General features: G+C 38.3%; 1 protein-coding gene across 5 annotated transcripts; it reads left to right on the top strand.

Annotated features, from left to right (window-relative positions):
- Positions 1-2,934: 2,934 nt before the first annotated feature.
- On the top strand, positions 2,935-53,563 carry ERCC6L2 (ERCC excision repair 6 like 2). Of its 5 annotated transcripts, XM_039381683.1 has the most exons (19): positions 2,938-3,160; positions 5,634-6,058; positions 9,904-10,023; positions 11,441-11,634; positions 13,554-13,715; positions 15,478-15,685; positions 17,082-17,222; positions 18,738-18,851; positions 20,329-20,448; positions 26,180-26,251; positions 27,407-27,552; positions 31,773-31,868; positions 33,049-33,148; positions 34,984-35,136; positions 35,995-36,075; positions 37,502-38,666; positions 39,392-39,546; positions 50,056-50,243; positions 52,328-53,563. In XM_039381683.1, exons 1-19 carry the CDS (start codon positions 3,139-3,141, stop codon positions 53,289-53,291), a joined length of 4,626 nt encoding a protein of 1,541 aa, XP_039237617.1. In that variant the 5' UTR covers positions 2,938-3,138; the 3' UTR covers positions 53,292-53,563. The 5 variants fall into 5 exon arrangements, with proteins under 5 accessions (XP_027579097.1, XP_039237617.1, XP_039237618.1 ...); XM_039381684.1 differs by lacking the exons at positions 2,938-3,160; positions 5,634-6,058 and adding an exon at positions 9,309-9,431; XM_027723296.2 differs by lacking the exons at positions 35,995-36,075; positions 37,502-38,666; positions 39,392-39,546; positions 50,056-50,243; positions 52,328-53,563 and having other exon boundaries at positions 2,935-3,160; positions 34,984-35,142.
- Positions 53,564-60,948: the final 7,385 nt, after the last annotated feature.

The following is a 60,948-nucleotide window of genomic DNA, read 5'->3' as shown; positions in this document are numbered from 1 at the left end:
CTGACGTGTAAATGTAACCAAGCTGCTCTTTTTAGATGCACATCAGTTAATTTATCTCCTCTCTCTGTCAAAGAAGAGTGAACAGGAAGGCCACACTGTTACATGTGAAATGCTTTCAGGGATATAGCACATATTTAAAAAGTGCTTAGCCCCATTATGGTATTCATTTTGGTTGTTATCTGAGCCTAACACTTCTCTTAGGAAACCTAAACTAAGTCACATATGAGCATAGTTCAAATTTTAATATGGAGTTTGGATACATTCAACTTTTCAGTAATGGTAACAGCTTTTCAAAATGAAATCCTTTTACAAATCTTTCCCTGAAGAAACATGGTGTGAGGCACTTTTGATATCCCTGAAAATAACTTGTGTTAGAAAGATTCATGAAAGGACTTTCATATACTTATTCGTATTTTAAAAATACATGACAGAGCTAAAGAATTCTCTGGTCTTGGGAAACATTTTCATTATGAGCCCAGTCTTACAAGGGTATTACATGAAAGATGTCCTAATCTCAGAGGGACAGGTTGTTTTCTAGCTTTTTTTTTTTTTCCCAAGTGGAGTAAAAATACAGAAACTGCTTGTAATTTGCAAGAGAAATTTTAATGGTAAAAGAAAACCATCTGCTGACATGCAGTCAACCAATTGTTCCTGTTAAGGGTGCTTTCTTCCCTTTGTTCTCCCTCCTGAAGGGAAGAGCTTCAAGAGTGTACCTAACTGTAATGGAAACTCATCCTGGCATTTTCAGGTGCAATTCTGTTTCCAGCTACGCTAGTGAGATTTTATCACTGACATAAAAGCACAATTGGATCCTTGGAGGGTAGGCAGAATTTTACTGCCTGTTTACTAGAGAAACTGAAGTGTTTGAGTTTAATCTGCTTCTTATTTTCTTCTATTGTGAACTCATAATACTGAATTTGTGACTGTAAAATAGCAACTTTACTCTGCATCAGAGTCCTTAAGCACAACTGATAAGAAATAAATGCAGCACAGTACTGATTAAATAAACACCCTGTAGTATAAACACACACATCTTCAAACATGATCCACTTTAAAAGCATCCTTAGAATCAGAACCTATATCCTTGCTCCTCTTCCTAAGATGCTCTGAGGGTGTATTAGGTACCTGAGGCCGTGGGACCGTTCTTGCCATGTTTCTTTGGAATGAATGCATGACTACATGTATATTTTAAAATAATACAATTTATTAGTACTATATTATGTTTTATTGTTGAACAGCCTCCTCAAACATATGTGGTGCTAGATATTCATGTAAGTTTATTGTTACAGCAACTGGTAGTTTCATGCTTGCTACTTTTTTGGTACTGCTGCTTTCATGTTTGGTATTTTCCCATCAGTCTAACATAATTGGCTGAGCAAACACCACCCACCTTTCATTGACTTCTTTTAGAACAAAATTCTAATTGCAGACAACTTAAGGAAGCAACTTAATGCTGCTCCAGGCCACACAAGTCTTCATTACTCTCAGGGCAGACAGGTCACTGTCTGCATGTTGGCTGCATGCACAAAAGGCACAGAGATCCACATACTGGAAAATTTATTGCCTTGCTTCTGAAAATACTGCAGGATGTACAATTTTAATTAACCAGTCTGACTATCCATCTTCATTGTACACACATTCAAGGTATATGACAAAAGAATCCTGCTTTTTTTTACTGCCAGTGATTACTCCCTCCTTAAAATTCACCAAAAAATGATTGAAGTTAAAAAGATAATTAAGAACAATGGGAAAATAATCCCAAATCTGTTGTCTTCTGCATTAAAAACCAAAGCCACTTTAAAAATAGGTCTTGCATGCTACTTACATATATGCACTCACCTTTCAAAAGTGAAACTACTTAGTATGGCTCTATTAAAGTGTTTTTTCAAAGCAATAGCAGGGATCTGGGAAGCCAAACTCTTCATGTAACATTCTATGGCATTGCTACTGAAGTATGAGTCCATCTGGATTGATTTTTTAATGGGGCTTAATTTTTTTCGGCAAGAACCACGTGGTTTCTACTGACCGTGTTTGTAATCTGTGAAATGTTACTGCGTCCAGCTAAGCTCTCCTGAGAATGGAGAGGTTTTCAGGGGTGGAGGAGGAACAGCTGTAGGCGAGCAGGCCTCTCTTGATTTTTTACTTTTCCCAAATGTTGGACCTTCGGCCCTCAGCAGCTCCCAGCTCCGCGCAGCTGGCTGCTCTCTGCCAGGCCAGCTGCGCCTTCCACTGCACCACATCTTCTCCCCACTTCCTTACCCACCCAGTTTTTTCACAGAGAATAAGTCTAGCTCTCTTTCCCCCCTCCCGTGCAGAATCACGGAACGGGGCAGGCTGGAAGGGGCCACAGCAGGTCACCTGGTCCAATCTCCCTGCTCCAGCAGGGCCATCCCACAGCACATGGCACAGGATTGTGTCCAGAGGGTTCTGGAATATCCTCAGTGAGAGAGACCCCACCCCTCTCTGGGCAACCTGTTCGGTGTGTGGTCACCCACACGGTAAGGAAGTTCTTCCCCATGGTCAGGTGGAACTTCCTGGGCATCACTTTCTGCCCGTTCCTCTGGTGCTGCTATTGGGCTCCACGGGCAGAGCCTGGCTCCGTCCTCCCTCCCTTCAGATGCTCACAAACATGGACGAGGTCCCCTCTCAGTCGTCCCTTCTCAATGCCCTGATCGCCCTGTGCCGGACTCGCTACAGGAGCTCCCTGTCTCTCTGGTCCTGAGGAGCTCAGCACTGGGCGCAGCCCGGCCGTGCCCGGCCCGCTCCCCACGCCCGCCCCGCCGAGCCGGGCCCACCCCTGGCGGCCGCTCTGTGCCGCCCCCGCCGCCCAAGCCTCGCGATACCTCCCGCGCTCCGCCGGCTCTTTTAAGTTCTCGCGATAGCTGCGCGCCCCCTCTCCCCGCCCGGCAGGCCGGGCCGGGCTGGGCCGGGGCCGTCCCGTGGCCGGAGCGGGGCCGCAGCAGGGCCGGGAGCGGCGGGGCACTACCCCGGGGCAGTACCCCGAGGCGCCCCCCGGGCTCCCTCAGAGCCCCCTCCTAGCGGAGGGGCGGCGCTGGGTCCCCAGAGCTGCTGTGCCCGCCCGCCCCCGGTGCCTCCGCCCACAAGGCTGCGTTGGGTTTTGCACGGCCCAAAGTTAAAATGTGTGATGACGGTGCCCCAGGTAAGCGTCTTCCGTGTGTCTTACTTTACAGTATCCTTGAATTTTGCTTTTACTGTCGTTTATTGAAGTGTAAAAAAACCCCAGAAACCCTGACGCTCTACATTAAGTGGTCAGCTTTCAATAGTTAGAAGCATTCATGATAATTTCGCCTTTTTTTTTTTTTTTTTGGAGGAGTAGTGGTTGAAAGGAGCTAGTGTGTGACAGGAGGCCATTATCACAATGATTTAGCTTAAAATAGACAATGGCACATTTTTTCGAACTGTAGTGTAGGCAAGCATCTGAAATACCAGCTTTCTTCATGGTGGCAGGTGTACTGTACCCATGCCAGGAGGCCATGCCAGGTAATTTTCTTTGCTTTTAAAGACAGTACTCCACATAAATTATGGTTCTAGTTCAAACCCCACGAACTTAGTGAGTCAGGCTAGTTAAAGTAGCAGTTCTTGCTTTGACCTGGTAGGCTTTTGTAGCCAGGGTGTTCTTAATACCACTTTTTGTGTGTGTGCGTTTTTCTCATTTTGTTCTTTGTTTCTCACTAGATTTGGAGCTTGGTAACACTAGTACTATTGCCCAGTGTGTTTTATTCCACTTTACACCTGGAATTCCAGTTGTGATGAGTCCTATGCAACTCCTTAACCTCACGTAAATGCTTAGTTAAAAACAATGATGCTGTTGTCTTAAATCGTGGATTTAACTTGAAAGTCTCTAAACTAATGTTGCGTGTCACTGCAGATATTACTGTAAAAGAAAGTAATTACAGAAATACTCTCCTGTTTTAGACTTTGGTTTGCATATTTATCAGTGTACTGTACAGAGCTTGTCTCAGGTTTTCATTTTTAGTTCCTGTTTTTATGAAATTGTTGGAAGACTTAGATGCTACTGGGAGAAGTTAATGTACACACCTTTTTGCGTCGATTTGACTATGTGTGAGACACTGGTACAGATACTGAGAGCTTTAGGGACTAGTTGTTTGTGATTTGTTGAACCTGTACTTCACCCTTTGCCTCAAGAAGATACATTTGAGCTTCAAGTCTTGGAGAAGATCCGAGGGAATGGCCGAAGGTAGGGAACAGCTTATGTGCAGGTCCCAAGGTGCAGGGCTGAACTCCTCAAGTAAGGATGATGGGGGGCATTATTAAAGAGGTCTGCAAAGTGGTGAGTCTTGTGGAGAGGTCATGGTTTATGTCCTTGTTAGTGTAAGATCTAGTGGGCCATCAGTTTGGGTCTTGGGACCGAAGTTCATATCGAGTATCGAGCAAAAGCGTGACAGGTGTGAAGAGCAGACCTGCAATATCTGTGGTCAGAAGGCACTGAATGCAAGAAATCCGCATATGTTGAAAGGGAAATGGAGCTACTGAGAAGAGAGCAGTCAGCTGGGGTTTGCTAAACAGACAAATCACACATGGCCTGTGGAATCTCTGTAGCTAAAAGACTACTTTAAGGCCCAAGAGTTTTAGAAGAGGAGTACTCTGTATGTCTGTACTGTTTTTATTGTTACCTCATGTCAGGTTATGGCCAGTGCTGGTTGCAGAATAGTGGGCTACATGGATGTTTTTGTTTTAGGGTATATTATTCAATCCATTTTAAAAAATGGGTTGTAGTTATCACCAATTTAACTGATACATTGTGGAGAATAGTCCTGTGAGCATACACTTCCAGGACCTGCTCAGGAGAATCTCCATGGGGTTTTCACACAGAAACATAAAAATGGGTGAAGTTTCTTGCCTTCAGGACTCCCTCTTTTCCTTACCTCTGAAAAGTGTCTGTGTTGATGTGCCCAGAAGCGTGTACTACCGCTGGTCATAAGCATGAAGTGTGAATACTTGCTCTTGGACAAGAGTCTCTCTGGCTTGCTCTTTCCTGGAAAAACCTTAGGGGCCTCTCATTGTCATTGATAATGACTTTCTTAGCAAATAAGCAAATAGATAAGAAGCAATAAAAGTCCTGAAATTAATCATGTATCCCTTTGTTTTGTGGTGGCCGAGCAGGGGAAAGTTGGAAATTTTTTCTACAAACTCAGAAGGACACCCCTTTCTCAGTTCAGATTTGGAAAACTCCATGCCTCCATTATTTACGAGGTCTTTTTACTGTGAAGAGTGAAGGCCTTGTGTTTTCTGATAGTTTTTTTTCTTCTAGTTTTTGTTGTCAGTATGATGTAGGTTCTTTTGATGCTGATATGCACTGCTGTGTTTGCCTGTGTGAAGCCACTGTGTAACAACTTAATGCATCACAATCTGACTTTTACTTTTTTTTTCCATATACACCTTCTGGTATTTATAAAATAGCAGTGTTGGAGCAAACTATAATTTTATGTTTAGTTGTAAACAGTAATTGGTTTCTTTATTTTAGTGCTTCCTTCAGTAAAGTGTTTTATCTTAAGATGTATGCATTTTGTCAAATAAATTTACATCCAATGTTTTAATAGTGTGAAGAAATTAAACACTTTGTTTGTCACTGTGTGTTTGTTTTTTTATAGATTGTTGGCGTATTGGGGAGAAATGCCTTGCCCCTTGTCTTGAAGATGGAAAACTTCAGGAAGGAGTAATAACCTCACTTGAAAAGGACAAGAATGGAAAATCATTTGCTGTTGTATTATTCTTGGAGTCTGAAGAAAGGAAAATATTAGTAACTAAACTTTGCAGAGTCAAAGACAGTAGAGGACCCTGGAAAAGCTTAATATTTGATGATGTTGATCTGGAAAAGCCATATTTTCCTGACCAAAATCTTCCATCTCCTGCAGTTGCTTTTAAATTATCGGACAGTGGCGATTTTATCCCATATACAATTAACAGATACCTGCGTGATTATCAAAGGGAAGGAGCCCAGTTTCTGTACAGACACTATGCTAATAAAAGGGGGTGTATTCTTGGAGATGATATGGGCCTCGGAAAAACAATACAGGTATTCTTTTTGATTGTTACAGTGGGAGAACAGCATGTTTTGTGTGAACTGTAAGTCTGTATTTATGAAGCTTAACCTCTCCTTGTTATTGTGGAGTCAGATGAGCCAGGACATGACCATCCAGGACAGCACTAAGAGCCAGGAGCCATTGCTGATATAAGATTCACTCCTGACAGCCATAAAACTGGGATGTGGCCCCTTTGGTTTACTGTGTTGATTTTACTTTGAGGATTGCTACCTGTCCATCCTGAAAGGAATTTGCACTGCAGTGCACTAAACCAACTTGGGGCCCTTACCTGACTGTAGCTTTTAAAATGTCTCTTTTCTTTTTTTCCTGAAAATAAATAGTTTCCCTGTTCTGAGAATGGGAAGGAGCAGACACATTTATTCCCATCTCTGGACCATCCTGCTTCTGTCACTCTTTTGGAAGTGCAGCTGGGTTGATGAGAGGACAAAGTATAGCTGGATTTTTTTGTTATGCTTGGATTCTGTGTGGCCCAAATTGTTTATTTATTTTGCTATAATTAGGGTGTTTCTATGTGTGGAAGTTCAATGTAATCTGTCTAGTTTAAAGTTAGCAGCTTGAGTCTGGTGGTATCTAGTCTTTGTCCCCCTCTCCTTTTTCTCTGTCCATGTGTCAAATGCAAGCTCATTCCTTCAGTGACAAGTATTGGCTGTGGTATCTGTTGCCCTTCCATTTAGGATAATGTCGACAGAAGCCTTTCAGGGCAAAAGTATTGTTCTGTAGCAAACTTGACAAGAGGAGTGGGTAAGCTGAACTGACAAAACTCGCTGATGATGGTCTGTTAACAGATGCTTGTTAAAAATAAACTGCATCCGTTTGAAGCATGGCCATAGCAATTTAAGAACTCAGTAGTTAGGGAAGGCTGTTTCTACTCAGAACTGCGAATAATCTGATTTCATGTGGTAAGAAGTATATATAGAAGATAATAGTAAACTGAGAGGGAGGGGGGGCGGGAATTGTGTGGTTTTGCTTGCATCGCTTTCATTTTTTGGATCTCAGAGCTGATAGTGTGTTCCTACGTGGAATTCACATATGATGGTTATTTCTTTTAATCTGTGTCAAATTTGCAGAAGAAAGGTAGAGGTTTCAAAAAACATCTTTTGTGAGGAATAACAAGGAGGGATTCTGTAAGTACACAGGTCAGAAAAGAAAGGCCAAGGAGAGCAATCTGAGGCAGGCAGCATGGCTTTAGTAGGGGCAGATTGTGCCTGACCAGTCTGGTGGCCTTCTGTGGTGGAGTGATGGCAATGGTCGATCTGGGGAGACCAACAGATGCCATCTACCTAGACTTCTGTAAGGCCTGTGATATGACATCCTTATCTCCAAACTGGAGAGACATGGATTTGATGGATGGGCAGTTTGACAGGTGCAGAGAGTTGTGGTCAATGGCTCTATGTTGAGGCGGAGGCTGGGGATAAGTGAAGTCCCTCAGGACTGTTCTACAATGTCTTCATCAGTGACATAGACAGTGAGAGTAGTGAAGCCTCAGAAAGTCTGGAGATGACAAAAAGCTGAGCAGTGCAGTTGACACAACCGAAGGATGGGATGCCATCCAAAGGGACCTGGATAGACTTGAGAAGTGGGCCCATGAGAACCTTGTGAGGTTCAACAAGTCCAAGTGTAAGGTGCTGCACCTTGGTCAGGGCAATCCCAGACATGAGCACAGGCTGGGAGAAGAGGTTATTGAGGGCAGTGCTGTGGAGAAGGACTTGGGGCTTCTTGTGGGCTGGGCATGAGCCAACAGTGTGTCCTTTTAGCCCTGGACTGCAGGTCAAGGGAGGTGACTGTCCCTCTGCCCTTTGAGACCCCACCTGGAGTGTCCAGCTCAGCACCAGAAAGATGGAGGGCCACAAAGGTGATCCCAGGGATGTCCTACAAAGACAGGCTGAGAGAGTTGGGGCAGTTCAGCCTGGAGAAGAGAAGGCTCTGGGGAGACCTTCCAGTACCCTTTATGTTAAAGGGCAGGTTGGATGAAGTCCTGATCTAATGAATGGCACCCTTGCCAGTTGCAGGGATTGGAACTAGATGATCTTTTAAGGTCACTTCCAACCCTAACCATTTTATGATTCTGGGATCTTGTGATTTTTTATAAAACACAGTGTTTATGTTCCAGTTCAGTATGAAAAAGGCAGTTCAGTGGATTTGAAGTAAAGGGAAGAATTCACTTGTTTAGAAAAAGTTAATACATATTAAAAAATAAATACTATTAAACTTCATTGAGTAACTGATTGAGTCTTATAGAAAACTTATGCTTGTCAGTTGCCTGAACCTTATTGTTTCTCAATTATGATTTATGAGACAAAGACTTTTCTGGAAACCTTTATGTTCTTTGTACTTCTGAACTGATTTTTGCTTAAATTGGCTTGGCTGTAGGGCTCTTTCAATTCAAGCTGAGGTTGAGATGGAGGCGAGTAGGATAATGTTGTTTCTTAATGTGAATACAGTAAGTTGTTTTCCTGTTTAGGCCTCTAGGTTGCTTCTTGCTTTGTCTGGAAGAGCTGAAGATTTCTCAGAGTGAGTTGCCATGTTATGGTGTTTGCTATTGTTAGAAATTTGTGATACAAATGCTTCCAAAAATGAAGGATCTGGAAGAGACATGGAGTTTTATTGTTCAGTTGAATTTAATTCTTATTCTCAAAAGGAGTTAAAAAATAATTAAAAGTCATTAATTAAACAACATATGCAAACTTGCAGTTCCTCTTAACCTCAGCTTATGTGAAATACTATGTATAAAAATGTTTGGGTTACTTTTATTCAACGTACCTCTCTCCCACCCTGCGGCCACATTAATGATGGGTTTCCTCTCTCTTCTGTCCATCTGACTTTTCTCAGGCAGGTATTTTTTCTGCACTTTTGACCTCCTGACTGGCTCTTTCTCCCTGTCATTAGAGGGAAACAGCTCTTTTTTTGGAAATCAACAGTTGATAGCTTTACCTCTGCCCTGCTATGAGCAGCTGTGCAGCAGCTGCAGAAGGAAGTGTCTGGAGCTGACTGCTCTGAGGAGAAGGGGCCTGTTGAGTTTTCAAAAGAAGGGCACCTCTCTGATGATGCATCTGGTCCTTGCTGCTGCTTAGTCCCACACATACCATTTATCCCAAGTGGATTTTACGGATTTGCATGTTCTGGCCAGATCTCTTTCTGCTTTATTCCTGTTTTGGTTTGCCATGGGAGCAGTTTGGAATAGCCTGTGCTGTTTGTCCTTGCAGTGGTGTATTATAAGAAACGTCTTCTCACAATCACCTTGACTGGTCTGAGGCAGGTGGGAGAATATGGCACAGCAGAAAGAAATGGTTTTGATGTTAACAACAGCAATTTGAAGGAATGGAACATACAGAAGAAGACATACTAGTAAGAAACAAACCTCTAGGTTAAGCATCCTCTTCCTATTGCAAAAATAGTGTTGAGAGTATAGTTGGCAAGTGTATGTTCCTTCTGAATTCTCATCTGAGATTCAAGTGCCCTCAAAAGGAGTAGAGTTGCAGGGCATGCTTCATCTCTTATTTTTTTCCTGGCTTATTTGTACTCTGTCGGGGCTTTTTCACTTAGAGGATGAAAGAGTGAGATAGAGCAATTAATTGCTGTTATCGTAAATTCAGGGAATTCATGGGAATCCAAGGGAAGGGGGTCCCATTTTAAAAAGTGAGACTTTTTTTTTTTTTTTTTTTAGGGTTTTTGTTTGTTGGTTTTAAATCAATCTCCCCCCTCCGTGAAACCATCTTACTAAGTCACATCCAGGATTTTGTCCTAAATGTTTATTTTCAGTGGAACTCATTCAATTTCTTGTTGTACATAATCACTGAGAATTGTTTTCTTTCTCAAGGTCATCTCATTTTTGGCTGCAGTGTTGCACAAAAAGGGAACACGTGAGGATATTGAAAATAATATGCCAGAATTTTTACTGAGGACAATGAAAAAGGGCTCAAATTGTAACCCGAAGAAGGTACAACTTTTAGTGATATAATCTTACGGATTTTGGTAAAATGCAATACTTGGATTTTTTTGTTTGTTTGTTTGCTGTAGGAGTTTATGTACATTAATTTTTAAAATTCAGGTACTGAAGTAGATTAGTGGTTCATGCCTTTCCTACTAGGGTTAGGGAAGCCTTCAGTTTTCCAGACTATCTAGCTGTTATTGTCTAATATGTTACTACTGTTGATCTGCACTAAAACAAAACATTTTGAAATATCTGGGTTATTGTGGCTAGAGTACTTTGAAAAAGCCTGTGTTAGTGAGTAGAAAATCAGTGTCGTGTGATTGTATTTTTAAAGTAAAAAAAAGCATGTATAGCCATAATAACAGGATATTTATTTAAGACAAGTGCATATAGTTGGAAAATCTATTGCTAATAGACTTCTGACCTCCCATATTTTCTTGATTGGCTGTCATAATGTCAGAAGTAAGTTTTACTGATAATCTGAGTAATCCAATACAGCAACAGCAAATAAAAGAAACTTCTAAAAGTTCTGTGTGAATAAAATAATCTGAAGATCATTTTAATTTTACCCATCATGGAAACCATGTGATTTCTTTTTTATGTTTTTATTTTATTGGAATAATTAGAGAACTTGACTGGCATAATGAGTCATATGACTGAGCTCTGAATAATGGATACATGTTCCTCAGGAAATACAGGCAAAGAGGAAGAGGTGAAGGGATAGCACTTCATGTGCAGAGAAACAGGAATGCTGCTGTCTGGGAGTAAGAGAAGAACGTCATTTTGAGAACATGTAATGTTGAAACAGGTCATAGGATGGACCCCACACTTCCTTGTGGGGTTTTGAAGACCTGAGTTGGGAAAGCCCTGGTTTGAATTCAGTGTTGCCCCTGCTTTGACTGTAAAGGTGGACTAAAACCTTTACTTCCCACCTCATTGATTTTATTATTCTATGATATGAAGTGAATTGTATGAACTGTCTTAAGTTTTTAAACCCTTTTCAGGTCTTTTTGTTTTGAAGTCATATAATGGTTAGACTTGCGGATGGCTAGACTTCATCTTTTTGTTTTCTCATCTGTAAAACAGTTTATGGTATACAGATGGTATAACAAAACAAAGTGATAGTGTTTCACATCTTATTGCAGTTGTTAAAGTATAATTTGAGTAAGTAGTGCTGTTTGGTATTTAATTTTAGTATTACGGTATTTTCTTCTGTACTGTTTATGTACTCAGAATAAACTGATTACTTTTAAATTTGTATTAACTGTTCAAATATTTTCCATGCTATGTTTTGAAGTGACAGAATTAAACAGTTGAAACTGTTCAAAGCAGTAAAATAAATCTTGAGATTTTGACTTTCCTTGTTGAGAAAGTGCTATGTTGTGGTTTTTCAAGTAATACTGTAAAACATATTTGTTTTCAGACTTTCCTCATAGTGGCCCCTCTTTCAGTGCTGTACAACTGGAAGGATGAGTTAGACACATGGGGATACTTTAAGGTCTCTGTCTTACATGGCAGTAAAAAAGATGATGACATGAGTCGCATCAAGCAAGGGAAGTATGAAGTTGCTCTTACAACATACGAGATACTTCGCCTGTATTTGGATGAATTTAACAGGTAATAGTTTTAATGTGTTTTTCTATACATAGAATTTTAACTAATCGTGCCTTGTTCTTTGCAAGTACTTTTTCTGTGTAATGTATTTACATTACACTGTTAAATCCAGTAACTCACTGTGCTGAAGAGAAGAATCCCATTTAACTCTGTTTGGTGACTGTAGCCTGTAATATCTTTGTAGTGGGATACTTGGTGGCAGTAAGCATTTAAATAGTTTCCAGGAAGCAAGTCTTTGCTTTTAGCACACTTATGACATGTTCTCTAAAAGATGCAGGAATTGCCTGCCTGAAAACTGGTGACAACTAAAAGACACATAGAAAATATTTCTACCTTTCAATACAGTGTAAGGAGACCAAAAACCTGGAATTTTTAGCAAATGTTCAAAAAGGTATTTTCCTTGTTATTTGCACTTTTCACCAGCTTGATGAAATTCTTGAGTCCTAAAAACTTTGAGATTTAAACCCACACATTTCTTATCTGATCCTAGAAGTCCTTTTCCCTTATTTTGTCTTGGAAGTAGAGTACAATTTATAGTAGCAGCTGAAGTTGTCAGTGGATCTGGCAATCTTGTTTCGGGCGTTGGGAAAGGTTCAGGTCCCAGAGAGTGCCCCAGTTGTCTGGACAACCATCACCAAAACAATCAGATCTTCATCTCTGTGCTCAGCTCTGAGAAGTGCAGATAGAGGAGCAAATTAGTTTTGTCAGTAGTACCCTGAATCTTTGTGTTGTCTTCGAGAGACTCTTCAGGCTTGGTCAGGAAATAGGTGCACGTGCAGAGCAGACCTGATGTGTGACTGCCTGCAAATCCTTTGCTTCAGCTTGCTGGTTTACCAAACTGTTTCTGGTCTGTGAAGCCATGTCTTGCTTAGCTACAGTGATGGATTGGCCTCAAAAACTGCTCTTAAAAAATTAGCTATCACTAGTAAGAATACATATGCTCAGTTATGCCTGTAAATCAGCATAATGAGAGATTAGGTGGAAGGAGGTAGCCTATGGATTTCTGTTAGGCTCCTTTCAGAAACTCCAATTTTTAGCATATTTTAGGAACTCTGATATGAATGAATGTATTTAGTGGGTATCAAAAATTTCACAAGAGCCTTGAGATTAGCTAAATGCAGCCTGCTCAGGATAGAGGCTTTCTACTAAACATGTCTGTTTCAGTTTTTTATAACCTTGAAGGATCATCAAACTGAATATTGTGTTCTGAAATATTCACTCATATATGTAAAGTGAACTCATAATAAATTCCCTCATAGGGACTTGATGGCTTTAATTAGTATAATTCTGTACAGGTCATTCTACCCTTAAGTTTTGTGCTTGAACTGGCTGCAAAATATCTGTTGGTGACTGCCTCTAGATATGTTCCTTCTAGTCACAGTCACAAAATATTGAAATTCCTCTGCCATATTGGTAGCATGTAGATATTCTTGACTGGGTTGCTTTCTTGTAGAAAACCACAGATAGAAATGTTTTCAGCCAACTGCTAGTTATGCTGGATAGTTTTTGTTGGGAAGATGAAGCATGTTTCAGTAGTTCATGTTCAGGGACTTATTTATTTTTTGTAAATCATAATTATGAGCAGAGCTAATATTGGGGAGATGTGCTGCCTTCATTGCTCCAGAGACTGAAATCTGCTTTCTTCACAGAAAGCGTTCGATACAGTTAACACTGCTTCATTTATTTGGCTGTGTAGTTCAGCTGTTATGTTCTGCCATATTCAACTGTGGCAATCAATTTTACTAAACAAACAGAATATAAAGAAACTGAGTAATATAGTACAATGTGAAACAGGGAAATAAAAAAGTAATAGTGTGTTATAATGATCGCAGCCTCTTGTGCGTCTGCCTTCACTTTTGTTATGTATGTGGGATGACAGGATAAGAAATGTCAGTTAACAAAATGGTTTTTTTGATGTGCAGTGTAGAATGGTCTGCTGTGATAGTGGATGAAGCACACAGAATCAAGAATCCAAAGGCTCAAATAACTCAAACCATGAAGTCATTAAAATGCAGTGTTCGTATAGGTCTTACTGGAACCATTCTTCAGAACAATATGAAAGAACTTTGGTGTGTCATGGACTGGTAAGTAATTTATTTTTTTTTATGGTTAAACACCTCTATATGCTAACTGTGCAGTGGGAATGGGGTAGAACTGGATGCTATGGTCCCATCTGTGTCATAAAACCAACAAAACCAAACCACAACATCTGCCTCAAACCCCCGGATGTTTTGTGATAATGTAACTGTGTTTTTTTTAATGCAGCTGTGAAGGTGAGCCCTCAGTATGAATTTTCCAGTTATTTAATACATTTGGAGCTCCTCACAACTGGCTTCTTTGGGAAATGTGGGAAGCAGTTAAAAAGATTCTTCCCCCACCCACCATATTTACCTTTTTTTTTCTTATGGATGCTTTTTATGTCTTATGTCCTTTGCCCAGTAGAGAGGAAATCATTACCGAACCTTAACCAACATTGTGCCTTTGCTCTGTCCAAAATGTGCAGGTCATTCTGACCTGCTTGGAGGATGAATACAAAACTGTTTTGATGTTTTTTCAAAGTGCACAGATGCACTTATTTGCAAAGCAATGGTCTTATCCAGGAAAACTTTTAATAGAGAAGGAGAAGTGCAACTAACTGTAAATAAAAACCTAAACAGAGAAGACTTACTGGCAGTGCTTTATAGAGGAGGAACAAAGCAGACATACTTTAAATATAAGGATATACAGAGCAGAAATAGCAGGAAAAATACTTTAAACTTAAGTATTGCATCTGGTCCACTGAAGCTATGCTTGTGTTGTTAATAGATTGTTCCAATATGTAGTGCTGCCAAGGATTACGAAATTCTTTTTACTGTTGGGTTTCTCAGGATTTTATTTAGTAGATTGTAATATCTGCATAATCTGATTTAATAAAAATGGTAAAATTTGAAAACATCACTGTTTAGCTTCCAGTTTAGGCTCTGGATGGTAGCAGCCTTGTAGTTTAGACGTTCTATATATTTGTGACTTCTGTTGGTCTGCTAAGCTTTTGCTTTTCTGGAAATTGCAAACCTTTTTCTAAGGAGTATTCTCAGCATGTGAGAGTCACAGAAAGCAAATGAGAAGTGGCATGTCTGAAAGTAGTATATGTTTCTATTTGCACATACAATTTTTAGTATTTTCTCTAGTGATTGTTAATTTAAGATCTCTTGCTGTTAGCCAGAAAAAAAATTATGATATGCTTTCAATCAGTAAATCAACCCCATGAATCTGAAAAATTGGTCCAAGAAACTGCTCAGAGACATTTTTTTATCTTTAAGCAGCAAGGTATTTGTTTATTCAACATTGGGAGCAAACCAGCTCGTGCTGGACAAACTTGCTCTACTTGCAAGTGCAAAACTAAGCCATTTTATACACTTTAGATCCATGGTTACATCATTTATTATACATATTAATAAGCAGGCTGGTCTCTGGGCAGAGTCTTTCCAGACATGCCCAGTCTTCTACTGTGGGGTCTTCTCCTCAAGCCTTCATCCCTCTGGTGGTCACCATGGACGTCTTCCTCAATTTGACCTCTTCAATGAGGTGACCTGAATTCTTCAAGCTTGCAAAATCCTGGCTCTGGGCCTTCTAGATCTTATTCAAAGGTCTAGTTTATCTAATTTATTACTGTGTGTGTACTACTCCTATTCTTTCTATAATAAGGCCTCTGGTCCAGTGATCAGAACAGAACATGATATGAACCAGTGCTCCTAAAATGTTCTTCCAGCAACACAGGTATTGGGGTTTGTTAGCAGGCCCAAATTTCTCAGTTAACTCTTTTGGGCCTGGCATCCTATTTCAGTCCCCCCTTTTGTTTTTTAATAGGGCTGTACCAGGACTTCTAGGTAGCAGAGCAGATTTCAAGAAGATGTTTTCTGACCCAGTGGAGCATGGCCAGAGGCACACTGCAACTAAAAGAGAACTGGCAACAGGCCGGAAAGCCATGGTGAAACTGGCAAGAAAAATGTCTGGCTGGTTCCTGAGACGCACCAAAGCACTCATCAGTGACCAGCTGCCAAAAAAGGAAGACAGAGTAAGAGTGCCTTCACACTTCAAATGCAGTGCTAATGAATGTATCTCTTCTTTTTTGTTTTCCTGTTGTATTTTCTCTCTTTAATCGTGTCTGTAGTAGTTTATGGTTTCCTTTCGTCTTATGAACTTCAGAAGAATCCATAGCCTTGGAAGAGATGCACTTGCCATAGTGTGCTTTGTTCATGGAATTATATGATTGCATGTTGAAAAGGAGTTAGTTAAGCTGAAAATGCTCAGCTAGTCTTCTGACTAGTGATTTATACATTTGTTCTAAGTGTTTTTGTACTTATCTGTGCAAACCCAAAGCAATGTATGTAAATCTCTGAAATTCTATGTTGAACTTCGGAATTTGCAGCCTGACACTTTGTGTGTGGAATAGTGAGCTTTTAGCTCCCTCATTTTCAATCCCTAAATAAGAGAAAAACCTCAGACATAAAGCTGATTCTATGATAAATATGTAATCCTGTTCATCTAGTGCAATTGTAAATATTATATGAAGTGATAATACTTTATTAATATAACTAAGAGTTCTGATAAATCTTTCCTTCTAAGGAGACAAATATATAAATTTGCAGGTGGTTTTGTTTTCAAAATTTGGTATTTAGTCTTCATCCATAGTTTATAATAATGTCATCTAAGCTATCTTCTGAAGGAAAGATTAACACAAACATCAGTCAGTTGCTTTTCTGAATCTAGCAGGTTTTATTCTTTTCATTATCTTGTTAATGTGAGTATATGTTCAAGTTACTGCTGTATTATTACAGCTCAGCATGGTGCTGCTGCTGTGTGGGTAGCACAGGTTAAGGAATGATCTTGGGATTTCTGTCTCCTGCTGCTTAAGACTAAAGACGTCATGGAGATGCCACCCATGGTCTCTAAGAAGAGGGATCAGAGTTTTGACCACAGCACTGTGTAGATCCTTCCCTTGTCAGTGCTTATTCCATTTGTCCTGCTTGTGGTAGTGCCCCACAATAGCTAGTGCCTAAAAAAGGGAAAGAAAGGGCAAATTATGTACCTTGCAAAGCAGAGAGGAATCTGTAATTAAAATTATGCATGTATTTCACTTTTCCTTCCTCTTCCTTTTCCTTCACAAAAGCCATACTGAAAGGTTTTGAGAAACTTAACAGCAGGTTCTTGTAGCTTGACATTGATACTCTTTGTAGAATTTTGGGAGGGAATAAGATAAGCATACATACACTTTGGCTACAATTCCATGCTCTTTTGGTGTCAAGATCCACGTATTTTTCTTTTGGTGGTATGATAATTTCCTGTAACTATTTGAGCAACTGTAGTATTTATTTCTATTTTCAGAGATCTGTGATTTCTGTTCTTTGATGCAATGCTTTTTTTGTTTTTCATTGCACATAATAGTGTTTCTTGGGTTTTCTCTTTGGCAGATGGTGTATTGTTCCCTGACTGAATTCCAGAAAGCTGTCTACCAGGCTGTGCTGGAGACAGATGATGTAACCTTGGTGTTACGAGCAGGAGAGCCCTGTAGCTGCAACAGTGGCCGGAAAAGGAAGAACTGTTGTTACAAAGTAAGAATTTGCACTGTTTGGATTTTAGAGCAGAGTCTTCTGTAATTCTTGAGGGACTCTGCTGATGAAGAGCTGATTGAAATGTCTGCCTGGTTGTAGGCCATCTGTTTGGGAAATCCCAACTGGGAAACATGGGTGGCATCACAAACGTGGTGGAGTTAGGCACTTTGGGATACTGCAAATCTTCTTGGTGTGCCTTGAGCAGGTGGCTGTTATTTATACAGTACATTCTGGATCTGTTGGATTAATAAGCGCCCCTGTGATACAGTTGGTATTGGCAAGGGTACTTCCTTAGGATGTTCAATATGTGTCAGACATGCTGCTCCCCTGTGCCTCAGGTGGTCTATGCAGAACTGAAAATGGGAGACATCCTGAACACAACAGGTTGTCTGGGCTTTGCTTGTTTTCTAAATTCAGCTGGATTGTGTCTTTCTGTGCCATTAAACATGCACTTGGTTTTGCTTCATTGAAGGGAGAACTGTAACAGCAACCAGAGAGCACAATCTCAACTTTGTCCACTAGTAACAGCTTTGAAGATTTCTTCAATCTTCTCTGGACTTCTTCAATACTCCATTAGTCTGGCTGTGTATCTGCTTTGCCCACATCACTCAGAAGGCTCAGATAAAGCACCTCTTTTAAACATTTAGAAACACATGTCTCATACTTGCTTCTCCCTGTTTTCTTTCTGACGTGTTCTGATTCTTGGTCAGTGTTTTGGGGTTTTTTCCAAAGGATGTAGCTTGTTCAGTCTTCCAAATCTTTCTTTATGCACAATCCCCCTATCAGTCTGTTTAATATTCTGTGGATACCAGCCTTCTTTTGCAGGCTTCTGTTTCTTGTATGTTTTGTAGAAAAATCAAAATGCTGTTGAACTTGATTCACAAAGGGCAATAGGCAGGCCTGCAGATAGTTAAGTGATGTTATGGACTGTCTTCTTCCAAAGTTAACCATGAAATTTAGTAACTTGAGAAGGGAAAGGAGAACAAATATTGATCAAAATCAGCCAGTCATAGCCAGAAAAATAGCTGATGCAGTAGCTGCTGCTGTGTTGTAAATGAATGTTTGAAGCTTGAATTATGTTCAAAAACTTATATTTTTGCTGTAGAGAAAAGTGAAGTTAGGAGTTGTAGGGTAAGAAGTCATTGAAACAGCTCTGGTTTGATTTACATTTAAGTCAGGTGTAAAGTTACCATCTTTTTGTCTACTGAGCGGTTCTTGGCTATCTTAGTGTGATATTGACAGAAATTACTATCTGAAATGTTTAGCAAACTATGAACGTAGCTGTAGGGTTTTTTCTGTTTGAGAAGGTGTTTCTATTAGTAGGATCACAAAGCTGATGGGAAGAACACCCCAAACTTACTTCTTTTTTATTAAAAATATAGTACACAGCTCTTTGGGGTCAATTATAGTTCTACTTAGAACTGTTAATGCATTAAACCTGGTATGAATAGCATTTATTTTAGATCATTACTTATTTTCAGGAGTATTTGTTCATGTAAACTTTTTTATTTGTAGGTAAATGCACATGGTGAAACAATTAAGTCTCTGCGCTTCAGTTACCTGACGATCCTGCAGAAGGTTGCCAATCATGCTGCACTGCTGCAGACAGACAACACAAGCAAGCAACAGGTTAGTCTCAGAAGTATCTTGTGGAAAATGGAATGAAAACTCTCAAATGAAAATTTTTTCTGACCTTCTGAAGTCTTAACTAACTGCAGTTAAGATATTTTGCAAAATTCCTTTTCCATTCAGCAGTTCAGAATGCAAACCTTTTAAAGGCATCATACAAAACTGTGTTCATTTAGTTGATGCATATCTGAAGATAAGGGTTATAGAAACATGGGAGAGATTAGGAGGGAGAGTAATTTTTAGTGATTTCTAATAGTGCCATTTCTGTTACATTTATGATGAGTGCTGATAAGAGAAATGACTTTGTGCAAATAAATAAATAATAGGCAATTAGGGTGCACTTTTTTTCTCTAGTACTTTATATTAAGAGCTGATTTTGTTTAAATAATGAGAAACATGCTTTAGAAGAAAATGCTCAATGAGGCATCACTATCAGTTTATCTTGTTACTGTGGCAAGTCACCTACAAGACCCACAAACCAGTAGAGTTTTTAGAAATGCTTGGATGTGATCCCTAAGATCCAGGAATGAACACTGGGATTTAGGAATGTTACCACTTTCTCTCAGAAGCCACTGAGGAAGAGAAATCAAGTATCCCAACTGATTTTGCAAATTTGTTCCATTGAAGCAGTTTTGCTTTCTAGGAAATGTTACTCTGACTGTCCAGGGCTTTATATACAGTATGTACCCAAGTGTTTTCAGTGGGCTTCTTTTCTGTATTCCATATGTAGTTTTTTATTGTAATAACATTTGGGGTTTAAATAACCTCTGAAATAACACAATATAAGTATTTTTTATTTAATCTATCACACCATTCATAATTATTAACTGCCAAAATCCATTGAAGAAACTGATACTTTGTAGTATTTCTTACTTTTAGTATTAAAGTCCATTTCATGTTTTAGGTGAGATATGTGATCTTTTCTTTCTCTCTGGAAAAGTGGACATAAATACGTGTGAGGTTATGTTCAAGTTCAGACCTAAATTCTAGCAGTGGAGCTTTATGTGGCTCTTGAACAGTTTAAATGCACTTCCCATGCAGTTTTTTGTTGTATCAGTGGAACAATATGTAATTCCCGTGTTGGCTTATTGTGCCAGTGGGTCAAGAGAAATGCTGGTACAAAACTGTTGGGTAATGCAAAACTGAAGGCAACAGAATTTTTTGAGACTGACAGTTCTGGCCAGTCCTATTGCAGTTTTTGGCCAGGAGAAGAAACTTTTAGCATCTTTTACTCTAGTAGCTACAATCCATGGTTTCAGATTAGCAATCTCTTTTGTTTTTAAATGAAGTAAAGCAAAGCACACAGGGGGTGTTTTATGCAGTAGTTTTGTAGTGAACTGAATAAAAGCACACATAACTCTTCTTGAGATAGTTTGGAGATCACATTTCAACCTGTTTAACTCCTTGTATAGCTTACTGGTATCCTAATATAGCTCTAATTTTTAAGATCTATTCAATCTTTCTGCTTTTCTTCCAGGAAGCACATATCAAACGAGTTTGCAGCCAGGTATTTTCAAGTTTTCCAGATTTTGTGCAGTTAAGCAAAGATGCAGCCTTTGAAACCATTTCGGATCCAAAATACAGTGGAAAAATGAAGGTAAACCCATTCCTTAGAAGAAAAATAAGTATTATTAATAGTAATACGTCTGTGCTATAGTGTATGGATGTAAGAAAATGTACACCTAATAGTTGTGGGGGTTTTAATCATTCTATTTGTGGTTGGTCATACCACAGCAGGTATCTGCTGTCATGGATCAGGATACATCTGGGCAAAGGCTGGATAAGATATTTGGAGATGTTAGCTTCATGTTTAATGGTGGGCATGGAAACTACCCTTGCAGTCAACAGAATTGTTGGTTCATGAAACCATGGGTTCCAGTGGCAGTTGGGGATACTTGGGAAAGAAAAGAGAGCAAAACAAAATCATTATGGACTTAATGATTGGTGCATACCTTCAGTATTGTGTGTACTTCCAGTCCCTCCTCTAAAAAAGCATGTGTTAGACCTTGAAAAGGTTCAGAAGAAGGTTCAGAGAAGGGCCACAAAGGTGATTAGTAACTGTGGGTCAGAAGCAGCCAAGTAGGCTGAGACTCTCCAGCCTGAAAATAATGTCTTAAGGATGAATGTGAGCGAGACTCTGGTGGTTTGAGACCCCCAAAAATCCAATTTCCAAGTCCAAGCCCCCCTCCCACAACTGACCCCAGTGTGAGAGGGGTTTTCCAGACACAAGACTCAATATAGGGTGAAGGGAATTGTATTACAATTATTACACAAATAAATATTATAATACATTATATACATAATCCTAACTATCTCTCCTATGGTAAAGCAATATTTACATTGGATTAAATCTCTTTTCCCTCCAAGAAAAGTCCAGAAGGGAAGAAGGAAAGATCCTTTCCGTGTTCAGGGCAGCAGTGTCTCTCCTCTTCAATGCAGCAGTCATAGCTGGAGTTGTTGTAGCTGGATCTCTCTCTCTATTACAGGGACCTACACAATCATAAGTAGTATGAATCTGGTAAAGGTGTACTGAATGCTTACTGACTTTTTGAACCCTTGGACATTATGGACATTAAATGAAAATAATAGAAGTCTCTGGATCCCTTTCCCCACCCATGACGTGGGGGAGCCCAGCTCTAGTTCCTTCTCCATCTGAAGAACCATTCCGACGTCTTGGTGGACGGGAAAGGGGACTCCAGCGACAGGGTTTTTCAGGCCCCGAGCCTGGAGGGGAGAGGTGCCCTCCCCTCCCACCACGCACGTGGCTCCATGGCAGGCACAGAGACAGCACACCGGCGTGGAGAGGAGGCAAGAGGGAGTTTATTGTTGGGAAGGGGTTTATAAAGCTTTTAGGAGGGTCAAAGGGGAACCAATCACAAGTTCAGGGTCACACAGAAAAACCCATCAGGTAAAGGGTCAACAGCCAATAGGAAGGGGTTAACCAAGGACCAATGAAAAACACCTCAGGACACCTTCCCAGGACGCTTTGTATGAGAGACAATAGTCCTTCACAGGGGGGGTCGGGAAGAGGGAGCAATGACACTGCAGAAAATACAAAAAGCCATTTTGAAACATGTTTAAACCAGTTTCTCATCAGATTCACTGCTACAGAAGTCCTGCTAAAGTTGACTAAAATAAATGTGTCGAGTATGAATCTGTAAAACACCTTACCTCAGAAACTGTCTTGCTCTGGTTTCAGAGAGGAACAAAAGATGTTTAATGATGTCTAATGCAAGTTAAAAAGAAGTCTGAGGTACCCTACTAAAAAGAAAACTATACTAGTTTTAGGAGTGTTCCTGGGCTGAGAGTAACTGAGAAATTAGAAGCTGTGCAGGATTTTTGCTCTCTATAAGCCTGGTTATTCACAGTTTTTGTTTGGGACTGGTGGCAGTGGGAAGACCACATTGTTGTAACAGTAATGGCTATTACCACTTCATTGATTTGTTATTATGCAAGCAACACCTTTCTTTACTATTATTACATATGTGTGAGATACCTGCACGCTAACTTTGTTGTATACACTTAATTATCTCATGAAAATGAACATAGTTGTTAAATTTTTAACAATGCAAATATTTAATACATAGGTCTAAAAACAAAGTCCATGATCTTCAGTAGTGCTTATGAAGCAATTCTATTACTGGTTATTCTCCCATGATATTGCTCATGTTATTATTTTTTATATATATATATTTTTTTTAATCTTGCATGGCTTTCTCCTGGAAAAGCTGACAGCCTGTGGCTTGGAGAGGCACATTCTTTGCTGGGTTAAAGACTGGCTGGCTGGCTGGCCCAGATACTGGTGGTGAATGGAGTTACATCCAGTTGGTATCTGGTCACTGGTAGTCCCCCAGGAATCAGTGTTCAGCCCAGTCCTGGGCTGATGGTCTCCATGAGGGGATTGAGTGCACCCTCAGCAGGTTTGTGGCGCCTGGGTCAGAGCAGCCCTGCCGAACAGGACCTGGGGGTGCTGGGGGGTGAGAGCCTGGATGTGAGCTGGCATGGAAAGCTGAACATGTCCTGGGCTGCAGCAAAAGAGATGTGTCCAGCAGGTCAGGGGAGGTGATTCTCCCCCTTTGCTCCATTCTTGTGTCCAGCTTCACAGCACAAAAAATACATGGACCTGTTGGAGCGAATCCAGAGGAGGGCCATGAAGGTAATTAGGGGGATGAAGCAGCACTCCTACAAGGAAAGGCTGAGAGAATTGAGGGTGCTCAGCCTGGAGAAGAGAAGGCTGTTAGGGTGACCTTACTGCCACCTTTGAGTACTTGAAGGGAGCCTAAAGAAAGCTGGAGGCAGATCTTCTGCAGTAATAGGGAAGGGGGTAATGGCTTTAAACTGGAAGAGAGAGTAGGTTTATGTTAGATAATAGAAGGAAATTCTTTATTCTCAGAGTAGTGCGGCGCTGGAACAGGTTTCCCAGAGAAGTTGTGGATGCCCCATCCCTGGAAGTGTGCAAGGCCAGGCTGGATGGGACCCTGAGTCTAATAGGTGGCATCCCTGCCCATCCATGGTGGTGTGGTTTGAAACTAGATGATCTTTAAGGTCCTTTCCAACCCACACCATTCTATGACTCTGTGATCTCTGTACCTGGAAGGAGGACTTTTATGTAGTGGGCTCTGTAGCCATATTGAAAAATCAGCTGGGTTTTAGTCCATTAATTTTGACTTCAGAATAATGATGATGCCAAAAACTAGATCATAAATGTCTGACTTGCTGTTTTGTTTACTATTCTAAATTTTAAAAAGGAAGCTGTTGGTGATGATTTCGGGTTTTATGCTGTGGAAGCAAAGTTGTTCAGGAAGTATTTAATTTAGAAAGTCCTCTTACCATGAGAAGGTAATCACAGGAGAGTCAATAGACACTAGAGCTTGAAAACTACTTTGTCAATTTGTAACATGTTTGTTTGGAAATAACTGAGACAAATGATAGTAAAATGTTTTTAATAACCTTGTCTCACTGTAGTACTTTATATTTTCTGTTTCATAAATAAATTCTAGAAACTACTTGAAATTCTTTTGTAACTTTCATCTAGTAGTGTAGACTGAATAGATATTACTTAGTCTTTTAAATTAAAATTTAGTACAAACTACACAGAAATTTTGGTACAGGTGGTTATTCTTTTGTAAATGAGCATAGTTGCAAGGTTTTTGACATTTTTTTAAAATTTATTCAGGGAAATGTTTGGATTTTTAATGAAGTTTATTAGCTAAGCTGCTGCAACTGTTTTGAAGAGTTGAACAGGTTAATCTATCTGCTTAAAGTATCTATTATTCTCGAAGCAAGCAGAGATAGAACACATAGGAAACATAGCTTTTTCTTTGCAGGTTGTTCACACAGAAGTATTGGGGACTGCTTGGAAAAGAAGATGAGTGAGCATAGCTTTACAAGCCTGCAGTATTTCTCATTGCTACCTGGTCTGATTATTTCTATGGTTTTGTTAAAATTCTGGCTCAGAGAGACTCTACTAGCATTTTAAGTGTAAAGGGCTATTAAATGTCTGGGCACTTAAAATAACTTTTTTTTTCTTTAAACTGCACGTATAATGTTTCCACACACATCATTTTTGGGGTTATGGACTACTGTTCTTAATTAATACAAATCTCTCAGAAATAACTGCTGGGTTGATTTAATAATTTTTGCTTGGCATATTATCATTATTTCAGTAGGAAAATAAAAGTCTATTGGAGCACTTTGCAAATAACGATAACTTCCTTCATTAAACATAATTCCCACCCAGGCAGGCATGGCTTTGAAGTCTTTAAAATACTGTAGGCTAACTTGAACAACTGTATACAAAAAAGATATTCTTAAAAGCCAGAGGTAACATTTCATCACACACAGACAACTCACAATGTGTAGCAATGGGGAGACATGTTTAAATCCATGTGAACTCTTATAAAGAATTCTTCCTTTTGCTTGAGTATGACCAAATATTTCTGGTTTAGACTAACACCATACAGGATAATACTCTGGTGCACAAGTGTAGAATTTATTTCTCTTTGGTGCAAAAACATTCATTACTTTTACCTGTTAAGAGTTGTTCTTGACTCCAGGATACCTAAATTCCCAATGGGGATGAAATGGATCCACTTTATTTAAGCAAACTGTGTGGATTTGTTTTTGTCTTCTTGTATAGGAAAGTCAAGATTTGACCTGTACTTTTATAATAACAAAAACACAGTAGCCAGTGCCTTCTCCTTTAAAAGAATGTCACTGTTTTTGTTCTGTTTTCTTTTCTTAATGTGGCTAAATAAAATGCAAATTTAAGTAGCATAGCTCTTGTTAAGCTGCCCTTTGTGGATTTTTTTTTTCTCAAGTAAAAGAAGTCCTAGTTTATATGTTCATGTACAATGAAACCAGACCAAAAAAAAATCTCTCATTTTTACCTTGTTTTCACTTCTAACAGCTGGATAACATATACTAAGTGACGAATAATTTCTGGGTTTTGTTCTAGATATTATCCAGAATTGCAAAGTTAATATAAACATTCATTGCTATTTGGTTGTCAAAAGATTTGTTAGGGTTTTAGTGAAATCAGTGTTGATTAAAAGTTTATGTATTTATCTGTAAATAAATATAATTTTTTAAACATTTATTGCCTAGTGGGAGAAAACTACAGTCATGGTAGAGAAAATTCCTCTTTTCCCTATTGTGTATGACTTCTGCACAGTGCTCTGGAGCTGCCATTGCCAGATGTGGACATGCTTCTTTTGAAAATAACAGTATCACTATTATACACAAGGCTCTGGATTTTTTGCTTTCCCCCCCAGCAGAACGTCGTGTGTGGGCGGATTATTGGTGTGTCAAGGGCTGTGCAGAGTCTGGGAAGCTGGATCCTACTGTAAACAGAGCAACAGATGAGAGTGGGAGTGGGGAGGGGCACACAGCTCACTGATTATTTTAAGAAGACAAGTTGTAAGAAGTTCTAAACTCAGATGTAGGACAGAAAATTTAAACAGACCTTCGACTTTTCAGGGTAAATGTGTGCATTTTTTAAATACAAGAACTCACAGTCTGATCCAGCGTGTGACATAAGGAACTTTTTGTTGCAATCCGTGCGCTGACATGAATAGGCTCTGAATTTACCTCTTAGTGGTCTGATGACCTTTTCATGGCAAGAAAGATCACTGAAAAATGAAAAGGTCCAGCATCTCCATTACCTTTGGCACATTTAATTATGTTGGTAATTATTTTTGTTATGCCTCTGTTTGGCTTTGCAAATAATTACAGTGTACCCTGTTTAGAGGTTGAAACCATCAGTAAGTGTTCATGAGATGACTTGTGGATAAAAATCTCTTCATTTGTGTGCTCTGGGTCATTTACAGGTCCTGCAGCAGCTTTTAAATCACTTCCGAAAAAATAAGGATAAAGTTCTTCTTTTCTCCTTTTCCACAAAGGTGAGTTCCATGTGATTTACATCAATTAACTGCAGCAGTGAGTTCTGAAGTGTGAAGCACTGAAGTGACGCCTGTCAACCATATTTGGTTGGGAAGGAGTTCTGAGGACAGTGTGCTGTACTCCAGAAGTGTATTGAAACCTTATGTTATCTCTTGATAAAAATGGTGATGGCAAAGCAAATGTAACACCCTTCTGTCTTCCTTAGAGCTTTTAAAAATTGTTGTGTTCCTTTGGCTGTAGAAAGCTGAGTTTTGTTTGTGTGTCTTGAGTTAGAGTGGTGTCACAGCACAGTATGACTGCAATATCATAAAATGTTTGTACTAGCATTGAAAGTTGGTAAATTTCCCCCATTCTGCTGACTTTTGACCATCAGCAGCAATGAAACTTCAATCCTGAAACCTGCAGCACCAGTTGATTTGAATTTAAAACAGTGTTTAATTGGAGCAAGAGAAATATGTACATTTCTCTTTTAAGGGACTTGCTCCTTGATTTTCTTGTTAGGGAGTAATATGTTTTCTGAAACCCTGCACTCTGTTGTATCATTTCCTTTATTTAAATATCTGTAATGATAGCACTAAAAAGTATTTTTTAAGAAATAGCAGTTTGAATGATAGTTCAAAGTCTTAAATATTTAATTTTTTTTGGCTTTAAGACGGAAAGCAAGTTTAATGTTTAGATGCAGCAGTAAAGAACTCGTATGTCTCAGGCTGTGCTTTATCACGTTCGCTACCAGACTGGCTCCTGGTTACTGCAGTCTCTTTCTCTCCATGCCCCTGGACCCTGACTCTGTACTCTGTGCTGGCTCCAGTGCTCCTTTGCTGTATTTCAAGTAATTCCAACTTGCTGAGATGGGAGGAAGCTGTTCCCTGCCTGCTTCTTGGGTTGAACTAATTGAGTGACAGAGGTGAAACAGGCAGCCAGGGCTGGAGGGTGGAGTGAGGCTGCAGCAGACCAGTATTAATCACCTTGAGTGCTGTAGAATTATGACTAAAGAGAGTCATGAATGTTGTTACCAAAATGGTGAAGATTTAGTCTCATTTGCAGTGCTTGGTCCATTGAAAATATATTTGATAATCATGGCCTCTGTGATCATGTTTAATTAAAAAGGTAGTATTAAGTAAATAATTTTTTTTCCCCTTCATTTTTCTACTCAGTTGCTGGATGTGCTGGAACAGTACTGCATGGCATCTGGGCTGGATTATCGAAGACTTGATGGAAATACAAAATCAGAAGATAGGATGAGAATTGTAAGAGAGTTCAACAACATTCAAGAAATTAACATCTGTCTTGTATCTACAATGTAAGAAAATTTAAGTTGTGGGTTGTTTTGATCTGTCTTTCTGGTGTTTAACAAATGGGTTACTCTGCATTTTTCTTGATGGCCTTGTGAGGGATTACTTTTTTGAGCAAGTGAGTTGTTCTCTTGTCTGTTAGTTGAGTACAGACTTACTGCTGTGGTGTGAAGCTTCTTAAAATATATACAGACTTCCTCCCTCTCCTCTGCTTTATGAGGATTTCTAAGATCTGAAGGATCTGAATCCTAGTTTTAAATTTCCAGTTCTTATAGGATGGAAGAAACCGTTTTAAACACTATTACTACAACATTATTATTATTATGTCATTATCCACAAGACTTCTCATTTTATTGTAGGCAGACTCAATTTCTTGTATACTGGTAGAACTAGCAAGTGAATAGGAAATGCTATATTGAACTGAAAAATTATCTCTCCCTGTAATTTATTAACCATACTAATTAGCACGTCTATTTAAAATACTTCAGCAAATCCTTGACTGTCTTCTCAAAATGTATCTACCTGTCAAAGTTTGCTTGTCAATTTATGGTGGATAGTGAATTCTTTTGAAATAGATTAACAAACAATGACTCTTTTTTGTTTTATTCTGGTTACTTCCATGCTTCATCTTGGGTTAAGTTTTTTACTGGACAAGGACAGAAAGAGAACAAATAGAAGCTTTTGTTGTCCTGCTCAGAAGTGAAAACTTAGTGAAACTTGAATCATTCTTGACTCTACAGTCAAGTCAGTTCTTCTTTACTGAAAGCTTTCCCTGCCTGCTGACGGTGCTGGAGACAAGAATCTTGATTCTGTTGGTTTTGGTGTTACTCATCTTACAAAGCAAATGAAAGGAACAAGCCTGTGATGAAATTGCAGTCAATATGACCAGTGTGTACTAAGCAAAACAGGAGGTGCAATTCCTTGTCTAGTTTATCACAGATAACAGGAAGTGATCTTTTTTCATGTTTGTTACAGAGGAATGGAAGCAGCTTTACATTTGTAATCCTTTGGAAATTAGAAAGTGATTTATCGTAGTTCTACTCTGCAAGAGATTACTTTTTACACTTACTCAGATTTCGAGTATATATACAATGTTAATACAATATATATACAATGTTAATATACTTTACAGTATGTTCTGTGTTTTTCAATACATAGTATGTTGACAGAACTAAGTCATACTCCTCTGTCTGTACTCTCTTGCAAAGTTTTTGGCTCATTGTTCTGGGTAGTCAGCTTGTGTGTTTTCTGTAAGTCCCATTCCTCAGAAAGCCAAATGCTGATTTTCACTGACAATACTTTCACAGTCTTACATGTAGAAGGGCATTCTGCAAAGGATGAATTCCCTGAGTAGTAATTTTGAGTCTCCCATTATATTCACTAGCGCAATTAACATGCAACCTTTAAAACAGAAAGCACCAATCTTTTAAATCAGCTTAACCTCAAATCTTGCAGTTAGTATTGGTACCAAGCAATCATATGGCTATCCCTAATGCTTTTATTGGTAGCTATGGCTAAGGTAGCTTTATGGATAAATATATTTTATAGGTGTTCAGAGAAAATATAATTGATTTCTTTGGAACTTGTAAATTCTATTGAATTAGATCAAACCATTAGATACAGATCATGGATTTCAGACTTGAGCACCAGGGAAAAATAAGTATGCATCTGTTGGAACTTCTAAGTCTCATGAAGTAATATCTGTTTGTGAATACTTCAATCCTGTGCTAGTGTTGCTAAAAAAATGTGTGATTATTTCGAAGAAGAGAAGGGGATTTTTGGGCATGCTTGGAAACATTAAAATAGTTGCTGGAGTTGCTGTAACTTGATAGGAGAATGTCAGAGCTTGCAACTCCAATGGTGCTGCTTAGCCTGGAGAAAGGAAGCTGTGTACAGTACCAAAGTTAATACATCTCTGTTCCGTTGGAGTGTTGTGAAGAAATGAGAGCAGCAAATGTTCCTGTTTTTAAATCACTATTTCTGGAGTTTCTATGCCAGTATTTCTCTAGATTAATTCCTTCAGAATAATTGTTAATGAAAATCCATTTCTGCATCTTGGTTATCTTTGTTATGTAAAGAGAAGTGCTTAGAGAAATTTGTAGGTAGTTTTTTTTCATGAAAGGTTACATATGCAATTCCCTTCTACCTGCAGCATTCTCAAAGACTGTCCATTGCTGGACTCCTGATCATTACTTTTTACTTTTACAGGGCTTCATTTAACTCTTCTCACCTCTGTTGCAAATAACTTTTAATGCATATGTGATAACGTTCAAAGAACTTTAAACCGCAAGATCTCACTGAAAGAGAGAATGTAGGAGCTATGAAAAACTTATCTTGGTAAACAGAATTACATTGTCAAAGCTTTCATAGAAACTTTCCTAATGCAGTATTGTTCTGTAACTTCTGAATGTTGAGGTAAAAAGTTGTGCAGTTTTAAATAAGATGATCTTTTGACAACTGTTCATTGTAACAAAACTCTTTATTTGAGCCATATTATAGTGGTTTGCATGGATTAAAATTGCAGTAATGACTAACAGCTAATTAAAATGATAGTTAAAATGGAAGATATGCTTTACAGTGCACAAATGACTGCATTTGTTCTGTCCATGAAGGACATAGGAGCCATTCTTTTTCTGCTTTAGAGCACCTGAGTTTTTATGTCATACTTAGAAATACTGGAAGGTGAAATTATTATAAAGCTAAGTATCCTGTTTAGTTTTTTTAGGTAGTCTGTTTTACACATTGACTTATGTTTCAGTCCAACTGCAGGGTTAGTTTGGGAAGACAAGAGGCTGAATTCTGTTTTCACTGCAAAGAAGTACACTAAATTTCCAAAATTCCGCAGTGTATCCTGAAAAAAATGCAAATATTTTTATTCTGCATTTCAAACTTTGAGAATGTGCATCCGCCGGAAACATCTGTTAGTGTTGGCAGGTTCCCATATCCTCTTACTTCCCAGATTTAACTGACCCAACACCACATCACACCTGGAAGGACAAGGCCAGAACTGCGTTTACATTGAGATGGATTCCTTGAAAACCAAAACATGGTGGGGCTCCCTAAGTTTTTGGTTCAGTCTTTTACCGGAAACTTTACCTTTCCTGTCTGCTTTAAACAAACAGAATCTAAAGGAATCTGTTAAACTTGGTAAATTAAATGCGATTGACTTTTTCAGTTTTGCTGTAGCTCTTTCAGGAAAATAACACACTTGAACTTAGCCATGCCTATGTCAATGTGAACATTTGTTTTAATAGTTTAGCTAATAATAGTGTTTAACACGTGCTTGTATAGGAACTTGTCCCTTTTGTGCGATGGTTGGTTGAGCCAGTTGAAAAGAATATTCAGTATTTGCTTGTTTTGCACCTGGATGAGAAGTGGTGTTTTCCTCACTTTTGTTCCTGTCAAATCATTCAGCTGTGCACATGCCAGACTCCAAGGAACTGAGCAGTTTATTGGATTCTGCAGTTAGCTGCCTCAGGTTAGGCATGTGCTCAAATTCTTTCCTGGCTTGCAGGCTTTACCTGAAAGAACAGTCCAGCTGTTAAGTGTTTTAAGATGATGTAACTGTGACTCCCAACCCCCAGAGCAGACAGTTTTCTGACAGGGACTTTTTTCCTTGTAATGACTGGTATGAATATTGCTCATATGCAGCTGTGTGGGCAACTGTGTTTTTAACAGCTGAGTGACATACTGTACAAATACACTTGTGAGAGCTGTTAATTCTTACAGGTGTGACTTACCCTAGAGTGTGACCATTTCAGTGGAAGCTGCATAGCATTATTGTTGAAACTCTGTGCTGGGATTAGAGGAAGTAAAATTTCACCCTAAATTTTCCTGCTTCCATGAAGTTAACTGGCATAAAAGTGGTTATGAATTTCAGTATAATCACTGGAGGAGCTGACCTGGACAGGACTTAGGGGGAATGAAGTAGCAACCAGGACTTTTACTAAGAAAGCTGATAGTAGTTGGTTATGACTCAGCTATTCAGTTTGTAACAAGCATGATACTGAGGTGAGAAGACTGCATTTTATAGCAATGGTTATTTGAGTACTTGGTGGTTATTAATACAACAGTAACACAAAGTTGTACTGCACTGTTTTCAGTATCTTTATTGTGTTCTTTTTTATGTTGGGAAGGGTATGCCAATATGGATCTAATTCAGAAAATTTTTTTTCAGGGTTGTTTTTATTGTCATATAATTCTATTTTTCTCATTTTTATTCTTTTAGGGCTGGTGGACTGGGTCTTAATTTTGTGGGTGCCAATGTTGTTATACTGTTTGATCCTACGTGGAATCCAGCAAATGATCTTCAAGCAATTGACAGGTACACTCTCAAAATACAGAACTTATCCATGTCGTACTCTTCTTTCGCTTTCATTCCATAATCTGATTCTCCAACTAAAACTTTCCTTGAGGAAGAAATTTTTTACTATAACTTTTTGTGATCTCTATAGAATGGGTGTGTGGGTAGCTATCATTTTTCTTGTGTTTTTCATGACAGAATACATTGTAGTTGACCCCAGTTAAAGTGATGTTTTGAATTCCAGAACCCCTAAAGACAACCTTTCTGCTTCACCCTTGTGGAGATTAGAGTATTTTCAGCATTCAGTTCTAGCTCTTATATTATGCTGTTGGAGTATTTCTAGTAATACAGATACTTCTTTCAAGGCTTTTTGGCTGTGGGATGTTTCCCTAGGAATTCAAGACAGACTTCTGGCTGGCTGAAGTAAAGAACATTGAAAGCTTTCAAAATTCAGTAGCTCTATATATTTTTATGAGCAGAAATAAATTGTTTCTGTTATCTCCTGCAATTATATAATTCCATTTTAAGGGTCTTTCTCGCTTCTAATACATATTTATGTTCACCTGTTCGAGAGAAATATGTGTGTCAGAAACATGTATTGGGTACTGTCTTTAAAGAATCTTTGCAAGATCACATTTCTATGAATTAGTTCAGCCTCTTGTGAATTTTGTGGAATGTAGTTTATTAGATATCTCAGAATTTACCATTTGGATAGAACACTGCCAGTTCATTAGCTGTTTTTATGATATTGTAACTTGCAAAGTGCTTTAGAAAGTTAAGAAAGAACAGAGTGTTCCATGTAATCCGTGAACTAATTCCTCTATATAATACAAATAGGAGAATACCTTGAGCAAGAGCAGGTGTAGACAGAGAGGAGAAAAGAAAAATGAAACAAACCTGAGATGAACAGAGTGGAAGACGTGTTTTCAGAAGAGATGGGATGCAGTTCTTGTGATACAAATTGAGGAGAAAGCTTTTTAACTTCATAGGCCTCTGGAGAAACATGGAATACTAAGGGTAAAGGAAAAGGAAATCAATTACTGAGGAAAATGTGGAAAAGAAAAACAACCCAACCAACGCAAGCATGATTTAGAATAGTCCTATTTTATTAGAATGCTTTTACTTATTTTTGTGTTTATTTACTACCGCAAGAGCTCTCTTATCTCTTAAAATGTTTTTTGATGTGCCACTGTCCTTGCAGAGCTTACAGAATTGGCCAGTACAGACCTGTTAAAGTGTTTAGATTGATCTCCTTGGGAACTGTGGAAGAGATGATGTATTTGCGACAAGTTTATAAACAGGTAAAGTTCACAAGCTGTTTAAATTTGGAGCTCTTTTTAGTAGTCTTGGTGACTGAAAGCTAATCTAGCCTATAGCAAAATTGTAATTTACTTTGGGTTGATGATATATGCTATTAACTTACAAAGCAAAGATACATCATTTAGCAATTGTCAAAAGTCGCAAATTAAGAAATAAGATGATTGAATTTAAGGTTCTGACATTATAGGCATGTAAACTGGGACAAAGATAGAAAACCAGTGGGGTACAGTTGTCCTGAAGAATACACTGCATAGAAAAGATAAAATTAGGTCACCTCAGTGGGAGAGTGATACAACATATTGAAGAAAACCTTACTAGATTTGAGGAATTAACCTGGTAACTTGAATTTTTGGCCATAAATAATAAAAAGTTGGTAATGAGTCCTCAGTGACAAGCAGTTGTACTTAGGTTATTTACAAGGAGGAAGTTGGAGGCTGAATGAGTGGGAAATGCAGTTGTAAACAGATTGTCATTATTCTCCTTGGATTTAAGTGACAAGTAAGAATAAAGTTCTAAGATCCTCTGATTTCGCAGAGCAGATAGTCAAAAACCTGACAGATCCAATCTTGAACTGCTCCCAGTAATGTGTATGGTTTGCTTTAAAATCCTACTTTCAAAGTGTAATGGTGACTTTCATCTCACTCAAATTCAGTGTTTTGTAGAAGCCAAGCAGCCATTAGAGTTCTGTTTAATTTTGACAGAATTATGTAAATAAAAAAGACAAAACTTGTTAAGAAGAAGTCAAAAGAAGTAGGTGATGGGCTGAGGTGGTAACAGGTAATTGGCCAATTTGCAGAGATTCTGTATCAGAAGCTCAGAATTAAGAAGATGCATTAGTAGTTGAAATCATATACTAACAAGGCAAGTTAAATATAATGCATGGTAAGTCCAAAATCTGTTTTTGAGGGACAGTGGTCCAAAAATATAAAAGCTAATAATTTACATTTTTAACATATCAGGAGTATGAATTGTACTGCTCTATGACTGTTACTTTAGCAAGGTTTGAAAGAGCGTTCCTTGCAAAAAAAAACCACCTTACTTATGTATTCTTCACATCCACGTTCATGGGAAAACGTAGAGAGGATCCTCTTTCAAAATTCTGATGTGCAAAGTACTTTTGAGGAGTCGTTTCAACAGCAGGAATCAGTAGGAGAAGTCTCAGAAAGGCTGACAAAATGAGCAGTAGCAGATTACAGCCAGCTCCATTCACTAAAATCCTGAAGGATGGAAGCCTGCTTCACAGAGGCCTTGGGAGTTGGTGAACTTGTAGGAAAAGAAGACCTGGATATTGTCTGTTTGGATTTCCAAAAACCATGCATAAAAATTCTTGAAAGGCTCCTGTGCCTTTTTTTTTTTTTCCTTTCAAATTGACTTGTGTTTCTCAAGTTTAATAAGAAGCAATAAAGGGAGGAATAGTAAATCTGAGATTCTTTTTTTTTGTCTACCCTTGGATTGCATTCCCTTACTAAGTAAACATACAAGACAGTAAAAGAATAGTTACAGTTTAGTACTGAGGAAAGCTGAGCAGTCAAGATATAGAGGAGTGCCTCTAGTGTGTATAGTTGGTGTCTGATATTAGCCAACGATACAGTAAAAGGCTTCAAATATTTAAATTTTTGAAAATTCAGTAAAACCAAACAGGTGCATATTGTACCACAGTTTATTATACCAGCATCTGCCAGGGAAATTAAAACATCCTCTCTTAGGAATTTCTCCCTGCTCCAGCTAAAGCTGTGTATATAATGTGGGAGCCAGGAAATTCTGACGTGTTGTTGCAGCAAACTCTTCTCAAATCTCTCGTGTTATTCTGTTTTAGCAACTTCACTGTGCGGTCGTTGGAAGTGAAAATGCCAAGAGATATTTCGAGGCAGTGCAAGGATCAAAGGAACACCAGGGAGAGCTTTTTGGGATCCATAACCTTTTCAAACTTAGGATTCATGGGTCCTGTCTTACCAAAGACATCCTGGAGGTGTGAAGTGCTATCCTTTTACTTTTGGATATTAGTTTTACATTTTTTCTTTCCTCAGGAGATTCTTTTGTTGTCGTTTTGAATGGAAAAACTATAAAACAGAATGATGAAACTGGAACAGTGCTTGTCTATGCAGTGACTTAAATGAAATAGGCATGCTAATTTCTTACTCTGATATAGAGCAGCTAAATTGTTTTAAATCAAAGAATGGAAAAAGCTTGCATTATAATTCCTACAAATTTGCTAATATATTTCTTAATAAAAATTATTTAACTTATATTTTGATACTTTCACATGTCGTCAGCTTTGTGCGCAGATATCTTTTATTCATCAATAGCTCAGGCTGACCTTTTAAGCCGGAATTCTGGTCATAAAAATATTTTTTGTGATCATAGTAACCTTTTCATAGTACATTTTGAGGTGTCAAAAACTGTTTAATAAAATGTATTTTATAATGCCATATTTTGGAATGTTATAGGGTGGAAGTAAGTAAATAACTTACGAGGCTTCATATTTTAAAATTAATTTCTTAGTTACTCTGAAAAGCCTGTTGGCCCAATTCCATAGTTTAAACTGATTTCAAGTATATTCAGTATTATACCTTTTTGTGTAAAGCATGTTTGCTGCAGCTAGCTTGCATCTTGAAATTTATTGTAGCTTTATTCCAGGTTTCTTTCCATCCTTCCCATTATTTTGTTATTTTGCATGTGCTAGGATTTAGTCTGGACTTTGCTAATTGTGCTTCTACACCTCTGTAGAAGGAAAGAAAAAGCCTTTGGGTATTTTTTCCTGGGCTTGCCTTTTATATGTAGCAAAACCAGTATCTGTTGATGTTAATTAAATATTTGATTGTTTTAGAGGGAAGGGCAGGTGGAAGCAGGAGTCATGACAGCAACTACCTGGCTGAAGGAAGAGAGTGCTCCGTGCAGCTCAGAGAAGGTGAGATGTCCTTGTGGGCTGTGGGCCAGAGCATGACAGTCCCTCTAGTTTCTGGTACTGCAGTTGTTAGGCTGATAATACTTTTACCCTGTTGTTTAGAAGATTTTGTTTAGGGAATTGTGGAAAGGAGAGCAATTGGTTTAGACTGTTGAAAGCTTCAGGCTGTTTAGTTGTAGTCAGACAATGAGACAGTGATTCCCATCAAGTCAGTGGTCTGGTCAATACTATCTTTTTTTTAATGTATGTAATTACATAATGGTCTTCTTCTGGAATGCGGGTTTGTTTTTTTTTTCCTGAAAAGGTTGGTTTTAATAGGAGTATTGTATTTATAGGAATGTTTTTGGCTGAACACTGTGTTCAGGTACTCACGGAAGCAAGCAGTTAGCTCTGTAATATGGCCTGCAAGAGTAAAGATAGTATTAGATTAGGTCACACTGAATGGTGTTAAAAATTAGCTGCCATCTCTTATGCCTGTTGGAGATTTCTATGAGTAAATATCAGTATTAATTATTAATTTAATATGTGCCCTCACATTGATCATAACTTATTGATCATAGCTCATTGATAATACATCACTATATGGTTGTGATCTCGCATTGGACTTGGTGATAAACAGGAGCTTTCTAAGCTTATGTTGAATACTTTTTGATGAGCAGGATGATACCAGGATTTATATATTAATTTTAAAACATCTCTTCATGTACCAAATTTTAGTGTTTACCCTTCTGACTTTCCATTTACAGGTTGTCATAATTCTTGTCTCAGTAGTACAGAGTTTTGTAGCTGTATTCTGGACTTTGGTATCTTCAAAATGTTTAAAAGTTCCTGGGTGTAATTTTGTTTGATTACAGTAGGCCTCAACTAATTTTAGAGTGGACTGTTGTATGCTCATGACTATTTTAATGTTGGCCCCCATATACAAGGTGGTTAATCTCACTGCAGTGAGATTTTTTTTTTTAAATGACTGTTATTACACAGTCATTTGTGTAATAACACAAGGTTTGAATCATGAAGTCACCTTTCAAACTACCTTTGAAAGATGAAAAGTAGCAATGAGATTAGTATAAACTTGAAAAATATGGATGTAGATTGTGAAGATATAGCTTGTTTTAGCAGGGTGCAGCATATATTGTCTCTAATATGTAATATTAAGTATTTATCTAATATTTGATTTTTAACCAAAATTATTGGTTATTTTCATTATTTTTCTGCTAAAAATTTTCAGCTGCCAGAGACTTTAATAATTTCTCATTATGATTTATTTTGTATTTGCTTTCTATTTGCATTTTGTAATACCACTTTGTGTATTTTTTGCTTGAGTAACATAGTGAAAATCCACTTTTTTTTACACTACTTTGAAATTAGGTGTGTTCCATATATTATTAATGTTAAATAACTCTGATGTAATTTTTTTTTTTTTTTTTAGTATGAACAAGCAGACTGTAAAGAAGATGGAGATCCCCAAAGCGCTCAGGCACAATTAAACAGAGAAGAAACAGATTTTTGGGATGACTTCAGTGATGATGATGTTCTGGAAACTTCTGTGAAAAAATGTGACAGAAGGAAGCCTTGCAATGCAAATAATTTAATGGTAGCAAAGGGTCAGCTTTCTTTAATGCAGTGTGGATTCTCTAAGTTGTTGCAGAGAGAAATTGAAGCTACCTCAGAAGGGGATGATAATTATAATTCTCATAAGTGGCCTTCTGATGATCAGGCTGTAAGAAAAAACATAAATAGCAAGCACAGTGATTTTCAGAAATGCCAAAGCAGTGTGCCTGTTTTGGAGCATGGGAAAGCTGTTCTGGCAGCAGATGGAACTGATAAAAAAGATATGCATGGTACAGACTGGCTTGATTTCTCAGGCTCTGAGGAGGAAGGGGACAGAGAAAATGAGGATCAAGGCCTTTCCAAGCAACCTGATACAGTCTTGGAGACTGGAAGTAGTTCTGAAGAGGGTGATGATGTCATCTTTCCTACTCAAGTTCAAGCAGCGCCTACTAAAAAAGTTGAAATACACAGGACAACATCTGGAAATTGCAAAGAGTTAGCAAAAGAAAAAGCTGGGTTTGTGTTTAAGGGAGCCAGTAGGCAGTTTGGGTTCCACAGTGTTGAGTTGTCTTTTGAAGACATCAAGGATGACCCAGGTTTGAAAGGAGCAAGTGACATAAGTGATGAATCTGATGATATTGAACTTTCCCAGGATTCTAAATCAAGAGAGCTAGAATCTTTCAGCTTTCCAAAACACAAGGAAAGATGTGCCCTTAAACATGAACTAGGTAATGTCTCCGAATCTCTGCTGCAAGCAAAGAAGCCCAGTAGAAAAGAAAAAGAAAGTGATTCACAGAATATAGATGAATTTTCATCCTCTGAAGATGATTTTCCAGCTGAGAAAACTGAGGCCAGAAAGCAAAGCCGTAAGTGTAAAAGACAGAGAGGCAGAGTTCAGTTTGGGTCTAAAACACTGCATCCTATTCAAGATACCTCTGTTGCACAAATGGAGTCTGGCAGTTATGCTGTGCATAGAACTTCTGCAAGAAAAACTGAATTTGAGCATCAAGAGCAAAAAATGGAATCAATGGACAGATATTTAGGTAACTAGTAATTTAATTTCTTTGGTTTTATTTCAAAGTAAGTAATAATGTAGGTTTAATTTACCATTGTCTGCAGGCTCTAAGTTCTTCTTGCTATACATGCTGTTTGTTACAGGATGCTGGTAAATGCTCTGCTGAATTAGTTAGTAATATCCTTTTGTATCTTTCTTTTTACCTATTAGTCTTACTTTCCTGTCCTCTGGGGTGACAGACTGCTTTGTAATACTATGTTAAAGACTGACTGTCTCTTGAACAGTGCTAAGATCAAAGATGTATTAAGAATTCACAAATTAAATATTTGAACTGCAGAACCTTAAAAGTCTTTACAGAGCTGTTAAATAAAAACTTAATGTACATGGAAAAAAAAAGTGATCTGGGAGTTTGAAATACCACATACAAGACTTGATTCTGTAAAAGACTTAATTTTAAACATTAATATTGCAGCCATTAAACCATAGATGCTTTGAAACTTCCTTGTCCATCTGAAAAAAGCACACATGGAAATTGAAGTAGTTTTAAACTGTCCAGATAAATCCAAGTAAGTCTAATGATTGTTGTTCATTTCATAGAGTTGAGAAACTTGGTGCTGAGTAAAATCAGAACAAATTTTATGACTTCAATGTAATTTTTTTTTCTTAATTACAGTATCCTTCGGTGGAACCGTGTGCTTTTGAAGTTTTGGAATAACCAACATTTTTGATTCTGTCTTTCTCCTGGTGTCTCAGATGGTGTTCAAGAGGTGGCATATATTCATTCCAATCAGAACGTGGTGGGATCCAGCAAGGCTGAAAATCACCTGAGCCGGTGGGCAGTGCGAGACGTGTTTGAGTTGAAGCAGTTTTCCCAGCTTCCTGCTAATGTTGCTGTCTGTAGTGCCAAGGTAAAGAGAAATGTTTGGAAATGTTGGTTTAACTCTTTTTTTTTTACCCTCGTTTTTCATCTTAAAAAAACTCCAAAAGACTTGTTTTTCTGTTAATGGCCACCATGAATGATCAAAGCCATTGAGGATGGGAGGAGGAGAAGGCTCAGTTGGAAGTCTAATAAATGACTGTTGGTTTTTGGGGTGGCTTTTAAGCAGCACAGCACCCTCTGTGGGATTTTTCTGTGAGAGAAATGGTAAGATTAAAGATTGGGTGTTTGAAATCAAATTCTGTGCCATGTTTTTCTCATTTGAGCCTTGAAAATTCTTTGGCTTGTCCTGGATCCGGTTTAAAAAAATCCAGTTGCCACAGTACATTCTGGAAAACTCTGTAGCATAGAAAGTCAAACATAAATCAGTTTGCAGGCTTTTTTGGGGAGGTGAATGTGTGCAATTGCTGTAGTGAGTCAGGTTGTCTAATGTCTGAAACATACCACTAGAGTTTCCTGGGAGTGCTTATTTGCAGGGACAGATACATTTAATGCTTTTTGTTGGTCATGCATCTTGTTTGATTGCATTGGGAACACATACAAATCTGGAATAAATTCAGGTAGAACTTCCAGATTTTTGTTCCCTTTACTTAGTGATTTTAATCTATTCTGATTATCCGGGTACTTTGTTGTTTCTCTTGTAATAAACATTTGCAGTTTCCGAGGCTGATGCTTAAGATAAACCACAAGCACAGAACAAGTAATTGGTGAATGTGCAGCTTAGTCTTCACAGACTCATTAGCAATCATTATAGAAATTGTAGACATACATCTATGTTGTTCTGGGGTGTTGAACATCCACAGTGGCTGGAAGAGTTTCTTCCGGTGTTGTTGTTGTTGTTGTTCTTGTACTGTATTTAATTAAGCCATTAGCACAGTTGCCAAAGAATTTTTAGACTGGGAAGATCAAACCAGGAGAACCAGTAAAAGTGAGGCCTTTTTAATTCTAACATATTTGCATTAGAATGTCCCTCATTAACAGAAAAGTTGGTCAAAAATACTCAAGAGTACTGTAGAAAGGTACTTATTAATTGGCACTGGCTGACAACATTATTAAACTCAAATATAAATGAAAGAAAACTTTTAAAGTCTAAAAGTCTGTTGATCCACCTCTGTTCAAAAAGTTTGTTTTGTTCCTGTAACTTAGAGCTTACTTTATGTGAGTGGAAGTATTAGAAATCAACTTCTCTTGATTAACTTGTCCGTTTTTATAAGATATAAATTTGTTGCTCAGAAGCAACAGTAGTATCACTTCTCTTGGAGAACTAAGTAGGAAGAAAAATATCAAAAATTATAGAGAAGTCTGCCTCTTCCTTCACTTCCTGTTATTTCTTTTACTCTAGAGGCACCAATCCAGAAATAATCCCTAGATGATGGTCTATTCTTAGATGTGGCACTCTGATTTTTTTTTTCTGCTCTGCTTAAAAAAAGAGCTGCCAGAGCTTCACAGACAACTTTAAAAGATTCTTTATTACTTTGTTTTACTTTAGAAGGCATTTTGGGAAAAACATGACTATTGTTGTGCTTCTGGCCATCAGTCTTTGCTGGTCATTTTTACTTATTTCCCATCAGTTTAAGTCAGGACATTCACTGTCAGAGCAACTACTTGCATTATAAAAAGAATGCTGCTTTTATATAAAGTTTAATAAAAAGTTTTTTCGACAGATTAAAGTAGCATTGTATGTAATACTAAAAATACAGGTGAGTCATTTGAATTTCCATCATTGTTTTAAGTAAATAAAATGACAGTTTTGAATGCTGGAATGTTAATTGGAAACTGATAGTTATTGAGAGGAGAGCAGAGTTCTATCAGACAAAATTCCTCACTTATGTCATTTTCTGGCATCATTGGTCTAATGGAGTTTCTCAGAAACTCTTGTGTAGCTGTTTGATTTCTCTGGGTATCAGTGATCATAATTAGAAGCTATTTTTACAGTGTATTTATATGGAAGCTTTATTTGATAGTGTCATGAAGGCTCCTGAATAATATTTTTTCCCTGATAATATTTATGTCCCTTCCTAAGCACACATAATCAAACTCTCTTATTTCTAAGCAGAAGTGGAAAAGTTATTTTCCTTTCATTTCATAGATAAGTCTGCTTAGGACCAAAAAGTAAAATGTCCTTTGTGGTGTTCATTTTGCCTATGCCAACTCTGTCTTCCTGCTTTACAGTTTCACTCAGCAGGCTGTCTGTGATAATGCATTTTCTGATTTAATGTATTTCAAATACATTTTTCAAGTAATCACTAATATCTCTGTGAAAGGGGTTCCAGAATTCTTAAAAACTAGAATTATTCCATTGAAGTGGATGAATTGCAAGTTGAGAGATACAAATTCCTCCAAATCTTGGTTGAGCACTTGAGTGAAATATTTTTGTTTCATGTTTCCATATTAATCTGGAATGACAGTGATAATAAGTGGGTATAATAAGCAAAAATAATCAATAACCTCCTGTAAGAACATTGACATGCTGATTTCTTGCTATTGACTAGTCATCAAATCACATTTTTACTTCACTAAATATATGTAAACTTTTATAGCCTCTGTTAAGTTCTTTAGTTTCAATGGCTAATTTATGGAAACTAGGTGAGCGAGTAAACTAAAAATAAATTGCTGGAAAGCAGTAGAAAACAATGTATGCTTCCTGTTTTTCTACCTGTAGTAGCTAAAAGGAGTATAAATTAGGTTTATTAGTGCTTTCTTTACCGCTGAATCATGGAGACTAATGTAGTTGCTTGAGCTGTAGAAACTACTTAAAGCTGGAGCAGACTGCAAAACCTGTGAGGACTCTGCTTTGAAAGTGAGAGAGGTTGCATGAGAAGATCCTTGAGAGCCAAGGTATAAAGGGTGGTGGGGCAGCAAGTCTTATTCTTCAGGAGAGAAATTTGAAGGTATGTAGAGCACCTTGTTTAAGAACATGAGTAACTAATGAACTTGGATTTAAATTAGTTGTACAAAAATGTAAGACTTGAACACTTTTACTTAGCCCAAAGTTCATCTTGGTGATAGTTTCTTTCCCTAATTTGAGTTTAGAAGGTCTGTGTTAGATCTACATGGTTGCCCTGGTGTAATTCACAGTCAAGTCTCTCTTAACCTTTTGAACTGCAGGCTTCAGTCAAGTTTATTTTTTATTCAGTAGTAAGTACCCAATCTGCCCTTAATTTTACCTGTGCCCAGTATTTGTATACCCCAACTACCTTTTCTCTGAACAAAGAGACTTAATTAAATATTCATTGTAGTTTCATTAAAAAAATAGAAGATAACTGTCTCTATTACCACATAACTAAGGACATAGCTGAAAACAACCTGTAACCACAGAGAGAAGCATATGGAAAACAAAAGCTTCTAAAAGCAAACGTGTGAAATGAACCTGTAGACTGGACATGGTGGACTTCAAAGCCAGACCATAATTTTCAGAGCAGACATACAGTTATTTCAGCCTTCCAGAGGAAAAAACATAGTCTTGAGAATCCATGAGATATATTGCTCAAAATTATTCTGACTTTACTAATTTGCAGGAGGGGGAATTGAAAGTGTTAAGAGCTTCACTAAGATCTTAGTCATTTAGTAAGTATTGGTATTTTTGATTTATTTTTTGTTTCTGGTGAGCTCCAAGTTCCAAAACAACTCGGCTGATTTTCAGTGCAGAAGTTTTTTACTTACTTCAGTTTTTTGATAACTTGCACTGTTATCTGTGAAACTTTTTCTTACCTCCCATAAGAAGGAGAAACTTCCTGGAGGCGAGAAGTGTTTCTAGTCTATTCTCAATTAAATGACTGCATTCCTTAATGAATTTCCTAATTAATTTCTATGTTAATTGGCAAAAACAGCCTATATGAAATGTTTGACACCAGTATGGAAGTCTGGGATAGGCTTTCTCTAATTCCTGTAAAACTGAATTTGTGTAGTACTTCTTCAGCTGGAATCCAGGATGATGGGGGAGTTGAGTGAGCCTGGGGAAATCTTTGGAGAAGGCTTGGATGTTTCACAAAAAAAGACAGAAAATGGGAACAGGACACACTAAATAATTTGGAAAACTGATGATGTCCCACATGAGAGCTAATTTTCACTTTTTAGTATGTGGAAAAGTGTTAGTCAGAAGACCATGTGCTGTACCTGTTGAATATGTAGAGTCTCTTTTTTTTTAGTCAACTGCATGTTTTCAACTTAAGTTTACTTTAAGTTCTACTGAAAAGAAATGTACAAAGACAGCCATTCAATTGAGGATTAATCACTATGGCAACAGAAATGTGGTGACTGAAAAGGGGGAGGATATATTCTTCCCTCAGCTTCCTGCCAGCTGTCATATTCAACCTTTGCGGCAGGAATTCAGGCCAAAATATAGACTGTGACCAGCTCTAAGAAACTTTATCTGTATTTTTATAAATTCGTACAAGAATTGCACTATAAAGGAAGACTTAATCCTCTAAATTGGATGACAGACATTTGGCACTATTGCCAGTGTTTGACAGAGAAATAACGAGATGCTTTGTAGTAAAACCTGGATTAATGGTAAACCCCTCTTTATGTTATTGCAATGTGGTGTAAATGAAAAAACTAAGCATGCTGTCAGCCTAGGAAAAAACGTGCCCTTTGTATCTCCACTGCAGATTTAAGTACTGTTGAGAATACTGTAAATACAAAAGTTGTGTCATTAAGAACTCCTCTTTATCTTATTTGTATTACATTGACATTTTGTAGATTATTTAAACAAAGACTTTCTATCAGTTGTAGGAACTCTGATTGCAGTGTGTTTGCACAGCTATCAGATTCAACAAGTTTAGACGGTTGTTTACAAAGAGTAGGCTTTTGGGAGATAACTTGCCTTTATCTTTGCTCTTCTAGGATGGTGAACTCTTCAGCTTTAAAAGAATTGTTCCCACATGATTGGCCTGTAATGCTGCTTTTTTGAGTTTACTTTTTCAGTTTAAACATTCCAGTATGGCTTTTGGTCGTGTTTTTTAAATGTAGTCAGTTCATATGTGGCATTTGTTGAGTGGCATTTTCATTATGATGAATGTGCGTGGCCTTTGGTTTTGCTCCTGTTTGATGGAAGGCTGAGGAGGTGAAAGAAGATAGGAGTAAGTCCACAGACTTCTACTGGAGTAAGCAGTTAGTTTAAACTTTGAATTCTGAGACAGGCTGACTATCTCCTCTCATTCTCAACAATAATAATAAATGTTGATTTATTGATAATATGATAATATGTTGATTTAAAATCATGTTTTTGTTGCAAGACAGTGATCTGTCATATAGCAATTATCTTTGCTAAAGGCTCATCATCATCATCATGGCTAGGCTTCGTGAACGAAGATTTGGGAAGGCTCTATCCACATTTGCTACAGGCACACTGGTGGCTTATGAGGCCAATACGTGACAGACAAATCCGATTACAAAAGGCACAGCAGAAAGACTCCTTAGATGGTGTATTCTGCAATACACAATTCTTTCTGCATTGCCTTTTTTCCTCGAGAGTGATCCTGAGAGTGATCCTGCGTGTGTTCTCAAAGGAGACAGCTGTTTTATAGATGGTGTGTCTCCAGACCTCCTGACTGGAGGCCAGAGTAGACCAGTTCTGTTGATCAATATGGCCAAGGCTGAGATGTTGTTTCAGGCAGTCCTTGTATCTCCTCTTTGGGGCTCCTCTCTTGCAGCAGCCGGTGGCAAGTTCCCCATAAAGCAAGATCTTAGGGAGGGGGTGGTTGGTCCTTCATGCTGGAGACGTGCCCTGCCCAGCCCAGCTGTGTTCTCAGCAACATGGCCTCAATACCTGTGACTGCTGCCTGTTCTAGAACAGATGGATTGGTCACATCATCTGACCAGGGGATGTTCAGGATTGTTCGCAGGCAGCGTTGATGGAAGCGTTCCAGGAGTCGCAGGTGGTGGCGGTGGATGACCCATGATTCAGATCCATATGAGAGAGTAGACAGCACTGTGGCTCTGTAAACACTGATCTTGGTACTTTTCTTTGGTACCTTGGTACCTTTCCTGCCTAGGGAATTAAATTGCTGGAGCATGATGCTCCAAAGGGCCACAGCAGACCTCGATGATCAGGACGGTATCTACATTCGATACTGTACTGATGGAAGTCTATTCAATCTAAGGCTAAAGGCTCAACAACATAAATAAAACTACTCCTAATAAAAAATTCTTGCTCTGTTACCTGATTGTAGAAGAAACAGACTTGGAAACAAATGTGAATTAGAGAGAGTACAGTTTGTTCACAGTTGACTTTAGTAGTCAATTCTCCACTACCATGCAAAAGAGCAGAGTTTGTGGAATGTCCTCCATCTCAGTTTATTTATGCAGAAAAGCTGTTTGGAACAAGCAGAGCAAAGTTAGTACATATTACTCTAAAATTTCTTTAGTTTTATTAACTTTAATTTTACTGGTCTTTTGGTTTGGCAAAATATTTTGGAGGAGTAATTTAGAGCCATAATAAATATTAACCCTTATTGTAACTTGAAGCATAATTCAGCATATATTCAAGAAAAGCATATGAAAAGGTCATAATAATTCACACATAATATCAGAAAAACTTCCAGGGGGGGCGGGGGGGGGAAGAAAAGGAAGAAAAAAAAGAAAAACTATATAGAATTGTAATTTGGGTAGATAATGAGACTGGAATGCAGTATCAAATGATCAAATTATCAATAATCATCCAAAAGCAACTGCAAATCACAAATGTATATGCAAAGTCATGTATTGCCTCACGTTTTGAGGAGAGTGGGAAAATACAAAGTAGGATATGGCATAAGGGTTTATTTGCTTGTAAGATGTGTTTTAAGAGTTCAGTCACCCTGAATTCATTGTGTTTCATGCTTTTGTATTATTTTGGGGGACTGCAAGGCAACAAGCCATTTGAGAAGGCCATTCTTGTTTGTTTGAGAAATGAAAACAGTGGAACTGTGCAGTGTAAGTGTGTGTCCTGGGTATCTGACAGCAATGGTCTCACACATACCTGAAGAGAAAAACCTCATAACATTGTTTCAGCTGTGAGTTGGGAAATCAGGGGGTTATTGCTGACTGGAAGTCAGTATCTGGCAAGATACTGCAGGGATACTTTGGGTGGTTAGGCAGTAAAAGAGAGGAAGATGGTCAGACACGGTGCAGCTATGGCTGAAGAATAATTATGCAAACATATTTTCAACTTCAGATTCAGGCTGTTGAAGAATGTTCATTATCCTCCAAGTCTGGTGACTCAGTGAATTGCCACAGATATGAGGCAGCTTGGAAAAAAAAGTATCCCTGAGCCTCTCTTTTCCCCCTTTTCCCCCTTTTCCCCCTTTTCCCCCTTTTCCCCCTTTTCCCCCTTTTCCCCCTTTTCCCCCTTTTCCCCCTTTTCCCCCTTTTCCCCCTTTTCCCCCTTTTCCCTCTTCTCATCTAACTCCCACACCTTTTAATCTTGCTATATTTGCTTTGCTAGAAGGGAGTAAAGAAAAGGAGTGAATTTGCTGGCTCAAGGTGGCCAGTCATCTCAGTCATGTCTAAAGATGCTTATACATAAATTAGCATTCATTGCTCCAGAATATTGAGCTGCTTCTTTATGCCTGTTATAGGAAGAACAGATACTGAAGTTTTGTACTGTCAAAGATAGACAAGAATTGGTTTTGGTAGGTGCATACTAGTTTTAAAACTTCCATACTTAGGCAGCAGGAGACAGATTTTTATCTTTGATGTCAATGTAATTATTTCACTGCACCTTCCCCTGCTGCCCCCAAAGGTTTTTACAGAAAGGAGAAAATGTGGATACAGAAATGTGTAATGGTTTTACAGATAATTCAGTATAGGCACACTTAATTTATCAGATGACCGGTAAGTATGTTTTCCAGTTAAAGTGAAACTTTTCCCCTTTGAACAGCTGAAATTTCTTAAAGTGCACTGCAAAAGCTTACTGTCTTTAATGTATTTAAATATTTAGTAAAGACTAACTGCTTTCATGATTGCTGTCATTCTCCCTGTCAAAATTCTTTTAAAATACGTTTAGCAGACAGTGTATGATATATGTGTGCTATAGCATACAGTGAAGGGGTTTTATTTCCTTTATTATTTTATTCTGGTCCTAGCATTTATTGATTCATAAAGGGTGTGACATTAATAATATAAATAGTTTAAATGTGCTGGTATCAGTAGTGTCAGAACAAGAGTCTGATGCTCCTAGTTGAGTCAAATTCTCTTAATTTCAGTCTTACATTAGGAGACTGTCTTTCACATGTGATATACATGATAATTCAGGTGAAGGTGACCAGTGCTGTACAGTCATGGTGGGATTTCATGTAGAAACAAATAATGGGGACACACTGGTTTGTTAGAGAAGGTGCTCGAGGAACAGAAAGTATAGAAAGCTGTTGAAAGGAAGTTTTCATCATGAAATCAGTGAGTTAGAGGGCAAACATTAAAAGATAATTGGAAAGATATTGGCCATGAGAACAATAAATTAAGGAGGGTAATCCATCCGGTCAAATTCAAAAGAAAGCAAAATAGTGTGAAATGTTGACAGTGCTGGAACATGACTGAAGTTTTTGCTTTTTTCACGATAATTCTAAGAGAAGGGTAGAGGGAGTATTTTCATCCCAGTGTGCAGAGCTTACCTCTGTACCTGTTATCCATATATCACTCACAGTAACAAACTTCAAATTTGACCTTTAACAAACATGGAAACATTTTTAAAAAAACTGAAAAAAGTGGTTTCGATTTGCTGAAGAAGTGTTCATTGTTTTTCAAAAAGAAGTTATTGGATTTGGAAGTTGGGGGCTGGAATTTCTGAAACATTCACCAATTCAGCAGAGCCAACTGTTGTGTTTCAGCCCAATTGGGTACCATTTAACCAATTGCCTTTGCTCCAGAAAACTGAGATAAGCTTTTCATGAGTATCTCACAGTGACCACAGGCTTTCACTGGCATTAGCTCCTTCAGCTCTTGTGCTAACTTTTTTATAGTCACTTTTTCTACATTAAGGAAAAAAAAAATCTTTAAGCAGCTTATTTAGGTAGAAGAGGAGCTCTTTGTGTGTATATGGTGGTATTTGGATGTTGTTTTTTTGGGTGTGGCACTGTGGGTCACTGTACTTAAAATTTTGTGCTTCCTGAACTAAATATGCCATTTGTGCATTTATTTGCAATTAGCAATACTTCTGACATTAATTCTGTTCCTCTGCAAAGACCAGCAATTTTATGACTTTCAGTGTGTTTACAGCATTTGGCTTTTTTCCCAAAGATACTAAAAATCTTCTGTGTTTGAACAGATGTGTAAACCAAAGTATTACTGCCTCATATACTTTGGTCTTGTTTAAAAAGAGGTAGATGGATGCACATTTATGGGACTTTAAAATACCTTTAAGACAGGCACCGACGTGGCTAGTCTTGTATTATATGGGAGTTACTCTTTCTTGAATTAAACTATACAGCCCTGATTTACTGACAGAGTGAAAATATGTCAAGTCTTAGCATAGTGAGATCTGAATACTATGAATGTTTTTCATGCAAAATTTCCATCAAAATAAATATATTTTAAAACTACCATTGCTTTCTTCTTTCAAAGTTCTGTATTATCCATACATTGGTTAAAAAAAAATTTAAAATGTTAACAAATGTATACAGAACCAGCAAGAGAATTGTAAAATATTTGTGCTGTAGGTAATGACTACTAATTCAATCTTAATTTAATCTTAATACCATTATTGGGAGGATAGGGGTTTTATCTCGACTGGGGACTTGGCTTCAGTTTTGTATAGTGTAACTTAAAATAGTGCAGTAAAATTTTAAGCTTTGGAGCTGTGCATTTGTCTTAAAGTGAAAATTTATGTCTGTAGGTCCCAAATATTAACATCTCTCTCTGTATGCTAGCTCGAGGTTTCTCACCAAAGTAAAGTTGAGAACAGATGTGAGATCCTAAAGCTCAGAACCCTTGTGAACGGCCCATGGAAATGAGGGAAATGGACACGGATCAAATAGAAACACATTGAGAAGAAACATTGTAAATCTGAAAGCAAATTTTGAACTGCAGATGACAAGGTGTGAACACAGTTTGTGTTTTCATCTCTAAAGTAGTGTTAGTAGGGAGACCGAGGGCATCACTAAGCAGCTATTCTTTCCTGTGATTTTATTTGAAAAAATTAAAAGGAAAAGGTACTGTTGTTTTTTTATGTGGGTTTTTCTTCTGTTTTTCCATGCTCTTCATACACATTATTGAATTTTTCCTTTGGCTTGCTTTTTGGCAAAGGGGAAATTTTGATGAAAATTTGTGAGAATTTCCTAAAAATAATTTAGGTGTAAATAGGATTGTATTTTTGTTCTAGATATCAGAGAACCAAGACTTCCCTTCCACATCCCTGGAAGTTTGTGACTGCGCAGGGACTCTTTTTGCAGCTGTGAATCCCAGTCTGAGTTCTAGCTAGGAGTGAGAGAACTGGGTGCAGTAGAATTAATCATTCTGTCAGAGACAGAGCTGTCTTAACAATTTCAATGTCTCGTTTTACTAGGAAAATGATGAAAACCCAGAAGACAACACTGCAGAGAAGAGCATTATTAAGGGAGGGCAAGAAATGCTGATGAACAGTAAGCAACATCATCTGTATGTCAGGCATCCTGTGACCCAGAGAAGGAAAAAAGTATGCAGAGTAGGTTCAACCACCTTCTTGATTGGAAAGACACCCAAAGGAATACGCAGGTGAGGCTGTTTTGGTGAGTTGGAAGTAAAATTCTAAGGTTAAAACAAACTTCCCTCTGGGTGGTTGTTGCTTTTGTCTTTATTTCAGCCCTACTCAGGGAATACTGATTGTTTTCTCTGACAAGAGTGGAACTAGTGGGAAACTTCCACTGCCACCACATTAGGAGTACTGCAGCTGATTAATTGAACACACAAATTAGAATGAAGAACCCTTCATTCTAAAAATATTCAGAACTGTAATCATAGTTCTCAATAATTTGTTGAGGTAAAATTTTGGTTGGTTCAGTGGTCATATAACACATAACTGTGCAGATGTCATCATGACGAGTGTTCAGGGTATGTTCTTCATGCACAACTACAAAACAGTGATTAAACTGTATAAAACAAGACATTTTGTAGCGTGAGCTTCTGACTGCCTACTGGTTTTGCCCAGATCTCATCACTTTCTTTGAAAGACTAATTTAAAAAAAAATTGGACTTCGTGTTTCTTTTGTAACACGAGGCTCAATATTTTTTAGTATTTTTTTTAATGTTTTGTTTCCCCCCTCGTTTTTGGAGTGATAATAACTTTTCTGCTCCCTTGCTTTCCCTTTTCCCCCAAGCAATTGTTATTATTAAAATGAATTTTGAATTCCATTGGTACATAGATAGAAGTTCAATAAAAAGAGCCAGGTGGTATGTGAAAATAGAAAGTGGAAATCTGTAGCTGAGCTGACTAAGTAAATATTTACATAAAACGTAAATAAATACCTATAGAATAGATATTTGGAAAAACTAAAAGGAAAAGGTACTGTTGCTTTTTTATGTGGGTTTTTCTTCTGTTTTTCCATGCTCTTCATACACATTATTGAATTTTCGTATTTCCTTTGGCTTGCCTACGTATTTTCAATTGTCTTGAGACAATTAAATTGCTGTATGAGAACTGACAGGTAGGTAGTGCCTGTAAGTGTTCAGGATCTGTCATATCAGCTCTCTGCCCTCAGCTGTCCAAACTGTTACTGTAGAGCTGCTGGATTTGTTTACCAGAATAGACACTGACAATTCTAAATATTTACCAGGCAGGTAAAGAAGAGCCTTTCATTCTAAAAATATTCAGGACTGTAATCATAGTTCTCAATGATTTGTTGAGGTAAAATTTTCTAAGGTAACGAAGTGACTGAGGCTGTTAATTCCAAGATCCTAAAGCCATATCTGGCAAAAAGCTTAAACCATTCACTCTTAAACATGAAGCAGGTCATCTGTTGGCACCTGGCATGCAGTTAGGCTTGGTGTACATGTGGATATGCCATGCAGTGAGTGAGGATGATTGTGTCTCAGTCCCTTCTAGTTGTAGGGCAGAGTGGGAAGCTGTCTGCAGTCACCTGTTTAAGGCAAACAGTGTTACATCTTGCTGCCTTTTGGAGCCCCCATTCAGGAAAGGCAACGTGTTTGATATCCTTTCTCTGACATGGGAGGGTAAAGCCACCTCTCCAGCCTTCCAGTAGGGTTACCTGACCCCAGACTAGGGCTAACTCAATTAGGGTGATCTCTTTGAATTAGATCTTGGCCTGTTAGCAGAAATATATTCCATAACTCACTGGGTAGGATGATGTGGACAGTCCTTGTCTCCTGTGAAAGCTTTTATCCAACTCTTGTTTAGCAAGTCTTCTTCAAAAGAAATCTGAGCAACTATTTCCTCCCCCTGCCTTCCCTCCCTAAAAAAACCCAAACAACAAAACAAACAAAAAACCCCCAACATTCAACCATCTATCCATCTACACTTTTTTAGTAGGTAAATGCCTTCTGAAATCTGACCCTTTCTTATGGTATCTTACCTACAGTGACAGTCAGTAAGTCTTTGAATCGCAAGCTGAGGAAATCACAGTGTAGTTTGGGATTCAAAAGTCATTTCAGTTTTTCTGAAGTTATTATTCTTTCTTCTCTTTGCTAATAAAAACCAACAATGCTTCTAATAAGGGAGTTACTTCTGCTGATTACCTTCTGGGTTATGTGAAGTAAGTGAATTGAATTAATCGCTTGAAAGCTGCTTTTGTTTCTAGTTAAAGGTGTCAGAATAACACATTTTTCCTTTTTGATAATTACAGGACACAATTTGAGGAAATGGTATCCCACTTTAATATGGGATCAGTGAAAGACCTTGCAGAACATATTGCAAAAGCTACCTCAGAAACAAGGCAGAACATGTTGAAGGAATTCTATGTTTCCAAGCATCCAGAGGTGGAATCTTTCTTCTCAGTTGAAATACCAGTACAAGATTTATGTGACTGTGAGGGAGGAGAACTGGGTACAGCACAGTCTAGAAAAAGAAAATCCATTGTTAATTTTGGAAGATCAAAGTCTAGGCCTTCATTGACTGAAGCACTTCTGAGCAGAACTACAGAGACACAGGCCCAGCAGACATGTAAGGGAGGAACAGAGAAGCTTCCCAATGACTGCTGCTCACAAGATGTGTTTGTTGATGCAAAATGTAAACAGTCACCCACTGTTGCTACTCAACATATCGAAAGGAGAAACAGTCAGGCATTCAAGGATTTTATGGCATCTGGCTTATTAAACAGTAAATCAGAGGTGCTGCCTGTCAAAAGTTGTGAAGGACAGCAGGACTTAGAGGGAACACAGCTGCCAAAAAAAAGATCCCTGTCTCAGTCAGAAAACGGAGAGAGAAAAGCTCAGATTTATAAGAAAAAGTCTTTTACGGACTTACTTGGAGATACCTCTATTCTCAATGACCTCTTCAGAAGTGATGGAAATGGGCCTGCGGGATCACCGAGGAGATTCTCTTCAGGGCAAGTAGAAAAATCAAAAGGGAAACCAAAAGATTTCTGGGATATGCTGAATGAGCAGAATGAGGAGAAGCTCATCAAGCTCACGGACATAGCAGTCATACAGAAGCTGTGTGAAAGAGCACCTCATTCCACAGTGGCAGAAGAGACAGAAGTGTGTGAAGGTTCTCTTTGGAAAAAAAATGAAAATTTTCTATGGAAAAAATATGATGCAGGTGATTCAGATGAACCGTCCAGTGCTAAATCTTGTAATGCAGTAAAATGAAAGTTTGCACTTTAATTATTTTAGTTGAACATTGAAGAACTTCAGCAGTATGGAATAAAACATTGTAACTCCATGAAATTAAAGGCAAAATGATGAATTCATATCTATAGTGAGAGAGAATTACATTTTACAGGTGTGAATATGTATGTAACAACATGCAAATATGTATGTAATTACATAATCAGTGTATACATATGGGCGTAGTAATGCATATAGACTATATATTGTTAGCTATGATATATTGATTTTAAATTAAACTTTTTTTAGAATTTTCTGAGTGCACTTTGCTTTCTTTAATTCTATTTCTGGGCTCAAAAGCTGTGCTTTGTAATTATTTTCCCTTTACTTACGTTTGGACACCCTCAGTCATCTCAATAATCCACAGATAACAGGATTGATATTTCATATGTTTTCTGAGGTACTAGAGACTGAGGCATGTCCTGAGACAGGGATGGTGTCTTTGTGTCCAGTAGTTTTTGATGGGTTCCCACCCTCCATGATTTTGCTCTGTCTCTGAAGCTGTGGAACTTGTAGGTCCTCAGTGTCCTGTCCGACTCAGCTTGGTCGATGTGAAGAACCACAGTTTTTGTTTGTTTGGTGTTTTTCATTAAGTGATGCTAGGTGTAGGATTTCATCTCCCTTTTTATTTTTATAGGCATAATTATGTCCTTGTCAGTTGTTGGGAATATGCAGTACAGTATGTATGGACTAAGATATTATCTTCTGGAATGCTGGATATAATAAAGCTTCTCAATGAAAACCGTTCTTCACAGATTGGAGGAGTGGTTATAAGATACACAGTGTTGTATCTCATTTGCCAAATAGTCAGTCACATTTTCCAATGCTGTGGCATCATGTGAGGAGTACCTTGTAACACATGATGAAAAGAGGCCAGGACTTCATGTTGCTCTGGAAATCTTAACTCTAATCCTTGGTTTTGGTGAGTTGCAGATGTAATGTGGTATCAGTGTAGGGGTTTACACTGTGTATACTGTATAAAGTGTTTTATGTGAAGGGTAAATGTTGTGCAGTTTTAAAACCTTGGACACTGAACTTGCACAGCAGCACTGTGAATGGTGGTAGTTTTTGTGGTGTAGATGACTGTCCACTGAAAAATAAGCTTAAATTTGATCTGGAGCAGCTTCTGCTTTAGGTCCTGGGAGCTGTTGTAGGCTACACTCTGTCTCTGTTTCAAACATTGTGCACTTTTTTTAGGTGGAAGCCATCTAGAATCCTAATTAGGAAATCTGACTTAACTACCTGGAACAAGGAGCTGAGTATTTAACATAAATGTTAAAGTAATAAAAGCCTTGGTCTTTACAGGTAACCAGCATAAGTAGGATTAATGTGTAACTTTTTCTCACCCTGAATCTATGCTGTTACCACTTTATTTAAGATAAATCTGGAATTTAGGATAGTTGGAGTAGCTTTTTAAAAAAGTTTGAACTAAGAAAATAAAAGAAGCTGTAAACTGTTAGGCACGGGTGCATTTGAGTTATGTACAGCTGAAGGAAGTCAGCTGAAGTCAGGGAATAGGTATACCCTTCTTGTTGATGTTAATAAATAGGACATAAATTAAGGCCTTTTGATGGTGGCATCAATATTGATTTTCATTATAGGTTATTGTTCTTATGCTTAGAGAGGCAAACTCTGCTTAGGTAAGGAAGAGAAGATTTGATGGAATAAAGGAGATGGTCATGAAATACGTAAAAAAACTGCTGCATAAAGGAAGGGAATAGTCTGTTTGTGTCTACAGCAAAAAGAGGAGTTAAGCGGCTTAAACTGCACTAAAGATAACTGAGGTTAGATAGTTGACTCTGTCTGAGAAAGACTGTCAAAGAAACTCTGTAAGGGTAAATAGTAGTAGGTTGTGTAATGCCAGTATTGGTTATAATCAAAAATAGGAGAGAATACCCTTAAAAGTTCCGTAGATAAAACTGTCCTTTTTTTAGGCCACAAGAAGAGACTGATAACTTCTCAATCTGAGGGGCAGAAGGGGCTAAATAACCTTTTTGATTTCAGCTGATATCAGTGCACTCAGGAGAGTCTTTACCTGAGCAGGTTGGTCAGTCACAGTCTGAATCAGTGGACACCAGCGAGGGCAAAATCTGATCGAGTTCTTTTTACCCATTTTAGAAGAACCTTAGAGCAGTGGAACTTTATGGGTAGAAGGCTGATCTGCAGGTTCAGGTGATGATATGCACGAATCAAAACTTCCATAGATGTGCTCGTTTTATTCACGTGTATGCCAAATACTGACGATGTATTTGTGAAAATCTATTTGCTGTGTGCAGTTGAATTGAGCTATGGAAAGATGTCTTGAAGTAAGATGTATGACGCTCCATAGCTTCCTGTGTAATGTAATGTATTTTACAAGGGGATATCACCTAAGTATAAATACTGCAATTTAGTGCCCTGGGGATCTGTCTGTAAAATATTCTTGACGTGGAGATGTCTGTATAATTTAAAAAAAAGAAGCTGAACAAATTTAAAAAAGAATTTACCTACATTTGAAGACAGATCCTTCAAATACTAAAACCGAAGAGATCCATTCTGTCTTCTTAGAAATCTGTGATTATGATTTTGTTTGGCTTTGAAAATGAAGGAGGCTTTGGGGGATGTTGTCTTGAGGGTTATGGTGGTGTGGAGTTCATACAGCTCCCATGTGCAGGTTCTTGCAGGGAGGTATGGGCTACAGGAAAACTCTTAACAGCCTCCTAGCACAAGGAAATAGCTTTGTGGTAGTTGTCACCTGATCTGGATATAAATCATTCAGGAGGAGAAGGGTGTCATTGCTTTCGGGTGGAAATGGCGTGCGAGGTTTTTGCTGTTCCCTGTTGCAGTGCCCTTGTTCTTTCACTCGGTGGAGTTCCTGTGGGTCTGGCACTGGGTCCCTGATGTAGCAGCTGGTACCAATAGTTCCTGTTGCCTGTAATGAAAATTCTTTGACTGGACAGAAAATAGGTTGCCAGAGAAGTAGCAAGAAATCTTGCCCTGCCTGTGCTAACAAATGCACCTATCTCAGCAACCAGTTTGCAAAACTGTCACCAGACCTAGTTAAAAACAGGAGTGTTTTGAGTCTGATTTACGGTGTAGTTTGGAGTAGTCTGAAGTGTGATTTGCAAACTGAGGCTATGCTTAGAACTGCATTGTGGGGGTAGCTGTGTGGTACCCAGATTTCGTGTTTGATCTGGGGGCGGGAGACTGAATAATTTCAGGTAATGATTAGGTCTCAGAAAGTCAGGGTGCAAACATCTTGTGTACACATTAAGGCAGTTTGAAAGGATGTATTGGCTCAACTTCAGCAGGTGGTGAGTTCAGGCACTGGAAGGCAGAGTGGTGCCTGTGCCATGGCTTCAGTCCAGTGAGTGAAAACAGCATTAACAGGAGGAAAGGGTAATTGGTAATAGCATTATCAAAGTATCACAGGGTGTTTTGAAGGTGATAATTATTGTTACTACATAAGAAGATGATTTAAGTTAAATTCCGTAGGAATCTCAACTGCAGAAGGAGGAGAGGATTCTTTTCTTCCAAGGAACCATTTAACTGCCTTTGCTGCTACATATTTTCCTGTTCATGCAGTGTCCTGCATATCTTATTCACTGCATACATTCCAGTTCATGCAACAAGTGAGGTAATATTACAAAAACTCTCTCTCCTTGCATGTTCCCCAATTCAGTACATCTTGAGTTGGTGCATTCTATAGAAAAAGAGTGATGACTGCCTAAGTAGACTTCATGCCAGTCTGCCTTCCTGATAATAGAGGCACCTGAAAAGTAGGGAACTGGCTTGAGGTAACTAAGGAAATGCAATTTCTGCTATTGAAATTGGGTGTTTAGTTCACAGATGAGAGAGGTAAGCAGTGATTCAAAGCATTTCAGAGGTATTCCTCTCACCCTGTAGATCCTATGCGTATCATAGCAGTGTCCTAATTGCCTGAATGAGTCTGTATCTTATACATGATTCTGCCAGCTAATTCTGAAAGAGGAAGAAAGTACATCCAAACAAGATGATTGGAGGGCTTCAGAGTTATTTCTGGTTTGGTCAGCATCCAAAAAGCTGAATTTCCTTTTTCAAAGACCAAGTGAAGATTGTGCTCTAAAATAAAAGGCATAATTGAATGTAAGCATAGGTGTATGTATGATACTTGAGGACAGATTGTCTCAGTTCTCTCAGTTTGCTTGAGCTGAGAGGATGGAACTGAGTGGTCAGAACCTGGCCTTGTGTCTGTGTCCACATGTAGTGCGACCAAACTGAGACTGCACACATCACTTTAACCTACTGGAGCATAAACAGGCCCGCTGCACTAAAGCATTGTTCTCTGAAAATGCACACAGTGTGGTTTGTGTTGGTCTGTTTTGGCCTGTTGCAATGGCTGGACGTTGGTTGTGTGTTTGATAGCAACATTCTCGATCCCTAATTGCTGCACCCATTGAAGTGGGAAAGCAGTGGGGATACCTGGGGTGCTGAATGAATACCTGCTCAACTCAGACTGAATCTGTATTTTCCTTCAGCAGAACTGTTTGTACTGGAAGGATTTTATTCCACTTTAGTTTGATATTAAGTTGTTTCCATCAAGTGAATGCTTATGTAAACATGATCTCCCGTATCACCCTGAAAATCATTCTATGCCAGTTACTTCCAAAACAGATGCCAGATGTCTGTTTATATTTGAGGCAACTGCTCACAGCTATTGCCAGCACTTGCGTCTTGGTTGAGGCTGTGGTGGAAGTCCCATCACAGTTTCTGGTTGTTCTGGTTCATAATTCTATGGCAAAGAAAACAAATTCATACTGGGGTCTAATTGGGACTGTAATTTAAGTGCCCCTAAGAAAGCTGTTGTCTTAAAAGTTCACTTTGGTGCTTTGGTCTCATCCCAGCAAACTCAGAGATTTAACTTGTCCTGGTCCTTCTAAATGCAGATGCTGTAATAGCATAGTTACAGGATTTTGGACTCCTTTTGCTTCTCTCTCAGCCCCCCACTGTGTCATAGTTGTGGTTATATGTATATTTCTGTAATTACAATGTGCTAATTCTAATTTAAGAGTCTTATACTTGAGGGCAGTATCGAGGAGTATCTTCTCATTAGTCAAATGTTGAGGTTCAGTTCTGCTTCTGATGCTTCACTGCAGTATTTAGGATTAACGGAGTCTAAGTTCCTTGTAAGGGGCATTATTACTTTTCATTACTGAATGTTCTAATCATTGCAGGTAGATAATATATATTTTATATATGTATTATATATATACTGTCTGGCACATATTATACATATATACGTATGTATAAATTAGAATTATTGATTAGATTATATAACATAATCAACTTCTAACATACAGTAAGGGAAATTATGATTGCATGAAAAAAATGTATTTTAGGCCTGTGGCAATTACCTTCATACTTGATATACTGTTGTTTGAATCTTGGGAACATAGAATAATTTTGTCATTTAGAATTTTGTGGTTCTATCAAATTGTTGTAATTGGATAATTTACCATCTGGTGGTCCTTTGTTTCAAACTCTGAAACCATAGGCAGCTGAGAAACCACTAAAAAATTGTAATTTGCATCCATCACAAATACCTACATTCAGTGGCATTCATCTCTCTGATTCTTTGTAAGCTGCACAGAAGAGACTGTGCAGTCTCTTATTTTGTTCTTAGGCTGTGCAGTCCTCTATTTAGTTTGAGAAGAAACTCAATAGGAAAATGTGCTTGGAATAAACTGTGGTGTTTCTCTTGAAACACTTCTGGATACATATTAAGGGATTCTTTTTATAAATTCCACTTCGTTGAAAGAAATAGAAGCAGTAGGAAGACACTTAGGGTGAAAGTTGGACTTGCTATTGCTTATGTAAAGGAGAAGTTAAAGTAATAGTAATTTAAACTTTAATAATAATAATAATAATCCTTTTCAATAATGAGGAAAGCTACTTAAAATGGTGGGTATTTTTTTAATGTTTTCATTTACCCTTTGGTTCAGGCACTCATGGTAAGAAAATAATTTTAGAAATTTTAAGGGAGTTTAAAAAATAGAACAAGACACTTTTATTTTACTTTCCTCTGGGGAAATCCCAAGAGTCATCTTAGAAGACTTCATATTAAAGACTCAGAGCAAGCAATAAACCCCTCTGTAATTGAGTTACTATACTTTAAGCATGTCAGTGGTTTATCTTTTTTTGTTTCCTTCCTTCAGAGATGAGAAGTCGGTGTTCAGAACCTCCGGGAAGCTGCAGTGATTCTGCTCTTCCTGGTAGCAGAGAACTCCCATTCTCAGCCTTGCAGGATAACAGATAACAGCAGCATAACAGATATGAAGTCTGGGATGTGTGTCTGCCTGTACCTTTTGTTTTTGTTCAGGCAGGGAACTGGGAATTAATGGGAGAAGATTGTAGCTGCCCAATAGCTCGGTTTGAGTGCGTTGAAAGGGGAGCCCACTGGGCAATTGTGCTTCACAGTAGCAGAGCCTGCAGCTCATCTGTGGTGCAACCTGGGCCTCCTCATTCTTGGCCTTGTGCTGAGACAGTCACAGGGAAAAACTGCAGATGAGAAAGGGAAAGAAATGAAGGGATCTCTACAGAGGACACCATGTTTCAAAAGGGAAAGGAGGTGATGTCCTTGGGAAAAGTTAGTCTTGGTAAGCATACAGTGGAAGACTGTGCCAGAATGCATGAGCATTTGTAATGCTGTCATTTTCTAAACTCTGAGTGTTTTTATAATTTTACTATTTCTAGCACAGTTTTGACAAGGTGCTTTTTGAAAACTTTCGGATAAAACCATAAAGAAAAACAAATTCCTTTACTCAGAAGTGATTGATTCCCACGTGGATCATTATGAACATTTAGAATCAAAATTTGAATTACTTGACCAGTTGGAGTGGCTAATAGCAGTAGGTCACAGTCTCTTTTGTGGACCAGCCAGTCAGGGGAAGAAAGGACGTAGTTGTTAGTAGATGTCACGGAAACTGGTTGAATACAAGAGTGCAGGCATTTGTGAAATCTTGGTTCTCTTCTGCAGTCTGGAGACAGTGTTTGTGTACTTAACACAATGGATCATTATGCCCTGGCTATGTTGCATCTGTCTCTTGGAGCCCGCTCTGCTTTTGTGTTTCTTTCTTGTGAACCCAAGCTCTTGGGCTCGTTTCCAAGATAACCAGCTTCCTCAGGGGTGCTGCATGGGCACCATCCATGGATGTTGATGGAATAACGGGCAGAACTTCACTCTCAGCAGCTTCTGGGGGCCAGGACCATAAATTGCATGCAAAGACCCAAACTGCTCTATAAATGCTTTTGTAATTGCCAGGACACTGGGTTCATCTGTGGGAAGGACGCACACGTAGTCTGGTGGTGGAGGAGGTGTGTGAGCTCAAGGTAGTCTTTTCTTTTTGTAGAGTGTTCAGAAAATAATGGTGCTTCTCTCTAGGAGATTTATATGGAACATGGGTAAACCACAGTGTTTAGAGCTTAACGTGGCCAAGATTTGGCAGGTTTTCAGAAGGCTAGTACTGGGCATGACCCTGACAGTCTGGCTCCTTACAGTAAAGTAACCCCTTTTCCCACCCCTAGTATTTCTCCCAAAACATGCAAGCAAAACAGATTCTCACTGAAATGAGAAAAAACGTGGGGGAAAGGGAGATTTCTCCCCTTTAGCCCCCTTTGCAGA

This window comes from Pipra filicauda, unplaced genomic scaffold (genome assembly GCF_003945595.2).
Source record: "Pipra filicauda isolate LSUMZ 115617 unplaced genomic scaffold, ASM394559v2 scaffold236_size1216567_pilon, whole genome shotgun sequence".
NCBI lineage: Eukaryota > Metazoa > Chordata > Aves > Passeriformes > Pipridae > Pipra > Pipra filicauda.
The sequence above is the reverse complement of the archived record's forward strand: the minus strand, read 5'-3'. Positions and strand labels throughout refer to the sequence as shown.

Excerpts from the sequence above, each read along its gene's own strand:
- ERCC6L2 (XM_039381683.1), top strand. The coding sequence starts at position 3,139 with ATGTGTGATGACGGTGCCCCAG. Across the intron at positions 15,686-17,081 it reads TGCCAAAAAAGGAAGACAGA|ATGGTGTATTGTTCCCTGAC; the intron begins GTAAGAGTGCCT and ends TCTCTTTGGCAG. Across the intron at positions 38,667-39,391 it reads ATCAATGGACAGATATTTAG|ATGGTGTTCAAGAGGTGGCA; the intron begins GTAACTAGTAAT and ends CTGGTGTCTCAG.